The following is a 64,392-nucleotide window of genomic DNA, read 5'->3' as shown; positions in this document are numbered from 1 at the left end:
AGTCAGTTAGCTGAGTAGAGGAGGGAGTCAGTTAGATGAGTAGAGGAGGGAGTCAGTTAGCTGAGTAGAGGAAGGAGTCAGTTAGCTGAGTAGAGGAGGGAGTCAGTTAGCTGAGTGTAGAGGAGGGAGTCAGTTAGCTGAGGGTAGAGGATGGAGTCAGTTAGCTGAGTGTAGAGGAGGGAGTCAGTTAGCTGAGTGTAGAGGAGGGAGTCAGTTAGCTGAGTGTAGAGGAGGGAGTCAGTTAGCTGAGTGAAGAGGAGGGAGTCTGTTAGCTGAGTAGAGGAGGGAGTCTGTTAGCTGAGTAAAGGAGGGAGTCAGTTAGCTGAGTGTAGAGGAGGGAGTCAGTTAGCTGAGTAGAGGAGGGAGTCAGTTAGCTGAGTAGAGGAGGGAGTCAGTTAGCTGATTGTAGTGGAGGGAGTCAGTTAGCTGAGTATAGAGGAGGGAGTCAGTTAGCTTAGTGTAGAGGAGGGAGTCAGTTAGCTGAGTGTAGAGGAGGGAGTCAGTTAGCTGAGTAGAGGAGGGAGTCAGTTAGCTGAGTGTAGAGGAGGGAGTCAGTTAGCTGAGTGTAGAGGAGGGAGTCAGTTAGCTGAGTGTAGAGGAGGGAGTCAGTTAGCTGAGGGTAGAGGAGGGAGTCAGTTAGCTGAGTGTAGAGGAGGGAGTCAGTTAGCTGAGTGTAGAGGAGGGAGTCAGTTAGCTGAGTGTAGAGGAGGGAGTCAGTTTGCTGAGTGTAGAGGAGGGAGTCAGTTAGCTGAGTGTAGAGGAGGGAGTCTGTTAGCTGAGTAGAGGAGGGTGTCTGTTAGCTGAGTAGATGAGGGAGTCAGTTAGCTGATTGTAGCGGAGGGAGTCAGTTAGCTGAGAATAGAGGAGGGAGTCAGTTAGCTTAGTGTAGAGGAGGGAGTCAGTTAGCTGAGTGGAGGAGGGAGTCAGTTAGCTGAGTGTAGAGGAGGGAGTCAATTAGCTGAGTAGAGGAGGGAGTCAGTTAGCTGAGTAGAGGAGGGAGTCAGTTAGCTGAGTGTAGAGGAGGGAGTCTTTTAGCTGAGTAGAGGAGGGAGTCAGTTAGCTGAGTTTCGAGGAGAGAGTCAGTTAGCTGAGTAGAGGAGGGAGTCAGTTAGCTGAGTAGAGGAGGGAGTCAGTTAGCTAAGTAGAGGAGGGTGTCAGTTAGCTGAGTGTAGAGGAGGGAGTCAGTTAGCTGAGTAGAGGAGGGAGTCAGTTAGCTGAGTGTAGAGGAGGGAGTCAGTTAGCTGAGTAGAGGAGGGAGTCAGTTAGCTGAGTGTAGAGGAGGGAGTCAGTTAGCTGAGTGTAGAGGAGGGAGTCAGTTAGCTGAGTGTAGAGGAGGGAGTCAGTTAGCTGAGGGTAGAGGAGGGATTCAGTTAGCTGAGTGTAGAGGAGGGAGTCAGTTAGCTGAGTGTAGAGGAGGGAGTCAGTTAGCTGAGTGTAGAGGAGGGAGTCAGTTAGCTGATTGTAGAGGAGGGAGTCAGTTAGCTGAGTGTAGAGGAGGGAGTCTGTTAGGTGAGTAGAGGAGGGTGTCTGTTAGCTGAGTAGAGGAGGGAGTCAGTTAGCTGATTGTAGAGGAGGGAGTCAGTTAGCTGAGAATAGAGGAGGGAGTCAGTTAGCTTAGTGTAGAGGAGGGAGTCAGTTAGCTGAGTGGAGGAGGGAGTCAGTTAGCTGAGAATAGAGGAGGGAGTCAGTTAGCTTAGTGTAGAGGAGGGAGTCAGTTAGCTGAGTGTAGAGGAGAGAGTCTGTTAGCTGAGTAGAGGAGGGAGTCAGTTAGCTGAGTGTAGAGGAGGGAGTCAGTTAGCTGAGTGTAGAGGAGGGAGTCAGTTAGCTGAGTGTAGAGGAGGGAGTCAGTTAGCTGAGTGTAGAGGAGGGAGTCTGTTAGCTGAGTAGAGGAGGGTGTCTGTTAGCTGAGTAGAGGAGGGAGTCAGTTAGCTGATTGTAGAGGAGGGATTCAGTTAGCTGAGAATAGAGGAGGGAGTCAGTTAGCTTAGTGTAGAGGAGGGAGTCAGTTAGCTGAGTGGAGGAGGGAGTCAGTTAGCTGAGAATAGAGGAGGGAGTCAGTTAGCTTAGTGTAGAGGAGGGAGTCAGTTAGCTGAGTGGAGGAGGGAGTCAGTTAGCTAAGTAGAGGAGGGTGTCAGTTAGCTGAGTGTAGAGGTGGGAGTCAGTTAGCTGAGTAGAGGAGGGAGTCAGTTAGCTGAGTGTAGAGGAGGGAGTCAGTTAGCTGAGTAGAGGAGGGAGTCAGTTAGCTGAGTGTAGAGGAGGGAGTCAGTTAGCTGAGTGTAGAGGAGGGAGTCAGTTAGCTGAGTGTAGAGGAGGGAGTCAGTTAGCTGAGGGTAGAGGAGGGAGTCAGTTAGCTGAGTGTAGAGGAGGGAGTCAGTTAGCTGAGTGTAGAGGAGGGAGTCAGTTAGCTGAGTGTAGAGGAGGGAGTCAGTTAGCTGATTGTAGAGGAGGGAGTCAGTTAGCTGAGTGTAGAGGAGGGAGTCTGTTAGGTGAGTAGAGGAGGGTGTCTGTTAGCTGAGTAGAGGAGGGAGTCAGTTAGCTGATTGTAGAGGAGGGAGTCAGTTAGCTGAGAATAGAGGAGGGAGTCAGTTAGCTTAGTGTAGAGGAGGGAGTCAGTTAGCTGAGTGGAGGAGGGAGTCAGTTAGCTGAGAATAGAGGAGGGAGTCAGTTAGCTTAGTGTAGAGGAGGGAGTCAGTTAGCTGAGTGTAGAGGAGAGAGTCTGTTAGCTGAGTAGAGGAGGGAGTCAGTTAGCTGAGTGTAGAGGAGGGAGTCAGTTAGCTGAGTGTAGAGGAGGGAGTCAGTTAGCTGAGTGTAGAGGAGGGAGTCAGTTAGCTGAGTGTAGAGGAGGGAGTCTGTTAGCTGAGTAGAGGAGGGTGTCTGTTAGCTGAGTAGAGGAGGGAGTCAGTTAGCTGATTGTAGAGGAGGGAGTCAGTTAGCTGAGAATAGAGGAGGGAGTCAGTTAGCTTAGTGTAGAGGAGGGAGTCAGTTAGCTGAGTGGAGGAGGGAGTCAGTTAGCTGAGAATAGAGGAGGGAGTCAGTTAGCTTAGTGTAGAGGAGGGAGTCAGTTAGCTGAGTGGAGGAGGGAGTCAGTTAGCTGAGAATAGAGGAGGGAGTCAGTTAGCTGAGTGTAGAGGAGGGAGTCAGTTAGCTGAGTGTAGAGGAGGGAGTCTGTTAGCTGAGTAGAGGAGGGAGTCAGTTAGCTGATTGTAGAGGAGGGAGTCAGTTAGCTGAGTGTAGAGGAGGGAGTCAGTTAGCTTAGTGTAGAGGAGGGAGTCAGTTAGCTGAGTAGAGCAGGGAGTCAATTAGCTGAGTAGAGGAGGGAGTCAGTTAGCTGAGTAGAGGAGGGAGTCAGTTAGCTGAGTAGAGGAGGGAGTCAGTTAGATGAGTAGAGGAGGGAGTCAGTTAGCTGAGTAGAGGAAGGAGTCAGTTAGCTGAGTAGAGGAGGGAGTCAGTTAGCTGAGTGTAGAGGAGGGAGTCAGTTAGCTGAGGGTAGAGGATGGAGTCAGTTAGCTGAGTGTAGAGGAGGGAGTCAGTTAGCTGAGTGTAGAGGAGGGAGTCAGTTAGCTGAGTGTAGAGGAGGGAGTCAGTTAGCTGAGTGAAGAGGAGGGAGTCTGTTAGCTGAGTAGAGGAGGGAGTCTGTTAGCTGAGTAAAGGAGGGAGTCAGTTAGCTGAGTGTAGAGGAGGGAGTCAGTTAGCTGAGTAGAGGAGGGAGTCAGTTAGCTGAGTAGAGGAGGGAGTCAGTTAGCTGATTGTAGTGGAGGGAGTCAGTTAGCTGAGTATAGAGGAGGGAGTCAGTTAGCTTAGTGTAGAGGAGGGAGTCTGTTAGCTGAGTAGAGGGAGTCTGTTAGCTGAGTAGAGGAGATAGTCAGTTAGCTGAGTGTAGAGGAGGGAGTCAATTAGCTGAGTAGAGGAGGGAGTCAGTTAGCTGAGTAGAGGAGGGAGTCAGTTAGCTGAGTGTAGAGGAGGGAGTCTTTTAGCTGAGTAGAGGAGGGAGTCAGTTAGCTGAGTTTCGAGGAGGGAGTCAGTTAGCTGAGTGTAGAGGAGGGAGTCAATTAGCTGAGTAGAGGAGGGAGTCAGTTAGCTGAGTAGAGGAGGGAGTCAGTTAGCTGAGTGTAGAGGAGGGAGTCTTTTAGCTGAGTAGAGGAGGGAGTCAGTTAGCTGAGTTTCCAGGAGGGAGTCAGTTAGCTGAGTAGAGGAGGGAGTCAGTTAGCTGAGTAGAGGAGGGAGTCAGTTAGCTAAGTAGAGGAGGGTGTCAGTTAGCTGAGTGTAGAGGAGGGAGTCAGTTAGCTGAGTAGAGGAGGGAGTCAGTTAGCTGAGTGTAGAGGAGGGAGTCAGTTAGCTGAGTAGAGGAGGGAGTCAGTTAGCTGAGTGTAGAGGAGGGAGTCAGTTAGCTGAGTGTAGAGGAGGGAGTCAGTTAGCTGAGTGTAGAGGAGGGAGTCAGTTAGCTGAGGGTAGAGGAGGGAGTCAGTTAGCTGAGTGTAGAGGAGGGAGTCAGTTAGCTGAGTGTAGAGGAGGGAGTCAGTTAGCTGAGTGTAGAGGAGGGAGTCAGTTAGCTGATTGTAGAGGAGGGAGTCAGTTAGCTGAGTGTAGAGGAGGGAGTCTGTTAGCTGAGTAGTGGAGGGTGTCTGTTAGCTGAGTAGAGGAGGGAGTCAGTTAGCTGATTGTAGAGGAGGGAGTCAGTTAGCTGAGAAAAGAGGAGGGAGTCAGTTAGCTTAGTGTAGAGGAGGGAGTCAGTTAGCTGAGTGGAGGAGGGAGTCAGTTAGCTGAGAATAGAGGAGGGAGTCAGTTAGCTTAGTGTAGAGGAGGGAGTCAGTTAGCTGACTGTAGAGGAGAGAGTCTGTTAGCTGAGTAGAGGAGGGAGTCAGTTAGCTGAGTGTAGAGGAGGGAGTCAGTTAGCTGAGTGTAGAGGAGGGAGTCAGTTAGCTGAGTGTAGAGGAGGGAGTCAGTTAGCTGAGTGTAGAGGAGGGAGTCAGTTAGCTGAGTGTAGAGGAGGGAGTCTGTTAGCTGAGTAGAGGAGGGTGTCTGTTAGCTGAGTAGAGGAGGGAGTCAGTTAGCTGATTGTAGAGGAGGGAGTCAGTTAGCTGAGAATAGAGGAGGGAGTCAGTTAGCTTAGTGTAGAGGAGGGAGTCAGTTAGCTGAGTGGAGGAGGGAGTCAGTTAGCTGAGAATAGAGGAGGGAGTCAGTTAGCTTAGTGTAGAGGAGGGAGTCAGTTAGCTGAGTGGAGGAGGGAGTCAGTTAGCTGAGAATAGAGGAGGGAGTCAGTTAGCTGAGTGTAGAGGAGGGAGTCAGTTAGCTGAGTGTAGAGGAGGGAGTCTGTTAGCTGAGTAGAGGAGGGAGTCAGTTAGCTGATTGTAGAGGAGGGAGTCAGTTAGCTGAGAATAGAGGAGGGATTCAGTTAGCTTAGTGTAGAGGAGGGAGTCAGTTAGCTGAGTAGAGCAGGGAGTCAATTAGCTGAGTAGAGGAGGGAGTCAGTTAGCTGAGTAGAGGAGGGAGTCAGTTAGCTGAGTAGAGGAGGGAGTCAGTTAGATGAGTAGAGGAGGGAGTCAGTTAGCTGAGTAGAGGAAGGAGTCAGTTAGCTGAGTAGAGGAGGGAGTCAGTTAGCTGAGTGTAGAGGAGGGAGTCAGTTAGCTGAGGGTAGAGGATGGAGTCAGTTAGCTGAGTGTAGAGGAGGGAGTCAGTTAGATGAGTGTAGAGGAGGGAGTCAGTTAGCTGAGTGTAGAGGAGGGAGTCAGTTAGCTGAGTGAAGAGGAGGGAGTCTGTTAGCTGAGTAGAGGAGGGAGTCTGTTAGCTGAGTAAAGGAGGGAGTCAGTTAGCTGAGTGTAGAGGAGGGAGTCAGTTAGCTGAGTAGAGGAGGGAGTCAGTTAGCTGAGTAGAGGAGGGAGTCAGTTAGCTGATTGTAGTGGAGGGAGTCAGTTAGCTGAGTATAGAGGAGGGAGTCAGTTAGCTTAGTGTAGAGGAGGGAGTCTGTTAGCTGAGTAGAGGGAGTCTGTTAGCTGAGTAGAGGAGGGAGTCAGTTAGCTGAGTGTAGAGGAGGGAGTCAATTAGCTGAGTAGAGGAGGGAGTCAGTTAGCTGAGTAGAGGAGGCAGTCAGTTAGCTGAGTAGAGGAGGGAGTCTTTTAGCTGAGTAGAGGAGGGAGTCAGTTAGCTGAGTTTCGAGGAGGGAGTCAGTTAGCTGAGTAGAGGAGGGAGTCAGTTAGCTGAGTAGAGGAGGGAGTCAGTTAGCTAAGTAGAGGAGGGTGTCAGTTAGCTGAGTGTAGAGGAGGGAGTCAGTTAGCTGAGTAGAGGAGGGAGTCAGTTAGCTGAGTGTAGAGGAGGGAGTCAGTTAGCTGAGTAGAGGAGGGAGTCAGTTAGCTGAGTGTAGAGGAGGGAGTCAGTTAGCTGAGTGTAGAGGAGGGAGTCAGTTAGCTGAGTGTAGAGGAGGGAGTCAGTTAGCTGAGTGTAGAGGAGGGAGTCTGTTAGCTGAGTAGAGGAGGGTGTCTGTTAGCTGAGTAGAGGAGGGAGTCAGTTAGCTGATTGTAGAGGAGGGAGTCAGTTAGCTGAGAATAGAGGAGGGAGTCAGTTAGCTTAGTGTAGAGGAGGGAGTCAGTTAGCTGAGTGGAGGAGGGAGTCAGTTAGCTGAGAATAGAGGAGGGAGTCAGTTAGCTTAGTGTAGAGGAGGGAGTCAGTTAGCTGAGTGGAGGAGATAGTCAGTTATCTGAGAATAGAGGAGGGAGTCAGTTAGCTGAGTGTAGAGGAGGGAGTCAGTTAGCTGAGTGTAGAGGAGGGAGTCTGTTAGCTGAGTAGAGGAGGGAGTCAGTTAGCTGATTGTAGAGGAGGGAGTCAGTTAGCTGAGTGTAGAGGAGGGAGTCAGTTAGCTTAGTGTAGAGGAGGGAGTCAGTTAGCTGACTAGAGCAGAGAGTCAATTAGCTGAGTAGAGGAGGGAGTCAGTTAGCTGAGTAGAGGAGGGAGTCAGTTAGCTGAGTAGAGGAGGGAGTCAGTTAGATGAGTAGAGGAGGGAGTCAGTTAGCTGAGTAGAGGAAGGAGTCAGTTAGCTGAGTAGAGGAGGGAGTCAGTTAGCTGAGTGTAGAGGAGGGAGTCAGTTAGCTGAGGGTAGAGGATGGAGTCAGTTAGCTGAGTGTAGAGGAGGGAGTCAGTTAGCTGAGTGTAGAGGAGGGAGTCAGTTAGCTGAGTAGAGGAGGGAGTCAGTTAGCTGAGTGTAGAGGAGGGAGTCAGTTAGCTGAGTGTAGAGGAGGGAGTCAGTTAGCTGAGTGTAGAGGAGGGAGTCAGTTAGCTGAGTGTAGAGGAGGGAGTCTGTTAGCTGAGTAGAGGAGGGTGTCTGTTAGCTGAGTAGAGGAGGGAGTCAGTTAGCTGATTGTAGAGGAGGGAGTCAGTTAGCTGAGAATAGAGGAGGGAGTCAGTTAGCTTAGTGTAGAGGAGGGAGTCAGTTAGCTGAGTGGAGGAGGGAGTCAGTTAGCTGAGAATAGAGGAGGGAGTCAGTTAGCTTAGTGTAGAGGAGGGAGTCAGTTAGCTGAGTGGAGGAGATAGTCAGTTATCTGAGAATAGAGGAGGGAGTCAGTTAGCTGAGTGTAGAGGAGGGAGTCAGTTAGCTGAGTGTAGAGGAGGGAGTCTGTTAGCTGAGTAGAGGAGGGAGTCAGTTAGCTGATTGTAGAGGAGGGAGTCAGTTAGCTGAGTGTAGAGGAGGGAGTCAGTTAGCTTAGTGTAGAGGAGGGAGTCAGTTAGCTGACTAGAGCAGAGAGTCAATTAGCTGAGTAGAGGAGGGAGTCAGTTAGCTGAGTAGAGGAGGGAGTCAGTTAGCTGAGTAGAGGAGGGAGTCAGTTAGATGAGTAGAGGAGGGAGTCAATTAGCTGAGTAGAGGAAGGAGTCAGTTAGCTGAGTAGAGGAGGGAGTCAGTTAGCTGAGTGTAGAGGAGGGAGTCAGTTAGCTGAGGGTAGAGGATGGAGTCAGTTAGCTGAGTGTAGAGGAGGGAGTCAGTTAGCTGAGTGTAGAGGAGGGAGTCAGTTAGCTGAGTGTAGAGGAGGGAGTCAGTTAGCTGAGTGAAGAGGAGGGAGTCTGTTAGCTGAGTAGAGGAGGGAGTCTGTTAGCTGAGTAAAGGAGGGAGTCAGTTAGCTGAGTGTAGAGGAGGGAGTCAGTTAGCTGAGTAGAGGAGGGAGTCAGTTAGCTGAGTAGAGGAGGGAGTCAGTTAGCTGATTGTAGTGGAGGGAGTCAGTTAGCTGAGTATAGAGGAGGGAGTCAGTTAGCTTAGTGTAGAGGAGGGAGTCTGTTAGCTGAGTAGAGGGAGTCTGTTAGCTGAGTAGAGGAGATAGTCAGTTAGCTGAGTGTAGAGGAGGGAGTCAGTTAGCTGAGTAGAGGAGGGAGTCAGTTAGCTGAGTGTAGAGGAGGGAGTCAGTTAGCTGAGTGTAGAGGAGGGAGTCAGTTAGCTGATTGTAGAGGAGGGAGTCAGTTAGCTGAGTGTAGAGGAGGGAGTCTGTTAGCTGAGTAGTGGAGGGTGTCTGTTAGCTGAGTAGAGGAGGGAGTCAGTTAGCTGATTGTAGAGGAGGGAGTCAGTTAGCTGAGAAAAGAGGAGGGAGTCAGTTAGCTTAGTGTAGAGGAGGGAGTCAGTTAGCTGAGTGGAGGAGGGAGTCAGTTAGCTGAGAATAGAGGAGGGAGTCAGTTAGCTTAGTGTAGAGGAGGGAGTCAGTTAGCTGACTGTAGAGGAGAGAGTCTGTTAGCTGAGTAGAGGAGGGAGTCAGTTAGCTGAGTGTAGAGGAGGGAGTCAGTTAGCTGAGTGTAGAGGAGGGAGTCAGTTAGCTGAGTGTAGAGGAGGGAGTCAGTTAGCTGAGTGTAGAGGAGGGAGTCAGTTAGCTGAGTGTAGAGGAGGGAGTCTGTTAGCTGAGTAGAGGAGGGTGTCTGTTAGCTGAGTAGAGGAGGGAGTCAGTTAGCTGATTGTAGAGGAGGGAGTCAGTTAGCTGAGAATAGAGGAGGGAGTCAGTTAGCTTAGTGTAGAGGAGGGAGTCAGTTAGCTGAGTGGAGGAGGGCGTCAGTTAGCTGAGAATAGAGGAGGGAGTCAGTTAGCTTAGTGTAGAGGAGGGAGTCAGTTAGCTGAGTGGAGGAGGGAGTCAGTTAGCTGAGAATAGAGGAGGGAGTCAGTTAGCTGAGTGTAGAGGAGGGAGTCAGTTAGCTGAGTGTAGAGGAGGGAGTCTGTTAGCTGAGTAGAGGAGGGAGTCAGTTAGCTGATTGTAGAGGAGGGAGTCAGTTAGCTGAGAATAGAGGAGGGATTCAGTTAGCTTAGTGTAGAGGAGGGAGTCAGTTAGCTGAGTAGAGCAGGGAGTCAATTAGCTGAGTAGAGGAGGGAGTCAGTTAGCTGAGTAGAGGAGGGAGTCAGTTAGCTGAGTAGAGGAGGGAGTCAGTTAGATGAGTAGAGGAGGGAGTCAGTTAGCTGAGTAGAGTAAGGAGTCAGTTAGCTGAGTAGAGGAGGGAGTCAGTTAGCTGAGTGTAGAGGAGGGAGTCAGTTAGCTGAGGGTAGAGGATGGAGTCAGTTAGCTGAGTGTAGAGGAGGGAGTCAGTTAGATGAGTGTAGAGGAGGGAGTCAGTTAGCTGAGTGTAGAGGAGGGAGTCAGTTAGCTGAGTGAAGAGGAGGGAGTCTGTTAGCTAAGTAGAGGAGGGAGTCTGTTAGATGAGTAAAGGAGGGAGTCAGTTAGCTGAGTGTAGAGGAGGGAGTCAGTTAGCTGAGTAGAGGAGGGAGTAGGTTAGCTGAGTAGAGGAGGGAGTCAGTTAGCTGATTGTAGTGGAGGGAGTCAGTTAGCTGAGTATAGAGGAGGGAGTCAGTTAGCTTAGTGTAGAGGAGGGAGTCTGTTAGCTGAGTAGAGGGAGTCTGTTAGCTGAGTAGAGGATGGGAGTCAGTTAGCTGAGTGTAGAGGAGGGAGTCAATTAGCTGAGTAGAGGAGGGAGTCAGTTAGCTGAGTAGAGGAGGCAGTCAGTTAGCTGAGTGTAGAGGAGGGAGTCTTTTAGCTGAGTAGAGGAGGGAGTCAGTTAGCTGAGTTTCGAGGAGGGAGTCAGTTAGCTGAGTAGAGGAGGGAGTCAGTTAGCTGAGTAGAGGAGGGAGTCAGTTAGCTAAGTAGAGGAGGGTGTCAGTTAGCTGAGTGTAGAGGAGGGAGTCAGTTAGCTGAGTAGAGGAGGGAGTCAGTTAGCTGAGTGTAGAGGAGGGAGTCAGTTAGCTGAGTAGAGGAGGGAGTCAGTTAGCTGAGTGTAGAGGAGGGAGTCAGTTAGCTGAGTGTAGAGGAGGGAGTCAGTTAGCTGAGTGTAGAGGAGGGAGTCAGTTAGCTGAGGGTAGAGGAGGGAGTCAGTTAGCTGAGTGTAGAGGAGGGAGTCAGTTAGCTGAGTGTAGAGGAGGGAGTCAGTTAGCTGAGTGTAGAGGAGGGAGTCAGTTAGCTGGGTGTAGAGGAGGGAGTCTGTTAGCTGAGTAGAGGAGGGTGTCTGTTAGCTGAGTAGAGGAGGGAGTCAGTTAGCTGATTGTAGAGGAGGGAGTCAGTTAGCTGAGAATAGAGGAGGGAGTCAGTTAGCTTAGTGTAGAGGAGGGAGACAGTTAGCTGAGTGGAGGAGGGAGTCAGTTAGCTGAGAATAGAGGAGGGAGTCAGTTAGCTTAGTGTAGAGGAGGGAGTCAGTTAGCTGAGTGTAGAGGAGGGAGTCTGTTAGCTGAGTAGAGGAGGGAGTCAGTTAGCTGAGTAGAGGAGGGAGTCAGTTAGCTGATTGTAGAGGAGGGAGTCAGTTAGCTGAGTATAGAGGAGGGAGTCAGTTAGCTTAGTGTAGAGGAGGGAGTCTGTTAGCTGAGTAGAGGGAGTCAGTTAGCTGAGTAGAGGAGGGAGTCAGTTAGCTGATTGTAGAGGAGGGAGTCAGTTAGCTGAGTATAGAGGAGGGAGTCAGTTAGCTGAGTGTAGAGGAGGGAGTCAGTTAGCTGAGTGTAGAGGAGGGAGTCAGTTAGCTGAGTGAAGAGGAGGGAGTCTGTTAGCTGAGTAGAGGAGGGAGTCTGTTAGCTGAGTAAAATGAGGGAGTCAGTTTGCTGAGTGTAGAGGAGGGAGTCAGTTAGCTGAGTAGAGGAGGGAGTCAGTTAGCTGAGTAGAGGAGGGAGTCAGTTAGCTGATTCTAGAGGAGGGAGTCAGTTAGCTTAGTGTAGAGGAGGGAGTCTGTTAGCTGAGTAGAGGGAGTCTGTTAGCTGAGTAGAGGAGGGAGTCAGTTAGCTGAGTGTGGAGGAGGGAGTCAATTAGCTGAGTAGAGGAGGGAGTCAGTTAGCTGAGTAGAGGAGGGAGTCAGTTAGCTGAGTGTAGAGGAGGGAGTCAGTTAGCTGAGTAGAGGAGGGAGTCAGTTAGCTGAGTAGAGGAGGGAGTCAGTTAGCTGATTGTAGTGGAGGGAGTCAGTTAGCTGAGTATAGAGGAGGGAGTCAGTTAGCTTAGTGTAGAGGAGGGAGTCTGTTAGCTGAGTAGAGGGAGTCTGTTAGCTGAGTAGAGGAGGGAGTCAGTTAGCTGAGTGTAGAGGAGGGAGTCAATTAGCTGAGTAGAGGAGGGAGTCAGTTAGCTGAGTAGAGGAGGCAGTCAGTTAGCTGAGTGTAGAGGAGGGAGTCTTTTAGCTGAGTAGAGGAGGGAGTCAGTTAGCTGATTTTTCGAGGAGGGAGTCAGTTAGCTGAGTAGAGGAGGGAGTCAGTTAACTGAGTAGAGGAGGGAGTCAGTTAGCTAAGTAGAGGAGGGTGTCAGTTAGCTGAGTGTAGAGGAGGGAGTCAGTTAGCTGAGTAGAGGAGGGAGTCAGTTAGCTGAGTGTAGAGGAGGGAGTCAGTTAGCTGAGTAGAGGAGGGCCGTCAGTTAGCTGAGTGTAGAGGAGGGAGTCAGTTAGCTGAGTGTAGAGGAGGGAGTCAGTTAGCTGAGTGTAGAGGAGGGAGTCAGTTAGCTGAGTGTAGAGGAGGGAGTCTGTTAGCTGAGTGGAGGAGATAGTCAGTTATCTGAGAATAGAGGAGGGAGTCAGTTAGCTGAGTGTAGAGGAGGGAGTCAGTTAGCTGAGTGTAGAGGAGGGAGTCTGTTAGCTGAGTAGAGGAGGGAGTCAGTTAGCTGATTGTAGAGGAGGGAGTCAGTTAGCTGAGTGTAGAGGAGGGAGTCAGTTAGCTTAGTGTAGAGGAGGGAGTCTGTTAGCTGAGTAGAGGAGGGAGTCAGTTAGCTGATTGTAGAGGAGGGAGTCAGTTAGCTGAGTGTAGAGGAGGGAGTCAGTTAGCTTAGTGTAGAGGAGGGAGTCAGTTAGCTGACTAGAGCAGAGAGTCAATTAGCTGAGTAGAGGAGGGAGTCAGTTAGCTGAGTAGAGGAGGGAGTCAGTTAGCTGAGTAGAGGAGGGAGTCAGTTAGATGAGTAGAGGAGGGAGTCAGTTAGCTGAGTAGAGGAAGGAGTCAGTTAGCTGAGTAGAGGAGGGAGTCAGTTAGCTGAGTGTAGAGGAGGGAGTCAGTTAGCTGAGGGTAGAGGATGGAGTCAGTTAGCTGAGTGTAGAGGAGGGAGTCAGTTAGCTGAGTGTAGAGGAGGGAGTCAGTTAGCTGAGTGTAGAGGAGGGAGTCAGTTAGCTGAGTGAAGAGGAGGGAGTCTGTTAGCTGAGTAGAGGAGGGAGTCTGTTAGCTGAGTAAAGGAGGGAGTCAGTTAGCTGAGTGTAGAGGAGGGAGTCAGTTAGCTGAGTAGAGGAGGGAGTCAGTTAGCTGAGTAGAGGAGGGAGTCAGTTAGCTGATTGTAGTGGAGGGAGTCAGTTAGCTGAGTATAGAGGAGGGAGTCAGTTAGCTTAGTGTAGAGGAGGGAGTCTGTTAGCTGAGTAGAGGGAGTCTGTTAGCTGAGTAGAGGAGATAGTCAGTTAGCTGAGTGTAGAGGAGGGAGTCAGTTAGCTGAGTAGAGGAGGGAGTCAGTTAGCTGAGTGTAGAGGAGGGAGTCTTTTAGCTGAGTAGAGGAGGGAGTCAGTTAGCTGAGTTTCGAGGAGGGAGTCAGTTAGCTGAGTGTAGAGGAGGGAGTCAATTAGCTGAGTAGAGGAGGGAGTCAGTTAGCTGAGTAGAGGAGGGAGTCAGTTAGCTGAGTGTAGAGGAGGGAGTCTTTTAGCTGAGTAGAGGAGGGAGTCAGTTAGCTGAGTTTCGAGGAGGGAGTCAGTTAGCTGAGTAGAGGAGGGAGTCAGTTAGCTGAGTAGAGGAGGGAGTCAGTTAGCTAAGTAGAGGAGGGTGTCAGTTAGCTGAGTGTAGAGGAGGGAGTCAGTTAGCTGAGTAGAGGAGGGAGTCAGTTAGCTGAGTGTAGAGGAGGGAGTCAGTTAGCTGAGTAGAGGAGGGAGTCAGTTAGCTGAGTGTAGAGGAGGGAGTCAGTTAGCTGAGTGTAGAGGAGGGAGTCAGTTAGCTGAGTGTAGAGGAGGGAGTCAGTTAGCTGAGGGTAGAGGAGGGAGTCAGTTAGCTGAGTGTAGAGGAGGGAGTCAGTTAGCTGAGTGTAGAGGAGGGAGTCAGTTAGCTGAGTGTAGAGGAGGGAGTCAGTTAGCTGATTGTAGAGGAGGGAGTCAGTTAGCTGAGTGTAGAGGAGGGAGTCTGTTAGCTGAGTAGTGGAGGGTGTCTGTTAGCTGAGTAGAGGAGGGAGTCAGTTAGCTGATTGTAGAGGAGGGAGTCAGTTAGCTGAGAAAAGAGGAGGGAGTCAGTTAGCTTAGTGTAGAGGAGGGAGTCAGTTAGCTGAGTGGAGGAGGGAGTCAGTTAGCTGAGAATAGAGGAGGGAGTCAGTTAGCTTAGTGTAGAGGAGGGAGTCAGTTAGCTGACTGTAGAGGAGAGAGTCTGTTAGCTGAGTAGAGGAGGGAGTCAGTTAGCTGAGTGTAGAGGAGGGAGTCAGTTAGCTGAGTGTAGAGGAGGGAGTCAGTTAGCTGAGTGTAGAGGAGGGAGTCAGTTAGCTGAGTGTAGAGGAGGGAGTCAGTTAGCTGAGTGTAGAGGAGGGAGTCTGTTAGCTGAGTAGAGGAGGGTGTCTGTTAGCTGAGTAGAGGAGGGAGTCAGTTAGCTGATTGTAGAGGAGGGAGTCAGTTAGCTGAGAATAGAGGAGGGAGTCAGTTAGCTTAGTGTAGAGGAGGGAGTCAGTTAGCTGAGTGGAGGAGGGCGTCAGTTAGCTGAGAATAGAGGAGGGAGTCAGTTAGCTTAGTGTAGAGGAGGGAGTCAGTTAGCTGAGTGGAGGAGGGAGTCAGTTAGCTGAGAATAGAGGAGGGAGTCAGTTAGCTGAGTGTAGAGGAGGGAGTCAGTTAGCTGAGTGTAGAGGAGGGAGTCTGTTAGCTGAGTAGAGGAGGGAGTCAGTTAGCTGATTGTAGAGGAGGGAGTCAGTTAGCTGAGAATAGAGGAGGGATTCAGTTAGCTTAGTGTAGAGGAGGGAGTCAGTTAGCTGAGTAGAGCAGGGAGTCAATTAGCTGAGTAGAGGAGGGAGTCAGTTAGCTGAGTAGAGGAGGGAGTCAGTTAGCTGAGTAGAGGAGGGAGTCAGTTAGATGAGTAGAGGAGGGAGTCAGTTAGCTGAGTAGAGTAAGGAGTCAGTTAGCTGAGTAGAGGAGGGAGTCAGTTAGCTGAGTGTAGAGGAGGGAGTCAGTTAGCTGAGGGTAGAGGATGGAGTCAGTTAGCTGAGTGTAGAGGAGGGAGTCAGTTAGATGAGTGTAGAGGAGGGAGTCAGTTAGCTGAGTGTAGAGGAGGGAGTCAGTTAGCTGAGTGAAGAGGAGGGAGTCTGTTAGCTAAGTAGAGGAGGGAGTCTGTTAGATGAGTAAAGGAGGGAGTCAGTTAGCTGAGTGTAGAGGAGGGAGTCAGTTAGCTGAGTAGAGGAGGGAGTCAGTTAGCTGAGTAGAGGAGGGAGTCAGTTAGCTGATTGTAGTGGAGGGAGTCAGTTAGCTGAGTATAGAGGAGGGAGTCAGTTAGCTTAGTGTAGAGGAGGGAGTCTGTTAGCTGAGTAGAGGGAGTCTGTTAGCTGAGTAGAGGATGGGAGTCAGTTAGCTGAGTGTAGAGGAGGGAGTCAATTAGCTGAGTAGAGGAGGGAGTCAGTTAGCTGAGTAGAGGAGGCAGTCAGTTAGCTGAGTGTAGAGGAGGGAGTCTTTTAGCTGAGTAGAGGAGGGAGTCAGTTAGCTGAGTTTCGAGGAGGGAGTCAGTTAGCTGAGTAGAGGAGGGAGTCAGTTAGCTGAGTAGAGGAGGGAGTCAGTTAGCTAAGTAGAGGAGGGTGTCAGTTAGCTGAGTGTAGAGGAGGGAGTCAGTTAGCTGAGTAGAGGAGGGAGTCAGTTAGCTGAGTGTAGAGGAGGGAGTCAGTTAGCTGAGTAGAGGAGGGAGTCAGTTAGCTGAGTGTAGAGGAGGGAGTCAGTTAGCTGAGTGTAGAGGAGGGAGTCAGTTAGCTGAGTGTAGAGGAGGGAGTCAGTTAGCTGAGGGTAGAGGAGGGAGTCAGTTAGCTGAGTGTAGAGGAGGGAGTCAGTTAGCTGAGTGTAGAGGAGGGAGTCAGTTAGCTGAGTGTAGAGGAGGGAGTCAGTTAGCTGGGTGTAGAGGAGGGAGTCTGTTAGCTGAGTAGAGGAGGGTGTCTGTTAGCTGAGTAGAGGAGGGAGTCAGTTAGCTGATTGTAGAGGAGGGAGTCAGTTAGCTGAGAATAGAGGAGGGAGTCAGTTAGCTTAGTGTAGAGGAGGGAGACAGTTAGCTGAGTGGAGGAGGGAGTCAGTTAGCTGAGAATAGAGGAGGGAGTCAGTTAGCTTAGTGTAGAGGAGGGAGTCAGTTAGCTGAGTGTAGAGGAGGGAGTCTGTTAGCTGAGTAGAGGAGGGAGTCAGTTAGCTGAGTAGAGGAGGGAGTCAGTTAGCTGATTGTAGAGGAGGGAGTCAGTTAGCTGAGTATAGAGGAGGGAGTCAGTTAGCTTAGTGTAGAGGAGGGAGTCTGTTAGCTGAGTAGAGGGAGTCAGTTAGCTGAGTAGAGGAGGGAGTCAGTTAGCTGATTGTAGAGGAGGGAGTCAGTTAGCTGAGTATAGAGGAGGGAGTCAGTTAGCTGAGTGTAGAGGAGGGAGTCAGTTAGCTGAGTGTAGAGGAGGGAGTCAGTTAGCTGAGTGAAGAGGAGGGAGTCTGTTAGCTGAGTAGAGGAGGGAGTCTGTTAGCTGAGTAAAATGAGGGAGTCAGTTTGCTGAGTGTAGAGGAGGGAGTCAGTTAGCTGAGTAGAGGAGGGAGTCAGTTAGCTGAGTAGAGGAGGGAGTCAGTTAGCTGATTCTAGAGGAGGGAGTCAGTTAGCTTAGTGTAGAGGAGGGAGTCTGTTAGCTGAGTAGAGGGAGTCTGTTAGCTGAGTAGAGGAGGGAGTCAGTTAGCTGAGTGTGGAGGAGGGAGTCAATTAGCTGAGTAGAGGAGGGAGTCAGTTAGCTGAGTAGAGGAGGGAGTCAGTTAGCTGAGTGTAGAGGAGGGAGTCAGTTAGCTGAGTAGAGGAGGGAGTCAGTTAGCTGAGTAGAGGAGGGAGTCAGTTAGCTGATTGTAGTGGAGGGAGTCAGTTAGCTGAGTATAGAGGAGGGAGTCAGTTAGCTTAGTGTAGAGGAGGGAGTCTGTTAGCTGAGTAGAGGGAGTCTGTTAGCTGAGTAGAGGAGGGAGTCAGTTAGCTGAGTGTAGAGGAGGGAGTCAATTAGCTGAGTAGAGGAGGGAGTCAGTTAGCTGAGTAGAGGAGGCAGTCAGTTAGCTGAGTGTAGAGGAGGGAGTCTTTTAGCTGAGTAGAGGAGGGAGTCAGTTAGCTGATTTTTCGAGGAGGGAGTCAGTTAGCTGAGTAGAGGAGGGAGTCAGTTAGCTGAGTAGAGGAGGGAGTCAGTTAGCTAAGTAGAGGAGGGTGTCAGTTAGCTGAGTGTAGAGGAGGGAGTCAGTTAGCTGAGTAGAGGAGGGAGTCAGTTAGCTGAGTGTAGAGGAGGGAGTCAGTTAGCTGAGTAGAGGAGGGCCGTCAGTTAGCTGAGTGTAGAGGAGGGAGTCAGTTAGCTGAGTGTAGAGGAGGGAGTCAGTTAGCTGAGTGTAGAGGAGGGAGTCAGTTAGCTGAGTGTAGAGGAGGGAGTCTGTTAGCTGAGTAGAGGAGGGTGTCTGTTAGCTGAGTAGAGGAGGGAGTCAGTTAGCTGATTGTAGAGGAGGGAGTCAGTTAGCTGAGAATAGAGGAGGGAGTCAGTTAGCTTAGTGTAGAGGAGGGAGTCAGTTAGCTGAGTGGAGGAGGGAGTCAGTTAGCTGAGAATAGAGGAGGGAGTCAGTTAGCTTAGTGTAGAGGAGGGAGTCAGTTAGCTGAGTGGAGGAGGGAGTCAGTTATCTGAGAATAGAGGAGGGAGTCAGTTAGCTGAGTGTAGAGGAGGGAGTCAGTTAGCTGAGTGTAGAGGAGGGAGTCTGTTAGCTGAGTAGAGGAGGGAGTCAGTTAGCTGATTGTAGAGGAGGGAGTCAGTTAGCTGAGTGTAGAGGAGGGAGTCAGTTAGCTTAGTGTAGAGGAGGGAGTCAGTTAGCTGAGTAGAGCAGGGAGTCAATTAGCTGAGTAGAGGAGGGAGTCAGTTAGCTGAGTAGAGGAGGGAGTCAGTTAGCTGAGTAGAGGAGGGAGTCAGTTAGATGAGTAGAGGAGGGAGTCAGTTAGCTGAGTAGAGGAAGGAGTCAGTTAGCTGAGTAGAGGAGGGAGTCAGTTAGCTGAGTGTAGAGGAGGGAGTCAGTTAGCTGAGGGTAGAGGATGGAGTCAGTTAGCTGAGTGTAGAGGAGGGAGTCAGTTAGCTGAGTGTAGAGGAGGGAGTCAGTTAGCTGAGTGTAGAGGAGGGAGTCAGTTAGCTGAGTGAAGAGGAGGGAGTCTGTTAGCTGAGTAGAGGAGGGAGTCTGTTAGCTGAGTAAAGGAGGGAGTCAGTTAGCTGAGTGTAGAGGAGGGAGTCAGTTAGCTGAGTAGAGGAGGGAGTCAGTTAGCTGAGTAGAGGAGGGAGTCAGTTAGCTGATTGTAGTGGAGGGAGTCAGTTAGCTGAGTATAGAGGAGGGAGTCAGTTAGCTTAGTGTAGAGGAGGGAGTCTGTTAGCTGAGTAGAGGGAGTCTGTTAGCTGAGTAGAGGAGATAGTCAGTTAGCTGAGTGTAGAGGAGGGAGTCAATTAGCTGAGTAGAGGAGGGAGTCAGTTAGCTGAGTAGAGGAGGGAGTCAGTTAGCTGAGTGTAGAGGAGGGAGTCTTTTAGCTGAGTAGAGGAGGGAGTCAGTTAGCTGAGTTTCGAGGAGGGAGTCAGTTAGCTGAGTGTAGAGGAGGGAGTCAATTAGCTGAGTAGAGGAGGGAGTCAGTTAGCTGAGTAGAGGAGGGAGTCAGTTAGCTGAGTGTAGAGGAGGGAGTCTTTTAGCTGAGTAGAGGAGGGAGTCAGTTAGCTGAGTTTCGAGGAGGGAGTCAGTTAGCTGAGTAGAGGAGGGAGTCAGTTAGCTGAGTAGAGGAGGGAGTCAGTTAGCTAAGTAGAGGAGGGTGTCAGTTAGCTGAGTGTAGAGGAGGGAGTCAGTTAGCTGAGTAGAGGAGGGATTCAGTTAGCTGAGTGTAGAGGAGGGAGTCAGTTAGCTGAGTAGAGGAGGGAGTCAGTTAGCTGAGTGTAGAGGAGGGAGTCAGTTAGCTGAGTGTAGAGGAGGGAGTCAGTTAGCTGAGTGTAGAGGAGGGAGTCAGTTAGCTGAGGGTAGAGGAGGGAGTCAGTTAGCTGAGTGTAGAGGAGGGAGTCAGTTAGCTGAGTGTAGAGGAGGGAGTCAGTTAGCTGAGTGTAGAGGAGGGAGTCAGTTAGCTGATTGTAGAGGAGGGAGTCAGTTAGCTGAGTGTAGAGGAGGGAGTCTGTTAGCTGAGTAGTGGAGGGTGTCTGTTAGCTGAGTAGAGGAGGGAGTCAGTTAGCTGATTGTAGAGGAGGGAGTCAGTTAGCTGAGAAAAGAGGAGGGAGTCAGTTAGCTTAGTGTAGAGGAGGGAGTCAGTTAGCTGAGTGGAGGAGGGAGTCAGTTAGCTGAGAATAGAGGAGGGAGTCAGTTAGCTTAGTGTAGAGGAGGGAGTCAGTTAGCTGACTGTAGAGGAGAGAGTCTGTTAGCTGAGTAGAGGAGGGAGTCAGTTAGCTGAGTGTAGAGGAGGGAGTCAGTTAGCTGAGTGTAGAGGAGGGAGTCAGTTAGCTGAGTGTAGAGGAGGGAGTCAGTTAGCTGAGTGTAGAGGAGGGAGTCAGTTAGCTGAGTGTAGAGGAGGGAGTCTGTTAGCTGAGTAGAGGAGGGTGTCTGTTAGCTGAGTAGAGGAGGGAGTCAGTTAGCTGATTGTAGAGGAGGGAGTCAGTTAGCTGAGAATAGAGGAGGGAGTCAGTTAGCTTAGTGTAGAGGAGGGAGTCAGTTAGCTGAGTGGAGGAGGGAGTCAGTTAGCTGAGAATAGAGGAGGGAGTCAGTTAGCTTAGTGTAGAGGAGGGAGTCAGTTAGCTGAGTGGAGGAGGGAGTCAGTTAGCTGAGAATAGAGGAGGGAGTCAGTTAGCTGAGTGTAGAGGAGGCAGTCAGTTAGCTGAGTGTAGAGGAGGGAGTCTGTTAGCTGAGTAGAGGAGGGAGTCAGTTAGCTGATTGTAGAGGAGGGAATAAGTTAGCTGAGAATAGAGGAGGGATTCAGTTAGCTTAGTGTAGAGGAGGGAGTCAGTTAGCTGAGTAGAGCAGGGAGTCAATTAGCTGAGTAGAGGAGGGAGTCAGTTAGCTGAGTAGAGGAGGGAGTCAGTTAGCTGAGTAGAGGAGGGAGTCAGTTAGATGAGTAGAGGAGGGAGTCAGTTAGCTGAGTAGAGGAAGGAGTCAGTTAGCTGAGTAGAGGAGGGAGTCAGGTAGCTGAGTGTAGAGGAGGGAGTCAGTTAGCTGAGGGTAGAGGATGGAGTCAGTTAGCTGAGTGTAGAGGAGGGAGTCAGTTAGATGAGTGTAGAGGAGGGAGTCAGTTAGCTGAGTGTAGAGGAGGGAGTCAGTTAGCTGAGTGAAGAGGAGGGAGTCTGTTAGCTGAGTAGAGGAGGGAGTCTGTTAGCTGAGTAAAGGAGGGAGTCAGTTAGCTGAGTGTAGAGGAGGGAGTCAGTTAGCTGAGTAGAGGAGGGAGTCAGTTAGCTGAGTAGAGGAGGGAGTCAGTTAGCTGATTGTAGTGGAGGGAGTCAGTTAGCTGAGTATAGAGGAGGGAGTCAGTTAGCTTAGTGTAGAGGAGGGAGTCTGTTAGCTGAGTAGAGGGAGTCTGTTAGCTGAGTAGAGGAGGGAGTCAGTTAGCTGAGTGTAGAGGAGGGAGTCAATTAGCTGAGTAGAGGAGGGAGTCAGTTAGCTGAGTAGAGGAGGCAGTCAGTTAGCTGAGTGTAGAGGAGGGAGTCTTTTAGCTGAGTAGAGGAGGGAGTCAGTTAGCTGAGTTTCGAGGAGGGAGTCAGTTAGCTGAGTAGAGGAGGGAGTCAGTTAGCTGAGTAGAGGAGGGAGTCAGTTAGCTAAGTAGAGGAGGGTGTCAGTTAGCTGAGTGTAGAGGAGGGAGTCAGTTAGCTGAGTAGAGGAGGGAGTCAGTTAGCTGAGTGTAGAGGAGGGAGTCAGTTAGCTGAGTAGAGGAGGGAGTCAGTTAGCTGAGTGTAGAGGAGGGAGTCAGTTAGCTGAGTGTAGAGGAGGGAGTCTGTTAGCTGAGTAGAGGAGGGAGTCAGTTAGCTGATTGTAGAGGAGGGAATCAGTTAGCTGAGAATAGAGGAGGGATTCAGTTAGCTTAGTGTAGAGGAGGGAGTCAGTTAGCTGAGTAGAGCAGGGAGTCAATTAGCTGAGTAGAGGAGGGAGTCAGTTAGCTGAGTAGAGGAGGGAGTCAGTTAGCTGAGTAGAGGAGGGAGTCAGTTAGATGAGTAGAGGAGGGAGTCAGTTAGCTGAGTAGAGGAAGGAGTCAGTTAGCTGAGTAGAGGAGGGAGTCAGGTAGCTGAGTGTAGAGGAGGGAGTCAGTTAGCTGAGGGTAGAGGATGGAGTCAGTTAGCTGAGTGTAGAGGAGGGAGTCAGTTAGATGAGTGTAGAGGAGGGAGTCAGTTAGCTGAGTGTAGAGGAGGGAGTCAGTTAGCTGAGTGAAGAGGAGGGAGTCTGTTAGCTGAGTAGAGGAGGGAGTCTGTTAGCTGAGTAAAGGAGGGAGTCAGTTAGCTGAGTGTAGAGGAGGGAGTCAGTTAGCTGAGTAGAGGAGGGAGTCAGTTAGCTGAGTAGAGGAGGGAGTCAGTTAGCTGATTGTAGTGGAGGGAGTCAGTTAGCTGAGTATAGAGGAGGGAGTCAGTTAGCTTAGTGTAGAGGAGGGAGTCTGTTAGCTGAGTAGAGGGAGTCTGTTAGCTGAGTAGAGGAGGGAGTCAGTTAGCTGAGTGTAGAGGAGGGAGTCAATTAGCTGAGTAGAGGAGGGAGTCAGTTAGCTGAGTAGAGGAGGCAGTCAGTTAGCTGAGTGTAGAGGAGGGAGTCTTTTAGCTGAGTAGAGGAGGGAGTCAGTTAGCTGAGTTTCGAGGAGGGAGTCAGTTAGCTGAGTAGAGGAGGGAGTCAGTTAGCTGAGTAGAGGAGGGAGTCAGTTAGCTAAGTAGAGGAGGGTGTCAGTTAGCTGAGTGTAGAGGAGGGAGTCAGTTAGCTGAGTAGAGGAGGGAGTCAGTTAGCTGAGTGTAGAGGAGGGAGTCAGTTAGCTGAGTAGAGGAGGGAGTCAGTTAGCTGAGTGTAGAGGAGGGAGTCAGTTAGCTGAGTGTAGAGGAGGGAGTCAGTTAGCTGAGTGTAGAGGAGGGAGTCAGTTAGCTGAGGGTAGAGGAGGGAGTCAGTTAGCTGAGTGTAGAGGAGGGAGTCAGTTAGCTGAGTGTAGAGGAGGGAGTCAGTTAGCTGAGTGTAGAGGAGGGAGTCAGTTAGCTGGGTGTAGAGGAGGGAGTCTGTTAGCTGAGTAGAGGAGGGTGTCTGTTAGCTGAGTAGAGGAGGGAGTCAGTTAGCTGATTGTAGAGGAGGGAGTCAGTTAGCTGAGAATAGAGGAGGGAGTCAGTTAGCTTAGTGTAGAGGAGGGAGACAGTTAGCTGAGTGGAGGAGGGAGTCAGTTAGCTGAGAATAGAGGAGGGAGTCAGTTAGCTTAGTGTAGAGGAGGGAGTCAGTTAGCTGAGTATAGAGGAGGGAGTCAGTTAGCTTAGTGTAGAGGAGGGAGTCTGTTAGCTGAGTAGAGGGAGTCAGTTAGCTGAGTAGAGGAGGGAGTCAGTTAGCTGATTGTAGAGGAGGGAGTCAGTTAGCTGAGTATAGAGGAGGGAGTCAGTTAGCTGAGTGTAGAGGAGGGAGTCAGTTAGCTGAGTGTAGAGGAGGGAGTCAGTTAGCTGAGTGAAGAGGAGGGAGTCTGTTAGCTGAGTAGAGGAGGGAGTCTGTTAGCTGAGTAAAATGAGGGAGTCAGTTTGCTGAGTGTAGAGGAGGGAGTCAGTTAGCTGAGTAGAGGAGGGAGTCAGTTAGATGAGTAGAGGAGGGAGTCAGTTAGCTGATTGTAGAGGAGGGAGTCAGTTAGCTTAGTGTAGAGGAGGGAGTCTGTTAGCTGAGTAGAGGGAGTCTGTTAGCTGAGTAGAGGAGGGAGTCAGTTAGCTGAGTGTAGAGGAGGGAGTCAATTAGCTGAGTAGAGGAGGGAGTCAGTTAGCTGAGTAGAGGAGGGAGTCAGTTAGCTGAGTGTAGAGGAGGGAGTCTTTTAGCTGAGTAGAGGAGGGAGTCAGTTAGCTGAGTTTCGAGGAGGGAGTCAGTTAGCTGAGTAGAGGAGGGAGTCAGTTAGCTGAGTAGAGGAAGGAGTCAGTTAGCTGAGTAGAGGATGGAGTCAGTTAGCTGAGTGTAGAGGAGGGAGTCAGTTAGCTGAGGGTAGAGGATGGAGTCAGTTAGCTGAGTGTAGAGGAGGGAGTCAGTTAGCTGAGTGTAGAGGAGGGAGTCAGTTAGCTGAGTGTAGAGGAGGGAGTCAGTTAGCTGAGTGAAGAGGAGGGAGTCTGTTAGCTGAGTAGAGGAGGGAGTCTGTTAGCTGAGTAAAGGAGGGAGTCAGTTAGCTGAGTGTAGAGGAGGGAGTCAGTTAGCTGAGTAGAGGAGGGAGTCAGTTAGCTGAGTAGAGGAGGGAGTCAGTTAGCTGATTGTAGAGGAGGGAGTCAGTTAGCTGAGTATAGAGGAGGGAGTCAGTTAGCTTAGTGTAGAGGAGGGAGTCTGTTAGCTGAGTAGAGGGAGTCTGTTAGCTGAGTAGAGGAGGGAGTTAGTTAGCTGAGTGTAGAGGAGGGAGTCAATTAGCTGAGTAGAGGAGGGAGTCAGTTAGCTGAGTAGAGGAGGGAGTCAGTTAGCTGAGTGTAGAGGAGGGAGTCTTTTAGCTGAGTAGAGGAGGGAGTCAGTTAGCTGAGTTTCGAGGAGGGAGTCAGTTAGCTGAGTAGAGGAGGGAGTCAGTTAGCTGAGTAGAGGAGGGAGTCAGTTAGCTAAGTAGAGGAGGGTGTCAGTTAGCTGAGTGTAGAGGAGGGAGTCAGTTAGCTGAGTAGAGGAGGGAGTCAGTTAGCTGAGTGTAGAGGAGGGAGTCAGTTAGCTGAGTAGAGGAGGGAGTCAGTTAGCTGAGTGTAGAGGAGGGAGTCAGTTAGCTGAGTGTAGAGGAGGGAGTCAGTTAGCTGAGTGTAGAGGAGGGAGTCAGTTAGCTGAGGGTAGAGGAGGGAGTCAGTTAGCTGAGTGTAGAGGAGGGAGTCAGTTAGCTGAGTGTAGAGGAGGGAGTCAGTTAGCTGAGTGTAGAGGAGGGAGTCAGTTAGCTGAGTGTAGAGGAGGGAGTCAGTTAGCTGAGTGTAGAGGAGGGAGTCTGTTAGCTGAGTAGAGGAGGGAGTCTGTTAGCTGAGTAGAGGAGGGTGTCTGTTAGCTGAGTAGAGGAGGGAGTCAGTTAGCTGATTGTAGAGGAGGGAGTCAGTTAGCTGAGAATAGAGGAGGGAGTCAGTTAGCTTAGTGTAGAGGAGGGAGTCAGTTAGCTGAGTGGAGGAGGGAGTCAGTTAGCTGAGAATAGAGGAGGGAGTCAGTTAGCTTAGTGTAGAGAAGGGAGTCAGTTAGCTGAGTGTAGAGGAGGGAGTCTGTTAGCTGAGTAGAGGAGGGAGTCAGTTAGCTGAGTGTAGAGGAGGGAGTCAGTTAGCTGAGTGTAGAGGAGGGAGTCAGTTAGCTGAGTGTAGAGGATGGAGTCAGTTAGCTGAGTGTAGAGGAGGGAGTCTGTTAGCTGAGTAGAGGAGGGAGTCTGTTAGCTGAGTAGAGGAGGGAGTCAGTTAGCTGATTGTAGAGGAGCGAGTCAGTTAGCTGAGAATAGAGGAGGGAGTCAGTTAGCTTAGTGTAGAGGAGGGAGTCAGTTAGCTGAGTGGATGAGGGAGTCAGTTAGCTGAGAATAGTGGAGGGAGTCAGTTAGCTTAGTGTAGAGGAGGGAGTCAGTTAGCTGAGTGTAGAGGAGGGAGTCTGTTAGCTGAGTAGAGGAGGGAGTCAGTTAGCTGAGTAGAGGAGGGAGTCAGTTAGCTGAGTAGAGCAGCGAGTCAATTAGCTGAGTAGAGGAGGGAGTCAGTTAGCTGAGTAGAGGAGCGAGTCAGTTAGCTGAGTAGAGGAGGGAGTCAGTTAGATGAGTAGAGGAGGGAGTCAGTTAGCTGAGTAGAGGAAGGAGTCAGTTAGCTGAGTAGAGGAGGGAGTCTGTTAGCTGAGTGTAGAGGAGGGAGTCAGTTAGCTGAGGGTAGAGGATGGAGTCAGTTAGCTGAGTGTAGAGGAGGGAGTCAGTTAGCTGAGTGTAGTTGAGGGAGTCAGTTAGCTGAGTGTAGAGGAGGGAGTCAGTTAGCTGAGTGAAGAGGAGGGAGTCTGTTAGCTGAGTAGAGGAGGGAGTCTGTTAGCTGAGTAAAGGAGGGAGTCAGTTAGCTGAGTGTAGAGGAGGGAGTCAGTTAGCTGAGTAGAGGAGGGAGTCAGTTAGCTGAGTAGAGGAGGGAGTCAGTTAGCTGATTGTAGAGGAGGGAGTCAGTTAGCTGAGTATAGAGGAGGGAGTCAGTTAGCTTAGTGTAGAGGAGGGAGTCTGTTAGCTGAGTAGAGGGAGTCTGTTAGCTGAGTAGAGGAGGGAGTCAGTTAGCTGAGTGTAGAGGAGGGAGTCAATTAGCTGAGTAGAGGAGGGAGTCAGTTAGCTGAGTGTAGAGGAGGGAGTCAGTTAGCTGAGTGTAGAGGAGGGAGTCTTTTAGCTGAGTAGAGGAGGGAGTCAGTTAGCTGAGTTTCGAGGAGGGAGTCAGTTAGCTGAGTAGAGGAGGGAGTCAGTTAGCTGAGTAGAGGAGGGAGTCAGTTAGCTAAGTAGAGGAGGGTGTCAGTTAGCTGAGTGTAGAGGAGGGAGTCAGTTAGCTGAGTAGAGGAGGGAGTCAGTTAGCTGAGTGTAGAGGAGGGAGTCAGTTAGCTGAGTAGAGGAGGGAGTCAGTTAGCTGAGTGTAGAGGAGGGAGTCAGTTAGCTGAGTGTAGAGGAGGGAGTCAGTTAGCTGAGTGTAGAGGAGGGAGTCAGTTAACTGAGGGAAGAGGAGGGAGTCAGTTAGCTGAGTGTAGAGGAGGGAGTCAGTTAGCTGAGTGTAGAGGAGGGAGTCAGTTAGCTGAGTGTAGAGGAGGGAGTCAGTTAGCTGAGTGTAGAGGAGGGAGTCAGTTAGCTGAGTGTAGAGGAGGGAGTCTGTTAGCTGAGTAGAGGAGGGTGTCTGTTAGCTGAGTAGAGGAGGGAGTCAGTTAGCTGATTGTAGAGGAGGGAGTCAGTTAGCTGAGAATAGAGGAGGGAGTCAGTTAGCTTAGTGTAGAGGAGGGAGTCAGTTAGCTGAGTGGAGGAGGGAGTCAGTTAGCTGAGAATAGAGGAGGGAGTCAGTTAGCTTAGTGTAGAGGAGGGAGTCAGTTAGCTGAGTGTAGAGGAGGGAGTCTGTTAGCTGAGTAGAGGAGGGAGTCAGTTAGCTGAGTGTAGAGGAGGGAGTCAGTTAGCTGAGTGTAGAGGAGGGAGTCAGTTAGCTGAGTGTAGAGGAGGAAGTCTGTTAGCTGAGTAGAGGAGGGTGTCTGTTAGCTGAGTAGAGGAGGGAGTCAGTTAGCTGATTGTAGAGGAGGGAGTCAGTTAGCTGAGAATAGAGGAGGGAGTCAGTTAGCTTAGTGTAGAGGAGGGAGTCAGTTAGCTGAGTGGAGGAGGGAGTCAGTTAGCTGAGAATAGAGGAGGGAGTCAGTTAGCTTAGTGTAGAGGAGGGAGTCAGTTAGCTGAGTGGAGGAGGGAGTCAGTTAGCTGAGAATAGAGGAGGGAGTCAGTTAGCTGAGTGTAGAGGAGGGAGTCAGTTAGCTAAGTGTAGAGGAGGGAGTCTGTTAGCTGAGTAGAGGAGGGAGTCAGTTAGCTGATTGTAGAGGAGGGAGTCAGTTAGCTGAGAATAGAGGAGGGAGTCAGTTAGCTTAGTGTAGAGGAGGGAGTCAGTTAGCTGAGTGGAGGATGGAGTCAGTTAGCTGAGAATAGAGGAGGGAGTCAGTTAGCTGAGTGTAGAGGAGGGAGTCAGTTAGCTGAGTGTAGAGGAGGGAGTCTGTTAGCTGAGTAGAGGAGGGAGTCAGTTAGCTGATTGTAGAGGAGGGAGTCAGTTAGCTGAGAATAGAGGAGGGAGTCAGTTAGCTTAGTGTAGAGGAGGGAGTCAGTTAGCTGAGTGTAGAGGAGGGAGTCAGTTAGCTGAGTAGAGGAGGGAGTCAGTTAGCTGAGTAGAGGAGGGAGTCAGTTAGCTGATTGTAGAGGAGGGAGTCAGTTAGCTGAGTGTAGAGGAGGGAGTCAGTTAGCTGAGTAGAGGAGGGAGTCAGTTAGCTGAGCAGAGGATAGAGTCAGTTAGCTGAGTGTAGAGGAGGGAGTCAGTTAGCTGAGTAGAGGAGGGAGTCAGATAGCTAAGTAGAGGAGGGAGTCAGTTAGCTGAGTAGAGGAGGGAGTCTGTTAGCTGAGTAGAGGAGGGAGTCTGTTAGCTGAGTAGAGGAGGGAGTCAGTTAGCTGAGTAGAGGAGTGAGTCAGTTAGCTGAGTAGAGCAGGGAGTCAATTAGCTGAGTAGAGGAGGGAGTCAGTTAGCTGAGTAGAGGAGGGAGTCAGTTAGCTGAGTAGAGGAGGGAGTCAGTTAGCTGAGTAGAGGAGGGAGTCAGTTAGCTGAGTGTAGAGGAGGGAGTCAGCTGAGTGAAGAGGAGGGAGTCTGTTAGCTGAGTAGAGGAGGGAGTCTGTTAGCTGAGTAGAGTAGGGAGTCAGTTAGCTGAGTAGAGGAGGGAGTCAGTTAGCTGAGTAGAGGAGGGAGTCAGTTAGCTGATTGTAGAGGAGGGAGTCAGTTAGCTGAGTATAAAGGAAGGAGTCAGTTAGCTTATTGTAGAGGAGGGAGTCAGTTAGCTGAGTGGAGGAGGGAGTCTGTTAGCTGAGTAGAGGGAGTCTGTTAGCTGAGTAGAGGAGGGAGTCAGTTAGCTGAGTGTAGAGGAGGGAGTCAGTTAGCTGGGTAGAGGAGGGAGTCAGTTAGCTGAGTGTAGAGGAGGGAGTCAGTTAGCTGAGTAGAGGAGGGTGTCAGTTAGCTGAGTGTAGAGGAGGGAGTCAGTTAGCTGAGTAGAGGAGGGAGTCAGTTAGCTGAGTAGAGGAGGGAGTCAGTTAGCTGAGTAGAGGAGGGAGTCAGTTAGCTAAGTAGAGGAGGGTGTCAGTTAGCTGATTGTAGAGGAGGGAGTCAGTTAGCTGAGTAGAGGAGGGAGTCAGTTAGCTGAGTGTAGAGGAGGGAGTCAGTTAGCTGAGTAGAGGAGGGAGTCAGTTAGCTGAGTGTAGAGGAGGGAGTCAGTTAGCTGAGTGTAGAGGAGGGAGTCAGTTAGCTGAGTGTAGAGGAGGGAGTCAGTTAACTGAGGGAAGAGGAGGGAGTCAGTTAGCTGAGTGTAGAGGAGGGAGTCAGTTAGCTGAGTGTAGAGGAGGGAGTCAGTTAGCTGAGTGTAGAGGAGGGAGTCAGTTAGCTGAGTGTAGAGGAGGGAGTCAGTTAGCTGAGTGTAGAGGAGGGAGTCTGTTAGCTGAGTAGAGGAGGGTGTCTGTTAGCTGAGTAGAGGAGGGAGTCAGTTAGCTGATTGTAGAGGAGGGAGTCAGTTAGCTGAGAATAGAGGAGGGAGTCAGTTAGCTTAGTGTAGAGGAGGGAGTCAGTTAGCTGAGTGGAGGAGGGAGTCAGTTAGCTGAGAATAGAGGAGGGAGTCAGTTAGCTTAGTGTAGAGGAGGGAGTCAGTTAGCTGAGTGTAGAGGAGGGAGTCTGTTAGCTGAGTAGAGGAGGGAGTCAGTTAGCTGAGTGTAGAGGAGGGAGTCAGTTAGCTGAGTGTAGAGGAGGGAGTCAGTTAGCTGAGTGTAGAGGAGGAAGTCTGTTAGCTGAGTAGAGGAGGGTGTCTGTTAGCTGAGTAGAGGAGGGAGTCAGTTAGCTGATTGTAGAGGAGGGAGTCAGTTAGCTGAGAATAGAGGAGGGAGTCAGTTAGCTTAGTGTAGAGGAGGGAGTCAGTTAGCTGAGTGGAGGAGGGAGTCAGTTAGCTGAGAATAGAGGAGGGAGTCAGTTAGCTTAGTGTAGAGGAGGGAGTCAGTTAGCTGAGTGGAGGAGGGAGTCAGTTAGCTGAGAATAGAGGAGGGAGTCAGTTAGCTGAGTGTAGAGGAGGGAGTCAGTTAGCTGAGTGTAGAGGAGGGAGTCTGTTAGCTGAGTAGAGGAGGGAGTCAGTTAGCTGATTGTAGAGGAGGGAGTCAGTTAGCTGAGAATAGAGGAGGGAGTCAGTTAGCTTAGTGTAGAGGGGGGAGTCAGTTAGCTGAGTGGAGGATGGAGTCAGTTAGCTGAGAATAGAGGAGGGAGTCAGTTAGCTGAGTGTAGAGGAGGGAGTCAGTTAGCTGAGTGTAGAGGAGGGAGTCTGTTAGCTGAGTAGAGGAGGGAGTCAGTTAGCTGATTGTAGAGGAGGGAGTCAGTTAGCTGAGTATAGAGGAGGGAGTCAGTTAGCTTAGTGTAGAGGAGGGAGTCTGTTAGCTGAGTAGAGGGAGTCTGTTAGCTGAGTAGAGGAGGGAGTCAGTTAGCTGAGTGTAGAGGGGGGAGTCTTTTAGCTGAGTAGAGGAGGGAGTCAGTTAGCTGAGTTTCGAGGAGGGAGTCAGTTAGCTGAGAAGAGGAGGGAGTCAGTTAGCTGAGTAGAGGAGGGAGTCAGTTAGCTAAGTAGAGGAGGGAGTCAGTTATCTCAGTGTAGAGGAGGGAGTCAGTTAGCTGAGTAGAGGAGGGAGTCAGTTAGCTGAGTGTAGAGGAGGGAGTCAGTTAGCTGAGTAGAGGAGGGAGTCAGTTAGCTGAGTAGAGGAGGGAGTCTGTTAGCTGAGTAGAGGAGGGAGTCTGTTAGCTGAGTAGAGGAGGGAGTCAGTTAGCTGAGTAGAGGAGGGAGTCAGTTAGCTGAGTAGAGCAGGGAGTCAATTAGCTGAGTAGATGAGGGAGTCAGTTAGCTGAGTAGAGGAGGGAGTCAGTTAGCTGAGTAGAGGAGGGAGTCAGTTAGCTGAGGGTAGAGGAGGGAGTCAGTTAGCTGAGTAGAGCAGGGAGTCAATTAGCTGAGTAGAGGAGGGAGTCAGTTAGCTGAGTAGAGGAGGGAGTCAGTTAGCTGAGTAGAGGAGGGAGTCAGTTAGCTGAGGGTAGAGGAGGGAGTCAGTTAGCTGAGTGTAGAGGAGGGAGTCAGTTAGCTGAGTGTAGAGGAGGGAGTCAGTTAGCTGAGTGAAGAGGAAGGAGTCTGTTAGCTGAGTAGAGGAGGGAGTCTGTTAGCTGAGTAGAGGAGGGAGTCAGTTAGCTGATTGTAGAGGAGGGAGTCAGTTAGCTGAGTATAAAGGAGGGAGTCAGTTAGCTTAGTGTAGAGGAGGGAGTCAGTTAGCTGAGTGGAGGAGGGAGTCTGTTAGCTGAGTAGAGGAGAGAGTCAGTTAGCTGAGTGTAGAGGAGGGAGTCAGTTAGCTGAGTAGAGGAGGGAGTCAGTTAGATGAGTATAGGAGGGAGTCAGTTAGCTGAGTAGAGGAGGGAGTCAGTTAGCTGAGTAGAGGAGGGTGTCAGTTAGCTGAGTAGAGGAGGGAGTCAGTTAGCTGAGTAGAGGAGGGAGTCAGTTAGCTGAGTAGAGGAGGGAGTCAGTTAGATGAGTAGAGGAGGGAGTCAGTTAGCTGAGTGTAGAGGAGGGAGTCAGTTAGCTGAGTAGAGGAGGGAGTCAGTTAGCTGAGTGTAGAGGAGGGAGTCAGTTAGCTGAGGGTAGAGGAGGGAGTCAGTTAGCTGAGTGTAGAGGAGGGAGTCAGTTAGATGAGTAGAGGAGGGAGTCAGTTAGCTGAGTGTAGAGGAGGGAGTCAGTTAGCTGAGTAGAGGAGGGAGTTAGTTAGCTGAGTAGAGTTGGGAGTCAGTTAGCTGATTGTAGAGGAGGGTGTCAGTTAGCTGAGTATAGAGGAGGGAGTCAGTTAGCTTAGTGTAGAGGAGGGAGTCTGTTAGCTGAGTAGAGGGAGTCTGTTAGCTGAGTAGAGGAGGGAGTCAGTTAGCTGAGTGTAGAGGAGGGAGTCAATTAGCTGAGTAGAGGAGGGAGTCAGTTAGCTGAGTAGAGGATGGAGTCAGTTAGCTGAGTGTAGAGGAGGGAGTCTTTTAGCTGAGTGTAGAGGAGGGAGTCAGTTAGCTGAGTGTAGAGGAGGGAGTCAGTTAGCTGAGTGTAGAGGAGGGAGTCAGTTAGCTGAGTGTAGAGGAGGGAGTCTGTTAGCTGAGTAGAGGAGGGTGTCTGTTAGCTGAGTAGAGGAGGGAGTCAGTTAGCTGATTGTAGAGGAGGGAGTCAGTTAGCTGAGAATAGAGGAGGGAGTCAGTTAGCTTAGTGTAGAGGAGGGAGTCAGTTAGCTGAGTGGAGGAGGGAGTCAGTTAGCTGAGAATAGAGGAGGGAGTCAGTTAGCTTAGTGTAGAGGAGGGAGTCAGTTAGCTGAGTGTAGAGGAGGGAGTCTGTTAGCTGAGTAGAGGAGGGAGTCAGTTAGCTGAGTGTAGAGGAGGGAGTCAGTTAGCTGAGTGTAGAGGAGGGAGTCAGTTAGCTGAGTGTAGAGGAGGAAGTCTGTTAGCTGAGTAGAGGAGGGTGTCTGTTAGCTGAGTAGAGGAGGGAGTCAGTTAGCTGATTGTAGAGGAGGGAGTCAGTTAGCTGAGAATAGAGGAGGGAGTCAGTTAGCTTAGTGTAGAGGAGGGAGTCAGTTAGCTGAGTGGAGGAGGGAGTCAGTTAGCTGAGAATAGAGGAGGGAGTCAGTTAGCTTAGTGTAGAGGAGGGAGTCAGTTAGCTGAGTGGAGGAGGGAGTCAGTTAGCTGAGAATAGAGGAGGGAGTCAGTTAGCTGAGTGTAGAGGAGGGAGTCAGTTAGCTGAGTGTAGAGGAGGGAGTCTGTTAGCTGAGTAGAGGAGGGAGTCAGTTAGCTGATTGTAGAGGAGGGAGTCAGTTAGCTGAGAATAGAGGAGGGAGTCAGTTAGCTTAGTGTAGAGGGGGGAGTCAGTTAGCTGAGTGGAGGATGGAGTCAGTTAGCTGAGAATAGAGGAGGGAGTCAGTTAGCTGAGTGTAGAGGAGGGAGTCAGTTAGCTGAGTGTAGAGGAGGGAGTCTGTTAGCTGAGTAGAGGAGGGAGTCAGTTAGCTGATTGTAGAGGAGGGAGTCAGTTAGCTGAGTATAGAGGAGGGAGTCAGTTAGCTTAGTGTAGAGGAGGGAGTCTGTTAGCTGAGTAGAGGGAGTCTGTTAGCTGAGTAGAGGAGGGAGTCAGTTAGCTGAGTGTAGAGGGGGGAGTCTTTTAGCTGAGTAGAGGAGGGAGTCAGTTAGCTGAGTTTCGAGGAGGGAGTCAGTTAGCTGAGAAGAGGAGGGAGTCAGTTAGCTGAGTAGAGGAGGGAGTCAGTTAGCTAAGTAGAGGAGGGAGTCAGTTATCTCAGTGTAGAGGAGGGAGTCAGTTAGCTGAGTAGAGGAGGGAGTCAGTTAGCTGAGTGTAGAGGAGGGAGTCAGTTAGCTGAGTAGAGGAGGGAGTCAGTTAGCTGAGTAGAGGAGGGAGTCTGTTAGCTGAGTAGAGGAGGGAGTCTGTCTAGCTGAGTAGAGGAGGGAGTCAGTTAGCTGAGTAGAGGAGGGAGTCAGTTAGCTGAGTAGAGCAGGGAGTCAATTAGCTGAGTAGATGAGGGAGTCAGTTAGCTGAGTAGAGGAGGGAGTCAGTTAGCTGAGTAGAGGAGGGAGTCAGTTAGCTGAGGGTAGAGGAGGGAGTCAGTTAGCTGAGTAGAGCAGGGAGTCAATTAGCTGAGTAGAGGAGGGAGTCAGTTAGCTGAGTAGAGGAGGGAGTCAGTTAGCTGAGTAGAGGAGGGAGTCAGTTAGCTGAGGGTAGAGGAGGGAGTCAGTTAGCTGAGTGTAGAGGAGGGAGTCAGTTAGCTGAGTGTAGAGGAGGGAGTCAGTTAGCTGAGTGAAGAGGAAGGAGTCTGTTAGCTGAGTAGAGGAGGGAGTCTGTTAGCTGAGTAGAGGAGGGAGTCAGTTAGCTGATTGTAGAGGAGGGAGTCAGTTAGCTGAGTATAAAGGAGGGAGTCAGTTAGCTTAGTGTAGAGGAGGGAGTCAGTTAGCTGAGTGGAGGAGGGAGTCTGTTAGCTGAGTAGAGGAGAGAGTCAGTTAGCTGAGTGTAGAGGAGGGAGTCAGTTAGCTGAGTAGAGGAGGGAGTCAGTTAGATGAGTATAGGAGGGAGTCAGTTAGCTGAGTAGAGGAGGGAGTCAGTTAGCTGAGTAGAGGAGGGTGTCAGTTAGCTGAGTAGAGGAGGGAGTCAGTTAGCTGAGTAGAGGAGGGAGTCAGTTAGCTGAGTAGAGGAGGGAGTCAGTTAGATGAGTAGAGGAGGGAGTCAGTTAGCTGAGTGTAGAGGAGGGAGTCAGTTAGCTGAGTAGAGGAGGGAGTCAGTTAGCTGAGTGTAGAGGAGGGAGTCAGTTAGCTGAGGGTAGAGGAGGGAGTCAGTTAGCTGAGTGTAGAGGAGGGAGTCAGTTAGATGAGTAGAGGAGGGAGTCAGTTAGCTGAGTGTAGAGGAGGGAGTCAGTTAGCTGAGTAGAGGAGGGAGTTAGTTAGCTGAGTAGAGTTGGGAGTCAGTTAGCTGATTGTAGAGGAGGGTGTCAGTTAGCTGAGTATAGAGGAGGGAGTCAGTTAGCTTAGTGTAGAGGAGGGAGTCTGTTAGCTGAGTAGAGGGAGTCTGTTAGCTGAGTAGAGGAGGGAGTCAGTTAGCTGAGTGTAGAGGAGGGAGTCAATTAGCTGAGTAGAGGAGGGAGTCAGTTAGCTGAGTAGAGGATGGAGTCAGTTAGCTGAGTGTAGAGGAGGGAGTCTTTTAGCTGAGTAGAGGAGGGAGTCAGTTAGATGAGTAGAGGAGGTAGTCAGTTAGCTGAGTAGAGGAGAGAGTCAGTTAGCTGAGTAGAGGAGGGAGTCAGTTAGCTGAGTGTAGAGGAGGGAGTCAGTTAGCTGAGTGTAGAGGAGGGAGTCAGTTAGCTGAGTAGAGGACGGAGTCTGTTAGCTGAGTAGAGGAGGGAGTCTGTTAGCTGAGTAGAGGAGGGAGTCAGTTAGCTGAGTGTAGAGGAGGGAGTCAGTTAGCTGAGTAGAGCAGGGAGTCAATTAGCTGAGTAGAGGAGGGAGTCAGTTAGCTGAGTAGAGGAGGGAGTCAGTTAGATGAGTAGAGGAGGGAGTCAGTTAGCTGAGTGTAGAGGAGGGAGTCAGTTAGCTGAGTAGAGGAGGGAGTCTGTTAGATGAGTAGAGGAGGGAGTCTGTTAGCTGAGTAGAGGAGGGAGTCAGTTAGCTGAGTAGAGGAGGGAGTCAGTTAGCTGAGTAGAGCAGGGAGTCAATTAGCTGAGTAGAGGAGGGAGTCAGTTAGCTGAGTAGAGGAGGGAGTCAGTTAGCTGAGTGTAGAGGAGGGAGTCAGTTAGCTGAGGGTAGAGGAGGGAGTCAGTTAGCTTAGTGTAGAGGAGGGAGTCAGTTAGCTGAGTGGAGGAGGGAGTCTGTTAGCTGAGTAGAGGAGAGAGTCAGTTAGCTGAGTGTAGAGGAGGGAGTCAGTTAGCTGAGTAGAGGAGGGAGTCAGTTAGCTGAGTATAGGAGGGAGTCAGTTAGCTGAGTAGAGGAGGGAGTCAGTTAGCTGAGTAGAGGAGGGTGTCAGTTAGCTGAGTAGAGGAGGGAGTCAGTTAGCTGAGTAGAGGAGGGAGTCAGTTAGCTGAGTAGAGGAGGGAGTCAGTTAGATGAGTAGAGGAGGGAGTCAGTTAGCTGAGTAGAGGAGGGAGTCAGTTAGCTGAGTAGAGGAGGGAGTCAGTTAGCTGAGTGTAGAGGAGGGAGTCAGTTAGCTGAGGGTAGAGGAGGGAGTCAGTTAGCTGAGTGTAGAGGAGGGAGTCAGTTAGCTGAGTAGAGGAGGGAGTTAGTTAGCTGAGTAGAGTTGGGAGTCAGTTAGCTGATTGTAGAGGAGGGTGTCAGTTAGCTGAGTATAGAGGAGGGAGTCAGTTAGCTTAGTGTAGAGGAGGGAGTCTGTTAGCTGAGTAGAGGGAGTCTGTTAGCTGAGTAGAGGAGGGAGTCAGTTAGCTGAGTGTAGAGGAGGGAGTCAATTAGCTGAGTAGAGGAGGGAGTCAGTTAGCTGAGTAGAGGATGGAGTCAGTTAGCTGAGTGTAGAGGAGGGAGTCTTTTAGCTGAGTAGAGGAGGGAGTCAGTTAGATGAGTAGAGGAGGTAGTCAGTTAGCTGAGTAGAGGAGAGAGTCAGTTAGCTGAGTAGAGGAGGGAGTCAGTTAGCTGAGTGTAGAGGAGGGAGTCAGTTAGCTGAGTGTAGAGGAGGGAGTCAGTTAGCTGAGTAGAGGAGGGAGTCTGTTAGCTGAGTAGAGGAGGGAGTCTGTTAGCTGAGTAGAGGAGGGAGTCAGTTAGCTGAGTGTAGAGGAGGGAGTCAGTTAGCTGAGTAGAGCAGGGAGTCAATTAGCTGAGTAGAGGAGGGAGTCAGTTAGCTGAGTAGAGGAGGGAGTCAGTTAGATGAGTAGAGGAGGGAGTCAGTTAGCTGAGTGTAGAGGAGGGAGTCAGTTAGCTGAGTAGAGGAGGGAGTCTGTTAGCTGAGTAGAGGAGGGAGTCTGTTAGCTGAGTAGAGGAGGGAGTCAGTTAGCTGAGTAGAGGAGGGAGTCAGTTAGCTGAGTAGAGCAGGGAGTCAATTAGCTGAGTAGAGGAGGGAGTCAGTTAGCTGAGTAGAGGAGGGAGTCAGTTAGATGAGTAGAGGAGGGAGTCAGTTAGCTGAGTAGAGGAGGGAGTCAGTTAGCTGAGTTTCAAGGAGGGAGTCAGTTAGCTGAGTAGAGGAGGGAGTCAGTTAGATGAGTAGAGGAGGGAGTCAGTTAGCTGAGTAGAGGAGGGAGTCAGTTAGCTGATTGTAGACGAGGGAGTCAGTTAGCTGAGTATAGAGGAGGGAGTCAGTTAGCTTAGTGTAGAGGAGGGAGTCTGTTAGCTGAGTAGAGGGAGTCTGTTAGCTGAGTAGAGGAGTGAGTCAGTTAGCTGAGTGTAGAGGAGGGAGTCAATTAGCTGAGTAGAGGAGGGAGTCAGTTAGCTGAGTAGAGGATGGAGTCAGTTAGCTGAGTGTAGAGGAGGGAGTCTTTTAGCTGAGTAGAGGAGGGAGTCAGTTAGCTGAGTGTAGAGGAGGGAGTCAGTTAGCTGAGTAGAGGAGGGAGTCAGTTAGCTGAGTAGAGGAGGGAGTCAGTTAGATGAGTAGAGGAGGGAGTCAGTTAGCTGAGTAGAGGAGAGAGTCAGTTAGCTGAGTAGAGGAGGGAGTCAGTTAGCTGAGTGTAGAGGAGGGAGTCAGTTAGCTGAGTGTAGAGGAGGGAGTCTGTTAGCTGAGTAGAGGAGGGAGTCAGTTAGCTGAGTAGAGGAGGGAGTCAGTTAGATGAGTAGAGGAGGGAGTCAGTTAGCTGAGTAGAGGAGGGAGTCAGTTAGCTGAGTTTCGAGGAGGGAGTCAGTTAGCTGAGTAGAGGAGGGAGTCAGTTAGCTGAGTGTAGAGGAGGGAGTCAGTTAGCTGAGTAGAGGAGGGAGTCAGTTAGCTGAGTAGAGGAGGGAGTCAGTTAGCTGAGTAGAGGAGGGAGTCAGTTAGATGAGTAGAGGAGGGAGTCAGTTAGCTGAGTAGAGGAGAGAGTCAGTTAGCTGAGTAGAGGAGGGAGTCAGTTAGCTGAGTGTAGAGGAGGGAGTCAGTTAGCTGAGTGTAGAGGAGGGAGTCAGTTAGCTGAGTAGAGGAGGGAGTCTGTTAGCTGAGTAGAGGAGGGAGTCAGTTAGCTGAGTAGAGGAGGGAGTCAGTTAGATGAGTAGAGGAGGGAGTCAGTTAGCTGAGTAGAGGAGGGAGTCAGTTAGCTGAGTTTCGAGGAGGGAGTCAGTTAGCTGAGTAGAGGAGGGAGTCAGTTAGCTGAGTAGAGGAGGGAGTCAGTTAGCTGAGTAGAGGAGGGAGTCAGTTAGCTGATTGTAGAGGAGGGAGTCAGTTAGCTGAGTATAGAGGAGCGAGTCAGTTAGCTTAGTGTAGAGGAGGGGAGGGAGTCTGTTAGCTGAGTAGAGGGAGTCTGTTAGCTGAGGAGAGGAGGGAGTCAGTTAGCTGAGTGTAGAGGAGGGAGTCAATTAGCTGAGTAGAGGAGTGAGTCAGTTAGCTGAGTAGAGGATGGAGTCAGTTAGCTGAGTGTAGAGGAGGGAGTCTTTTAGCTGAGTAGAGGAGGGAGTCAGTTAGCTGAGTGTAGAGGAGGGAGTCAATTAGCTGAGTAGAGGAGGGAGTCAGTTAGCTGAGTAGAGGGAGTCTGTTAGCTGAGGAGAGGAGGGAGTCTGTTAGCTGAGGAGAGGAGGGAGTCAGTTAGCTGAGTGTAGAGGAGGGAGTCAATTAGCTGAGTAGAGGAGGGAGTCAGTTAGCTGAGTAGAGGATGGAGTCAGTTAGCTGAGTGTAGAGGAGGGAGTCTTTTAGCTGAGTAGAGGAGGGAGTCAGTTAGCTGAGTTTCTAGGAGGGAGTCAGTTAGCTGAGTAGAGGAGGGAGTCAGTTAGCTGAGTAGAGGAGGGAGTCAGTTAGCTGAGTAGAGGAGGGAGTCAGTTGATGAGTAGAGGAGGGAGTCAGTTAGCTGAGTAGAGGAGGGAGTCAGTTAGCTGAGTGTAGAGGAGGGAGTCAGTTAGCTGAGTGTAGAGGAGGGAGTCAGTTAGCTGAGTAGAGGAGGGAGTCTGTTAGCTGAGTAGAGGAGGGAGTCTGTTAGCTGAGTAGAGGAGGGAGTCAGTTAGCTGAGTAGAGGAGGGAGTCAGTTAGCTGAGTAGAGCAGGGAGTCAATTAGCTGAGTAGAGGAGGGAGTCAATTACCTGAGTAGAGGAGGGAGTCAGTTAGCTGAGTAGAGGAGGGAGTCAGTTAGCTGAGTAGAGGAGGGAGTCAGTTAGATGAGTAGAGGAGGGAGTCAGTTAGCTGAGTAGAGGAGGGAGTCAGTTAGCTGAGTTTCGAGGAGGGAGTCAGTTAGCTGAGTAGAGGAGGGAGTCAGTTAGCTGAGTAGAGGAGGGAGTCAGTTAGCTGAGTAGAGGAGGGAGTCAGTTAGATGAGTAGAGGAGGGAGTCAGTTAGCTGAGTAGAGGAGGGAGTCAGTTAGCTGAGTGTAGAGGAGGGAGTCAGTTAGCTGAGTGTAGAGGAGGGAGTCAGTTAGCTGAGTTGAGGAGGGAGTCTGTTAGCTGAGTAGAGGAGGGAGTCAGTTAGCTGAGTGTAGAGGAGGGAGTCAGTTAGCTGAGTAGAGGAGGGAGTCAGTTAGCTTAATGTAGAGGAGGGAGTCAGTTAGCTGAGTAGAGGAGGCAGTCAGTTAGCTGAGTGTAGAGGAGGGAGTCATTTAGCTGAGTAGAGGAGGGAGTCAGTTAGCTGAGTAGAGGAGGGAGTCAGTTAGCTGAGTAGAGGAGGCAGTCAGTTAGCTGAGTAGAGGAGGGAGTCAGTTAGCTGAGTGTAGAGGAGGGAGTCAGTTAGCTGAGTGTAGAGGAGGGAGTCAGTTAGCTGAGTTGAGGAGGGAGTCTGTTAGCTGAGTAGAGGAGGGAGTCAGTTAGCTGAGTGTAGAGGAGGGAGTCAGTTAGCTGAGTAGAGGAGGGAGTCAGTTAGCTTAATGTAGAGGAGGGAGTCAGTTAGCTGAGTAGAGGAGGCAGTCAGTTAGCTGAGTGTAGAGGAGGGAGTCATTTAGCTGAGTAGAGGAGGGAGTCAGTTAGCTGAGTAGAGGATGGAGTCAGTTAGCTGAGTGTAGAGGAGGGAGTCTTTTAGCTGAGTAGAGGAGGGAGTCAGTTAGCTGAGTTTCTAGGAGGGAGTCAGTTAGCTGAGTAGAGGAGGGAGTCAGTTAGCTGAGTAGAGGAGGCAGTCAGTTAGCTGAGTAGAGGAGGGAGTCAGTTAGCTGAGTGTAGAGGAGGGAGTCAGTTAGCTGAGTGTAGAGGAGGGAGTCAGTTAGCTGAGTTGAGGAGGGAGTCTGTTAGCTGAGTAGAGGAGGGAGTCAGTTAGCTGAGTGTAGAGGAGGGAGTCAGTTAGCTGAGTAGAGGAGGGAGTCAGTTAGCTTAATGTAGAGGAGGGAGTCAGTTAGCTGAGTAGAGGAGGCAGTCAGTTAGCTGAGTGTAGAGGAGGGAGTCATTTAGCTGAGTAGAGGAGGGAGTCAGTTAGCTGAGTAGAGGAGGGAGTCAGTTAGCTGAGTAGAGGAGGCAGTCAGTTAGCTGAGTAGAGGAGGGAGTCAGTTAGCTGAGTAGAGGAGGGAGTCAGTTAGCTGAGTAGAGGAGGCAGTCAGTTAGCTGAGTAGAGGAGGGAGTCAGTTAGCTGAATGTAGAGGAGGGTGTCAGTTAGCTGAGTAGAGGAGGGAGTCAGTTAGCTGAGTAGAGGAGGCAGTCAGTTAGCTGAGTAGAGGAGGGAATCAGTTAGCTGAATGTAGTGGAGGGTGTCAGTTAGCTGAGTAGAGGAGGGAGTCAGTTAGCTGAGTGTAGAGGAGGGAGTCAGTTAGCTGAGTAGAGGAGGGAGTCAGTTAGCTGAGTGTAGAGGAGGGAGTCAGTTAGCTGAGTAGAGGAGGGAGTCAGTTAGCTGAGTAGAGGAGGGAGTCAGTTAGCTGAGTAGAGGAGGGAGTCAGTTAGCTGAGTAGAGGATGGAGTCAGTTAGCTGAGTGTAGAGGAGGGAGTCTTTTAGCTGAGTAGAGGAGGGAGTCAGTTAGCTGAGTTTCTAGGAGGGAGTCAGTTAGCTGAGTAGAGGAGGGAGTCAGTTAGCTGAGTAGAGGAGGCAGTCAGTTAGCTGAGTAGAGGAGGGAGTCAGTTAGCTGAGTGTAGAGGAGGGAGTCAGTTAGCTGAGTGTAGAGGAGGGAGTCAGTTAGCTGAGTTGAGGAGGGAGTCTGTTAGCTGAGTAGAGGAGGGAGTCAGTTAGCTGAGTGTAGAGGAGGGAGTCAGTTAGCTGAGTAGAGGAGGGAGTCAGTTAGCTTAATGTAGAGGAGGGAGTCAGTTAGCTGAGTAGAGGAGGCAGTCAGTTAGCTGAGTGTAGAGGAGGGAGTCATTTAGCTGAGTAGAGGAGGGAGTCAGTTAGCTGAGTAGAGGAGGGAGTCAGTTAGCTGAGTAGAGGAGGCAGTCAGTTAGCTGAGTAGAGGAGGGAGTCAGTTAGCTGAGTAGAGGAGGGAGTCAGTTAGCTGAGTAGAGGAGGCAGTCAGTTAGCTGAGTAGAGGAGGGAGTCAGTTAGCTGAATGTAGAGGAGGGTGTCAGTTAGCTGAGTAGAGGAGGGAGTCAGTTAGCTGAGTAGAGGAGGCAGTCAGTTAGCTGAGTAGAGGAGGGAATCAGTTAGCTGAATGTAGTGGAGGGTGTCAGTTAGCTGAGTAGAGGAGGGAGTCAGTTAGCTGAGTGTAGAGGAGGGAGTCAGTTAGCTGAGTAGAGGAGGGAGTCAGTTAGCTGAGTGTAGAGGAGGGAGTCAGTTAGCTGAGTAGAGGAGGGAGTCAGTTAGCTGAGTAGAGGAGGGAGTCAGTTAGCTGAGTAGAGGAGGGAGTCAGTTAGCTGAGTAGAGGAGGGTGTCAGTTAGCTGAGTAGAGGAGGGAGTCAGTTAGCTGAGTAGAGGAGGGAGTCAGTTAGCTGAGTAGAGGAGGGAGTCAGTTAGATGAGTAGAGGAGGGAGTCAGTTAGCTGAGTAGAGGAGAGAGTCAGTTAGCTGAGTAGAGGAGGGAGTCAGTTAGCTGAGTGTAGAGGAGGGAGTCAGTTAGCTGAGTGTAGAGGAGGGAGTCAGTTAGCTGAGTGTAGAGGAGGGAGTCAGTTAGCTGAGTAGTGGAGGGAGTCTGTTAGCTGAGTAGAGGAGGGAGTCTGTTAGCTGAGTAGAGGAGGGAGTCAGTTAGCTGAGTAGAGGAGGGAGTCAGTTAGCTGAGTAGAGGAGGGAGTCTGTTAGATGAGTAGAGGAGGGAGTCAGTTAGCTGAGTAGAGGAGGGAGTCAGTTAGCTGAGTAGAGGAGGGAGTCAGTTAGCTGAGTGTAGAGGAGGGAGTCAGTTAGCTGAGGGTAGAGGAGGGAGTCAGTTAGCTGAGTGTAGAGGAGGGAGTCAGTTAGCTGAGTAAAGAGGAGGGAGTCTGTTAGCTGAGTAGAGGAGGGAGTCTGTTAGCTGAGTAGAGGAGGGAGTCAGTTAGCTGAGTAGAGGAGGCAGTCAGTTAGCTGAGTAGAGGAGGGAGTCAGTTAGCTGATTGTAGAGGAGGGAGTCAGTTAGCTGAGTATAGAGGAGGGAGTCAGTTAGCTTAGTGTAGAGGAGGGAGTCTGTTAGCTGAGTAGAGGGAGTCTGTTAGCTGAGTAGAGGAGGGAGTCAGTTAGCTGAGTGTAGAGGAGGGAGTCAATTAGCTGAGTAGAGGAGGGAGTCAGTTAGCTGAGTAGAGGGGGAGTCAGTTAGCTGAGTGTAGAGGAGGGAGTCTTTTAGCTGAGTAGAGGAGGGAGTCAGTTCGCTGAGTTTCGAGGAGGGAGTCAGTTAGCTGAGTAGAGGAGGGAGTCAGTTAGCTGAGTAGAGGAGGGAGTCAGTTAGCTGAGTGTAGAGGATGGAGTCAGTTAGCTGAGTAGAGGAGGGAGTCAGTTAGCTGAGTAGAGGAGGGAGTCAGTTAGCTGAGTAGAGGAGGGTGTCAGTTAGCTGAGTGTAGAGGAGGGAGTCAGTTAGCTGAGTAGAGGAGGGAGTCAGTTAGCTGAGTAGAGGAGGGAGTCAGTTAGCTGAGTAGAGGAGGGAGTCAGTTAGATGAGTAGAGGAGGGAGTCAGTTAGCTGAGTAGAGGAGAGAGTCAGTTAGCTGAGTAGAGGAGGGAGTCAGTTAGCTGAGTGTAGAGGAGGGAGTCAGTTAGCTGAGTGTAGAGGAGGGAGTCAGTTAGCTGAGTGTAGAGGAGGGAGTCAGTTAGCTGAGTAGAGGAGGGGGTCTGTTAGCTGAGTAGAGGAGGGAGTCTGTTAGCTGAGTAGAGGAGGGAGTCAGTTAGCTGAGTAGAGGAGGGAGTCAGTTAGCTGAGTAGAGCAGGGAGTCAATTAGCTGAGTCGAGGAGGGAGTCAGTTAGCTGAGTAGAGGAGGGAGTCAGTTAGCTGAGTAGAGGAGGGAGTCAGTTAGATGAGTAGAGGAGGGAGTCAGTTAGCTGAGTAGAGGAGGGAGTCAGTTAGCTGAGTAGAGGAGGGAGTCAGTTAGATGAGTAGAGGAGGGAGTCAGTTAGCTGAGTAGAGGAGGGAGTCAGTTAGCTGAGTGTAGAGGAGGGAGTCAATTAGCTGTGTAGAGGAGGGAGTCAGTTAGCTGAGTAGAGGACGGAGTCAGTTAGCTGAGTGTAGAGGAGGGAGTCTTTTAGCTGAGTAGAGGAGGGAGTCAGTTACCTGAGTTTCGAGGAGGGAGTCAGTTAGCTGAGTAGAGGAGGGAGTCAGTTAGCTGAGTAGAGGAGGGAGTCAGTTAGCTAAGTAGAGGAGGGAGTCAGTTAGCTCAGTGTAGAGGAGGGAGTCAGTTAGCTGAGTAGAGGAGGGAGTCAGTTAGCTGAGTGTAGAGGAGGGAGTCAGTTAGCTGAGTAGAGGAGGGAGTCAGTTAGCTGAGTGTAGAGGGAGTCAGTTAGCTGAGTGTAGAGGAGGGAGTCAGTTAGCTGAGTGTAGAGGAGGGAGTCAGTTAGCTGAGGGTAGAGGAGGGAGTCAGTTAGCTGAGTGTAGAGGAGGGAGTCAGTTAGCTGAGTGTAGAGGAGGGAGTCAGTAAGCTGAGTGTAGAGGAGGGAGTCAGTTAGCTGAGTAGAGGAGGGAGTCTGTTAGCTGAGTAGAGGAGGGAGTCAGTTAGCTGAGTGTAGAGGAGGGAGTCAGTTAGCTGGGTAGAGGAGGGAGTCAGTTAGCTGAGTAGAGGAGGGAGTCAGTTAGCTGAGTGTAGAGGAGGGAGTCAGTTAGCTGAATGTAGAGGAGGGAGTCAGTTAGCTGAGTGTAGAGGAGGGAGTCAGTTAGCTGAGTAGAGGAGGGAGTCTGTTAGCTGAGTAGAGGAGGGAGTCTGTTAGCTGAGTAGAGGAGGGAGTCAGTTAGCTGAGTAGAGGAGGGAGTCAGTTAGCTGAGTAGAGCAGGGAGTCAATTAGCTGAGTTGAGGAGGGAGTCAGTTAGCTGAGTAGAGGAGGGAGTCAGTTAGCTGAGTAGAGGAGGGAGTCAGTTAGATGAGTAGAGGAGGGAGTCAGTTAGCTGAGTAGAGGAGGGAGTCAGTTAGCTGAGTAGAGGAGGGAGTCAGTTAGCTGAGTGTAGAGGAGGGAGTCAGTTAGCTGAGGGTAGAAGAGGGAGTCAGTTAGCTGAGTGTAGAGGAGGGATTCAGTTAGCTGAGTGTAGAGGAGTGAGTCAGTTAGCTGAGTGTAGAGGAGGGAGTCAGTTAGCTGAGTAGAGGAGGGAGTCAGTTAGCTGAGTGTAGAGGAGGGAGTCAGTTAGCTGAGTAGAGGAGGGAGTCAGTTAGCTGAGTAGAGGAGGGAGTCAGTTAGCTGATTGTAGAGGAGGGAGTCAGTTAGCTGAGTATAGAGGAGGGAGTCAGTTAGCTTAGTGTAGAGGAGGGGAGGGAGTCTGTTAGCTGAGTAGAGGGAGTCTGTTAGCTGAGTAGAGGAGGGAGTCAGTTAGCTGAGTGTAGAGGAGGGAGTCAATTAGCTGAGTAGAGGAGGGAGTCAGTTAGCTGAGTAGAGGATGGAGTCAGTTAGCTGAGTGTAGAGGAGGGAGTCTTTTAGCTGAGTAGAGGAGGGAGTCAGTTAGCTGAGTTTCGAGGAGGGAGTCAGTTAGCTGAGTAGAGGAGGGAGTCAGTTAGCTGAGTAGAGGAGGGACTCAGTTAGCTGAGTAGAGGAGGGAGTCAGTTAGATGAGTAGAGGAGGGAGTCAGTTAGCTGAGTAGAGGAGAGAGTCAGTTAGCTGAGTAGAGGAGGGAGTCAGTTAGCTGAGTGTAGAGGAGGGAGTCAGTTAGCTGAGTGTAGAGGAGGGAGTCAGTTAGCTGAGTAGAGGAGGGAGTCTGTTAGCTGAGTAGAGGAGGGAGTCTGTTAGCTGAGTAGAGGAGGGAGTCAGTTAGCTGAGTAGAGGAGGGAGTCAGTTAGCTGAGTAGAGCAGGGAGTCAATTAGCTGAGTAGAGGAGGGAGTCAATTACCTGAGTAGAGGAGGGAGTCAGTTAGCTGAGTAGAGGAGGGAGTCAGTTAGCTGAGTAGAGGAGGGAGTCAGTTAGATGAGTAGAGGAGGGAGTCAGTTAGCTGAGTAGAGGAGGGAGTCAGTTAGCTGAGTTTCGAGGAGGGAGTCAGTTAGCTGAGTAGAGGAGGGAGTCAGTTAGCTGAGTAGAGGAGGGAGTCAGTTAGCTGAGTAGAGGATGGAGTCAGTTAGATGAGTAGAGGAGGGAGTCAGTTAGCTGAGTAGAGGAGGGAGTCAGTTAGCTGAGTGTAGAGGAGGGAGTCAGTTAGCTGAGTGTACAGGAGGGAGTCAGTTAGCTGAGTTGAGGAGGGAGTCTGTTAGCTGAGTAGAGGAGGGAGTCAGTTAGCTGAGTGTAGAGGAGGGAGTCAGTTAGCTGAGTAGAGGAGGGAGTCAGTTAGCTTAATGTAGAGGAGGGAGTCAGTTAGCTGAGTAGAGGAGGCAGTCAGTTAGCTGAGTGTAGAGGAGGGAGTCATTTAGCTGAGTAGAGGAGGGAGTCAGTTAGCTGAGTAGAGGAGGGAGTCAGTTAGCTGAGTAGAGGAGGCAGTCAATTAGCTGAGTAGAGGAGTGAGTCAGTTAGCTGAGTAGAGGAGGGAGTCAGTTAGCTGAGTAGAGGAGGCAGTCAGTTAGCTGAGTAGAGGAGGGAGTCAGTTAGCTGAGTAGAGGAGGGTGTCAGTTAGCTGAGTAGAGGAGGGAGTCAGTTAGCTGAGTAGAGGAGGGAGTCAGTTAGCTGAGTAGAGGAGGGAGTCAGTTAGATGAGTAGAGGAGGGAGTCAGTTAGCTGAGTAGAGGAGAGAGTCAGTTAGCTGAGTAGAGGAGGGAGTCAGTTAGCTGAGTGTAAAGGAGGGAGTCAGTTAGCTGAGTGTAGAGGAGGGAGTCAGTTAGCTGAGTGTAGAGGAGGGAGTCAGTTAGCTGAGTAGAGGAGGGAGTCTGTTAGCTGAGTAGAGGAGGGAGTCTGTTAGCTGAGTAGAGGAGGGAGTCAGTTAGCTGAGTAGAGGAGGGAGTCAGTTAGCTGAGTAGAGCAGGGAGTCAATTAGCTGAGTAGAGGAGGGAGTCAGTTAGCTGAGTAGAGGAGGGAGTCATTTAGATGAGTAGAGGAGGGAGTCAGTTAGCTGAGTAGAGGAGGGAGTCAGTTAGCTGAGTGTAGAGGAGGGAGTCAGTTAGCTTAGTGTACAGGAGGGAGTCAGTTAGCTGAGTTGTGGAGGGAGTCTGTTAGCTGAGTAGAGGAGGGAGTCAGTTAGCTGAGTGTAGAGGAGGGAGTCAGTTAGCTGAGTAGAGGAGGGAGTCAGTTAGCTTAATGTAGAGGAGGGAGTCAGTTAGCTGAGTAGAGGAGGCAGTCAGTTAGCTGAGTGTAGAGGAGGGAGTCATTTAGCTGAGTAGAGGAGGGAGTCAGTTAGCTGAGTAGAGGAGGGAGTCAGTTAGCTGAGTAGAGGAGGCAGTCAGTTAGCTGAGTAGAGGAGGGATTCAGTTAGCTGAGTAGAGGAGGGAGTCAGTTAGCTGAGTAGAGGAGGCAGTCAGTTAGCTGAGTAGAGGAGGGAGTCAGTTAGCTGAATGTAGAGGAGGGTGTCAGTTAGCTGAGTAGAGGAGGGAGTCAGTTAGCTGAGTGTAGAGGAGGGAGTCAGTTAGCTGAGTAGAGGAGGGAGTCAGTTAGCTGAGTGTAGAGGAGGGAGTCAGTTAGCTGAGTAGAGGAGGGAGTCAGTTAGCTGAGTAGAGGAGGGAGTCAGTTAGCTGAGTGTAGAGGAGGGAGTCAGTTAGCTGAGTGTACAGGAGGGAGTCAGTTAGCTGAGTTGAGGAGGGAGTCTGTTAGCTGAGTAGAGGAGGGAGTCAGTTAGCTGAGTGTAGAGGAGGGAGTCAGTTAGCTGAGTAGAGGAGGGAGTCAGTTAGCTTAATGTAGAGGAGGGAGTCAGTTAGCTGAGTAGAGGAGGCAGTCAGTTAGCTGAGTGTAGAGGAGGGAGTCATTTAGCTGAGTAGAGGAGGGAGTCAGTTAGCTGAGTAGAGGACGGAGTCAGTTAGCTGAGTAGAGGAGGCAGTCAGTTAGCTGAGTAGAGGAGGGAGTCAGTTAGCTGAGTAGAGGAGGGAGTCAGTTAGCTGAGTAGAGGAGGCAGTCAGTTAGCTGAGTAGAGGAGGGAGTCAGTTAGCTGAATGTAGAGGAGGGTGTCAGTTAGCTGAGTAGAGGAGGGAGTCAGTTAGCTGAGTGTAGAGGAGGGAGTCAGTTAGCTGAGTAGAGGAGGGAGTCAGTTAGCTGAGTGTAGAGGAGGGAGTCAGTTAGCTGAGTAGAGGAGGGAGTCAGTTAGCTGAGTAGAGGAGGGAGTCAGTTAGCTGAGTAGAGGAGGGAGTCAGTTAGCTGAGTAGAGGAGGGTGTCAGTTAGCTGAGTAGAGGAGGGAGTCAGTTAGCTGAGTAGAGGAGGGAGTCAGTTAGCTGAGTAGAGGAGGGAGTCAGTTAGATGAGTAGAGGAGGGAGTCAGTTAGCTGAGTAGAGGAGAGAGTCAGTTAGCTGAGTAGAGGAGGGAGTCAGTTAGCTGAGTGTAGAGGAGGGAGTCAGTTAGCTGAGTGTAGAGGAGGGAGTCAGTTAGCTGAGTGTAGAGGAGGGAGTCAGTTAGCTGAGTAGAGGAGGGAGTCTGTTAGCTGAGTAGAGGAGGGAGTCTGTTAGCTGAGTAGAGGAGGGAGTCAGTTAGTTGAGTAGAGGAGGGAGTCAGTTAGCTGAGTAGAGCAGGGAGTCAATTAGCTGAGTAGAGGAGGGAGTCAGTTAGCTGAGTAGAGGAGGGAGTCAGTTAGCTGAGTAGAGGAGGGAGTCAGTTAGATGAGTAGAGGAGGGAGTCAGTTAGCTGAGTAGAGGAGGGAGTCAGTTAGCTGAGTAGAGGAGGGAGTCAGTTAGCTCAGTGTAGAGGAGGGAGTCAGTTAGCTGAGGGTAGAGGAGGGAGTCAGTTAGCTGAGTGTAGAGGAGGGAGTCAGTTAGCTGAGTAGAGGAGGGAGTCAGTTAGCTGAGTAGAGCAGGGAGTCAATTAGCTGAGTAGAGGAGGGAGTCAGTTAGCTGAGTAGAGGAGGGAGTCAGTTAGATGAGTAGAGGAGGGAGTCAGTTAGCTGAGTAGAGGAGGGAGTCAGTTAGCTGAGTGTAGAGGAGGGAGTCAGTTAGCTGAGTGTACAGGAGGGAGTCAGTTAGCTGAGTTGTGGAGGGAGTCTGTTAGCTGAGTAGAGGAGGGAGTCAGTTAGCTGAGTGTAGAGGAGGGAGTCAGTTAGCTGAGTAGAGGAGGGAGTCAGTTAGCTTAATGTAGAGGAGGGAGTCAGTTAGCTGAGTAGAGGAGGCAGTCAGTTAGCTGAGTGTAGAGGAGGGAGTCATTTAGCTGAGTAGAGGAGGGAGTCAGTTAGCTGAGTAGAGGAGGGAGTCAGTTAGCTGAGTAGAGGAGGCAGTCAGTTAGCTGAGTAGAGGAGGGATTCAGTTAGCTGAGTAGAGGAGGGAGTCAGTTAGCTGAGTAGAGGAGGCAGTCAGTTAGCTGAGTAGAGGAGGGAGTCAGTTAGCTGAATGTAGAGGAGGGTGTCAGTTAGCTGAGTAGAGGAGGGAGTCAGTTAGCTGAGTGTAGAGGAGGGAGTCAGTTAGCTGAGTAGAGGAGGGAGTCAGTTAGCTGAGTGTAGAGGAGGGAGTCAGTTAGCTGAGTAGAGGAGGGAGTCAGTTAGCTGAGTAGAGGAGGGAGTCAGTTAGCTGAGTGTAGAGGAGGGAGTCAGTTAGCTGAGTGTACAGGAGGGAGTCAGTTAGCTGAGTTGAGGAGGGAGTCTGTTAGCTGAGTAGAGGAGGGAGTCAGTTAGCTGAGTGTAGAGGAGGGAGTCAGTTAGCTGAGTAGAGGAGGGAGTCAGTTAGCTTAATGTAGAGGAGGGAGTCAGTTAGCTGAGTAGAGGAGGCAGTCAGTTAGCTGAGTGTAGAGGAGGGAGTCATTTAGCTGAGTAGAGGAGGGAGTCAGTTAGCTGAGTAGAGGACGGAGTCAGTTAGCTGAGTAGAGGAGGCAGTCAGTTAGCTGAGTAGAGGAGGGAGTCAGTTAGCTGAGTAGAGGAGGGAGTCAGTTAGCTGAGTAGAGGAGGCAGTCAGTTAGCTGAGTAGAGGAGGGAGTCAGTTAGCTGAATGTAGAGGAGGGTGTCAGTTAGCTGAGTAGAGGAGGGAGTCAGTTAGCTGAGTGTAGAGGAGGGAGTCAGTTAGCTGAGTAGAGGAGGGAGTCAGTTAGCTGAGTGTAGAGGAGGGAGTCAGTTAGCTGAGTAGAGGAGGGAGTCAGTTAGCTGAGTAGAGGAGGGAGTCAGTTAGCTGAGTAGAGGAGGGAGTCAGTTAGCTGAGTAGAGGAGGGTGTCAGTTAGCTGAGTAGAGGAGGGAGTCAGTTAGCTGAGTAGAGGAGGGAGTCAGTTAGCTGAGTAGAGGAGGGAGTCAGTTAGATGAGTAGAGGAGGGAGTCAGTTAGCTGAGTAGAGGAGAGAGTCAGTTAGCTGAGTAGAGGAGGGAGTCAGTTAGCTGAGTGTAGAGGAGGGAGTCAGTTAGCTGAGTGTAGAGGAGGGAGTCAGTTAGCTGAGTGTAGAGGAGGGAGTCAGTTAGCTGAGTAGAGGAGGGAGTCTGTTAGCTGAGTAGAGGAGGGAGTCTGTTAGCTGAGTAGAGGAGGGAGTCAGTTAGTTGAGTAGAGGAGGGAGTCAGTTAGCTGAGTAGAGCAGGGAGTCAATTAGCTGAGTAGAGGAGGGAGTCAGTTAGCTGAGTAGAGGAGGGAGTCAGTTAGCTGAGTAGAGGAGGGAGTCAGTTAGATGAGTAGAGGAGGGAGTCAGTTAGCTGAGTAGAGGAGGGAGTCAGTTAGCTGAGTAGAGGAGGGAGTCAGTTAGCTCAGTGTAGAGGAGGGAGTCAGTTAGCTGAGGGTAGAGGAGGGAGTCAGTTAGCTGAGTGTAGAGGAGGGAGTCAGTTAGCTGAGTAGAGGAGGGAGTCAGTTAGATGAGTAGAGGAGGGAGTCAGTTAGATGAGTAGAGGAGGGAGTCAGTTAGCTGAGTAGAGGAGGGAGTCAATTAGCTGAGTGTAGAGGAGGGAGTCAGTTAGCTGAGGGTAGAGGAGGGAGTCAGTTAGCTGAGTGTAGAGGAGGGAGTCAGTTAGCTGAGTGTAGAGGAGGGAATCAGTTAGCTGAGTAAAGAGGAGGGAGTCTGTTACCTGAGTAGAGGAGGGAGTCTGTTAGCTGAGTAGAGGAGGGAGTCTGTTAGCTGAGTAGAGGAGGGAGTCAGTTAGCTGAGTAGAGGAGGGAGTCAGTTAGCTGAGTAGAGGAGGGAGTCAGTTAGCTGATTGTAGAGGAGGGAGTCAGGTAGCTGAGTATAGAGGAGGGAGTCAGTTAGCTTAGTGTAGAGGAGGGAGTCTGTTAGCTGAGTAGAGGGAGTCTGTTAGCTGAGTAGAGGAGGGAGTCAGTTAGCTGAGTAGAGGAGGGAGTCAGTTAGCTGAGTAGAGGAGGGTGTCAGTTAGCTGAGTAGAGGAGGGAGTCAGTTAGCTGAGTAGAGGAGGGAGTCAGTTAGCTGAGTAGAGGAGGGAGTCAGTTAGATGAGTAGAGGAGGGAGTCAGTTAGCTGAGTAGAGGAGAGAGTCAGTTAGCTGAGTAGAGGAGAGAGTCAGTTAGCTGAGTGTAGAGGAGGGAGTCAGTTAGCTGAGTGTAGAGGAGGGAGTCAGTTAGCTGAGTGTAGAGGAGGGAGTCAGTTAGCTGAGTAGAGGAGGGAGTCAGTTAGCTGAGTGTAAAGGAGGGAGTCAGTTAGCTGAGTGTAGAGGAGGGAGTCAGTTAGCTGAGTGTAGAGGAGGGAGTCAGTTAGCTGAGTAGAGGAGGGAGTCTGTTAGCTGAGTAGAGGAGGGAGTCTGTTAGCTGAGTAGAGGAGGGAGTCAGTTAGCTGAGTAGAGGAGGGAGTCAGTTAGCTGAGTAGAGCAGGGAGTCAATTAGCTGAGTAGAGGAGGGAGTCAGTTAGCTGAGTAGAGGAGGGAGTCAGTTAGATGAGTAGAGGAGGGAGTCAGTTAGCTGAGTAGAGGAGGGAGTCAGTTAGCTGAGTGTAGAGGAGGGAGTCAGTTAGCTGAGTGTACAGGAGGGAGTCAGTTAGCTGAGTTGTGGAGGGAGTCTGTTAGCTGAGTAGAGGAGGGAGTCAGTTAGCTGAGTGTAGAGGAGGGAGTCAGTTAGCTGAGTAGAGGAGGGAGTCAGTTAGCTTAATGTAGAGGAGGGAGTCAGTTAGCTGAGTAGAGGAGGCAGTCAGTTAGCTGAGTGTAGAGGAGGGAGTCATTTAGCTGAGTAGAGGAGGGAGTCAGTTAGCTGAGTAGAGGAGGGAGTCAGTTAGCTGAGTAGAGGAGGCAGTCAGTTAGCTGAGTAGAGGAGGGATTCAGTTAGCTGAGTAGAGGAGGGAGTCAGTTAGCTGAGTAGAGGAGGCAGTCAGTTAGCTGAGTAGAGGAGGGAGTCAGTTAGCTGAATGTAGAGGAGGGTGTCAGTTAGCTGAGTAGAGGAGGGAGTCAGTTAGCTGAGTGTAGAGGAGGGAGTCAGTTAGCTGAGTAGAGGAGGGAGTCAGTTAGCTGAGTGTAGAGGAGGGAGTCAGTTAGCTGAGTAGAGGAGGGAGTCAGTTAGCTGAGTAGAGGAGGGAGTCAGTTAGCTGAGTGTAGAGGAGGGAGTCAGTTAGCTGAGTGTACAGGAGGGAGTCAGTTAGCTGAGTTGAGGAGGGAGTCTGTTAGCTGAGTAGAGGAGGGAGTCAGTTAGCTGAGTGTAGAGGAGGGAGTCAGTTAGCTGAGTAGAGGAGGGAGTCAGTTAGCTTAATGTAGAGGAGGGAGTCAGTTAGCTGAGTAGAGGAGGCAGTCAGTTAGCTGAGTGTAGAGGAGGGAGTCATTTAGCTGAGTAGAGGAGGGAGTCAGTTAGCTGAGTAGAGGACGGAGTCAGTTAGCTGAGTAGAGGAGGCAGTCAGTTAGCTGAGTAGAGGAGGGAGTCAGTTAGCTGAGTAGAGGAGGGAGTCAGTTAGCTGAGTAGAGGAGGCAGTCAGTTAGCTGAGTAGAGGAGGGAGTCAGTTAGCTGAATGTAGAGGAGGGTGTCAGTTAGCTGAGTAGAGGAGGGAGTCAGTTAGCTGAGTGTAGAGGAGGGAGTCAGTTAGCTGAGTAGAGGAGGGAGTCAGTTAGCTGAGTGTAGAGGAGGGAGTCAGTTAGCTGAGTAGAGGAGGGAGTCAGTTAGCTGAGTAGAGGAGGGAGTCAGTTAGCTGAGTAGAGGAGGGAGTCTGTTAGCTGAGTAGAGGAGGGAGTCTGTTAGCTGAGTAGAGGAGGGAGTCAGTTAGTTGAGTAGAGGAGGGAGTCAGTTAGTTGAGTAGAGCAGGGAGTCAATTAGCTGAGTAGAGGAGGGAGTCAGTTAGCTGAGTAGAGGAGGGAGTCAGTTAGCTGAGTAGAGGAGGGAGTCAGTTAGATGAGTAGAGGAGGGAGTCAGTTAGCTGAGTAGAGGAGGGAGTCAGTTAGCTGAGTAGAGGAGGGAGTCAGTTAGCTCAGTGTAGAGGAGGGAGTCAGTTAGCTGAGGGTAGAGGAGGGAGTCAGTTAGCTGAGTGTAGAGGAGGGAGTCAGTTAGCTGAGTAGAGGAGGGAGTCAGTTAGATGAGTAGAGGAGGGAGTCAGTTAGATGAGTAGAGGAGGGAGTCAGTTAGCTGAGTAGAGGAGGGAGTCAATTAGCTGAGTGTAGAGGAGGGAGTCAGTTAGCTGAGGGTAGAGGAGGGAGTCAGTTAGCTGAGTGTAGAGGAGGGAGTCAGTTAGCTGAGTGTAGAGGAGGGAATCAGTTAGCTGAGTAAAGAGGAGGGAGTCTGTTACCTGAGTAGAGGAGGGAGTCTGTTAGCTGAGTAGAGGAGGGAGTCAGTTAGCTGAGTAGAGGAGGGAGTCAGTTAGCTGAGTAGAGGAGGGAGTCAGTTAGCTGATTGTAGAGGAGGGAGTCAGTTAGCTGAGTATAGAGGAGGGAGTCAGTTAGCTTAGTGTAGAGGAGGGAGTCTGTTAGCTGAGTAGAGGGAGTCTGTTAGCTGAGTAGAGGAGGGAGTCAGTTAGCTGAGTAGAGGAGGGAGTCAGTTAGCTGAGTAGAGGAGGGTGTCAGTTAGCTGAGTAGAGGAGGGAGTCAGTTAGCTGAGTAGAGGAGGGAGTCAGTTAGCTGAGTAGAGGAGGGAGTCAGTTAGATGAGTAGAGGAGGGAGTCAGTTAGCTGAGTAGAGGAGAGAGTCAGTTAGCTGAGTAGAGGAGAGAGTCAGTTAGCTGAGTGTAGAGGAGGGAGTCAGTTAGCTGAGTGTAGAGGAGGGAGTCAGTTAGCTGAGTGTAGAGGAGGGAGTCAGTTAGCTGAGTGTAGAGGAGGGAGTCAGTTAGCTGAGTAGAGGAGGGAGTCTGTTAGCTGAGTAGAGGAGGGAGTCAGTTAGCTGAGTAGAGGAGGGAGTCAGTTAGCTGAGTAGAGCAGGGAGTCAATTAGCTGAGTAGAGGAGGGAGTCAGTTAGCTGAGTAGAGGAGGGAGTCAGTTAGCTGAGTAGAGGAGGGAGTCAGTTAGATGAGTAGAGGAGGGAGTCAGTTAGCTGAGTAGAGGAGGGAGTCAGTTAGCTGAGTAGAGGAGGGAGTCAGTTAGCTCAGTGTAGAGGAGGGAGTCAGTTAGCTGAGGGTAGAGGAGGGAGTCAGTTAGCTGAGTGTAGAGGAGGGAGTCAGTTAGCTGAGTAGAGGAGGGAGTCAGTTAGATGAGTAGAGGAGGGAGTCAGTTAGATGAGTAGAGGAGGGAGTCAGTTAGCTGAGTGTAAAGGAGGGAGTCAGTTAGCTGAGTGTAGAGGAGGGAGTCAGTTAGCTGAGTGTAGAGGAGGGAGTCAGTTAGCTGAGTAGATGAGGGAGTCTGTTAGCTGAGTAGAGGAGGGAGTCTGTTAGCTGAGTAGAGGAGGGAGTCAGTTAGCTGAGTAGAGGAGGGAGTCAGTTAGCTGAGTAGAGCAGGGAGTCAATTAGCTGAGTAGAGGAGGGAGTCAGTTAGCTGAGTAGAGGAGGGAGTCAGTTAGATGAGTAGAGGAGGGAGTCAGTTAGCTGAGTAGAGGAGGGAGTCAGTTAGCTGAGTGTAGAGGAGGGAGTCAGTTAGCTGAGTGTACAGGAGGGAGTCAGTTAGCTGAGTTGTGGAGGGAGTCTGTTAGCTGAGTAGAGGAGGGAGTCAGTTAGCTGAGTGTAGAGGAGGGAGTCAGTTAGCTGAGTAGAGGAGGGAGTCAGTTAGCTTAATGTAGAGGAGGGAGTCAGTTAGCTGAGTAGAGGAGGCAGTCAGTTAGCTGAGTGTAGAGGAGGGAGTCATTTAGCTGAGTAGAGGATGGAGTCAGTTAGCTGAGTAGAGGAGGGAGTCAGTTAGCTGAGTAGAGGAGGCAGTCAGTTAGCTGAGTAGAGGAGGGATTCAGTTAGCTGAGTAGAGGAGGGAGTCAGTTAGCTGAGTAGAGGAGGCAGTCAGTTAGCTGAGTAGAGGAGGGAGTCAGTTAGCTGAATGTAGAGGAGGGTGTCAGTTAGCTGAGTAGAGGAGGGAGTCAGTTAGCTGAGTGTAGAGGAGGGAGTCAGTTAGCTGAGTAGAGGAGGGAGTCAGTTAGCTGAGTGTAGAGGAGGGAGTCAGTTAGCTGAGTAGAGGAGGGAGTCAGTTAGCTGAGTAGAGGAGGGAGTCAGTTAGCTGAGTGTAGAGGAGGGAGTCAGTTAGCTGAGTGTACAGGAGGGAGTCAGTTAGCTGAGTTGAGGAGGGAGTCTGTTAGCTGAGTAGAGGAGGGAGTCAGTTAGCTGAGTGTAGAGGAGGGAGTCAGTTAGCTGAGTAGAGGAGGGAGTCAGTTAGCTTAATGTAGAGGAGGGAGTCAGTTAGCTGAGTAGAGGAGGCAGTCAGTTAGCTGAGTGTAGAGGAGGGAGTCATTTAGCTGAGTAGAGGAGGGAGTCAGTTAGCTGAGTAGAGGACGGAGTCAGTTAGCTGAGTAGAGGAGGCAGTCAGTTAGCTGAGTAGAGGAGGGAGTCAGTTAGCTGAGTAGAGGAGGGAGTCAGTTAGCTGAGTAGAGGAGGCAGTCAGTTAGCTGAGTAGAGGAGGGAGTCAGTTAGCTGAATGTAGAGGAGGGTGTCAGTTAGCTGAGTAGAGGAGGGAGTCAGTTAGCTGAGTGTAGAGGAGGGAGTCAGTTAGCTGAGTAGAGGAGGGAGTCAGTTAGCTGAGTGTAGAGGAGGGAGTCAGTTAGCTGAGTAGAGGAGGGAGTCAGTTAGCTGAGTAGAGGAGGGAGTCAGTTAGCTGAGTAGAGGAGGGAGTCAGTTAGCTGAGTAGAGGAGGGTGTCAGTTAGCTGAGTAGAGGAGGGAGTCAGTTAGCTGAGTAGAGGAGGGAGTCAGTTAGCTGAGTAGAGGAGGGAGTCAGTTAGATGAGTAGAGGAGGGAGTCAGTTAGCTGAGTAGAGGAGAGAGTCAGTTAGCTGAGTAGAGGAGGGAGTCAGTTAGCTGAGTGTAGAGGAGGGAGTCAGTTAGCTGAGTGTAGAGGAGGGAGTCAGTTAGCTGAGTGTAGAGGAGGGAGTCAGTTAGCTGAGTAGAGGAGGGAGTCTGTTAGCTGAGTAGAGGAGGGAGTCTGTTAGCTGAGTAGAGGAGGGAGTCAGTTAGCTGAGTAGAGGAGGGAGTCAGTTAGCTGAGTAGAGCAGGGAGTCAATTAGCTGAGTAGAGGAGGGAGTCAGTTAGCTGAGTAGAGGAGGGAGTCAGTTAGCTGAGTAGAGGAGGGAGTCAGTTAGCTGAGTAGAGGAGGGAGTCAGTTAGCTGAGTAGAGGAGGGAGTCAGTTAGCTGAGTAGAGGAGGGAGTCAGTTAGCTCAGTGTAGAGGAGGGAGTCAGTTAGCTGAGGGTAGAGGAGGGAGTCAGTTAGCTGAGTGTAGAGGAGGGAGTCAGTTAGCTGAGTAGAGGAGGGAGTCAGTTAGATGAGTAGAGGAGGGAGTCAGTTAGATGAGTAGAGGAGGGAGTCAGTTAGCTGAGTAGAGGAGGGAGTCAATTAGCTGAGTGTAGAGGAGGGAGTCAGTTAGCTGAGGGTAGAGGAGGGAGTCAGTTAGCTGAGTGTAGAGGAGGGAGTCAGTTAGCTGAGTAGAGGAGGGAGTCAGTTAGATGAGTAGAGGAGGGAGTCAGTTAGATGAGTAGAGGAGGGAGTCAGTTAGCTGAGTAGAGGAGGGAGTCAATTAGCTGAGTGTAGAGGAGGGAGTCAGTTAGCTGAGGGTAGAGGAGGGAGTCAGTTAGCTGAGTGTAGAGGAGAGAGTCAGTTAGCTGAGTGTAGAGGAGGGAATCAGTTAGCTGAGTAAAGAGGAGGGAGTCTGTTAGCTGAGTAGAGGAGGGAGTCTGTTAGCTGAGTAGAGGAGGGAGTCAGTTAGCTGAGTAGAGGAGGGAGTCAGTTAGCTGAGTAGAGGAGGGAGTCAGTTAGCTGATTGTAGAGGAGGGAGTCAGTTAGCTGAGTATAGAGGAGGGAGTCAGTTTGCTTAGTGTAGAGGAGGGAGTCTGTTAGCTGAGTAGAGGGAGTCTGTTAGCTGAGTAGAGGAGGGAGTCAGTTAGCTGAGTAGAGGAGGGAGTCAGTTAGCTGAGTAGAGGAGGGTGTCAGTTAGCTGAGTAGAGGAGGGAGTCAGTTAGCTGAGTAGAGGAGGGAGTCAGTTAGCTGAGTAGAGGAGGGAGTCAGTTAGATGAGTAGTGGAGGGAGTCAGTTAGCTGAGTAGAGGAGAGAGTCAGTTAGCTGAGTAGAGGAGGGAGTCAGTTAGCTGAGTGTAGAGGAGGGAGTCAGTTAGCTGAGTGTAGAGGAGGGAGTCAGTTAGCTGAGTGTAGAGGAGGGAGTCAGTTAGCTGAGTAGAGGAGGGAGTCTTTTAGCTGAGTAGAGGAGGGAGTCTGTTAGCTGAGTAGAGGAGGGAGTCAGTTAGCTGAGTAGAGGAGGGAGTCAGTTAGCTGAGTAGAGCAGGGAGTCAATTAGCTGAGTAGAGGAGGGAGTCAGTTAGCTGAGTAGAGGAGGGAGTCAGTTAGCTGAGTAGAGGAGGGAGTCAGTTAGATGAGTAGAGGAGGGAGTCAGTTAGCTGAGTAGAGGAGGGAGTCAGTTAGCTGAGTAGAGGAGGGAGTCAGTTAGCTCAGTGTAGAGGAGGGAGTCAGTTAGCTGAGGGTAGAGGAGGGAGTCAGTTAGCTGAGTGTAGAGGAGGGAGTCAGTTAGCTGAGTAGAGGAGGGAGTCAGTTAGATGAGTAGAGGAGGGAGTCAGTTAGATGAGTAGAGGAGGGAGTCAGTTAGCTGAGTAGAGGAGGGAGTCAGTTAGCTGAGTGTAGAGGAGGGAGTCAGTTAGCTGAGTAGAGGAGGGAGTCAGTTAGATGAGTAGAGGAGGTAGTCAGTTAGATGAGTAGAGGAGGGAGTCAATTAGCTGAGTGTAGAGGAGGGAGTCAGTTAGCTGAGGGTAGAGGAGGGAGTCAGTTAGCTGAGTGTAGAGGAGGGAGTCAGTTAGCTGAGTGTAGAGGAGGGAATCAGTTAGCTGAGTAAAGAGGAGGGAGTCTGTTAGCTGAGTAGAGGAGGGAGTCTGTTAGCTGAGTAGAGGAGGGAGTCAGTTAGCTGAGTAGAGGAGGGAGTCAGTTAGCTGAGTAGAGGAGGGAGTCAGTTAGCTGATTGTAGAGGAGGGAGTCAGTTAGCTGAGTATAGAGGAGGGAGTCAGTTAGCTTAGTGTAGAGGAGGGAGTCTGTTAGCTGAGTAGAGGGAGTCTGTTAGCTGAGTAGAGGAGGGAGTCAGTTAGCTGAGTGTAGAGGAGGGAGGCAATTAGCTGAGTAGAGGAGGGAGTCAGTTAGCTGAGTAGAGGAGGGAGTCAGTTAGCTGAGTGTAGAGGAGGGAGTCTTTTAGCTGAGTAGAGGAGGGAGTCAGTTAGCTGAGTTTCGAGGAGGGAGTCAGTTAGCCGAGTAGAGGAGGGAGTCAGTTAGCTGAGTAGAGGAGGGAGTCAGTTAGCTGAGTGTAGAGGAGGGAGTCAGTTAGCTGAGTAGAGGAGGGAGTCAGTTAGCTGAGTAGAGGAGGGAGTCAGTTAGCTGAGTAGAGGAGGGAGTCAGTTAGCTGAGTAGAGGAGGGTGTCAGTTAGCTGAGTGTAGAGGAGGGAGTCAGTTAGCTGAGTAGAGGAGGGAGTCAGTTAGCTGAGTAGAGGAGGGAGTCAGTTAGCTGAGTAGAGGAGGGAGTCAGTTAGATGAGTAGAGGAGGGAGTCAGTTAGCTGAGTAGAGGAGGGAGTCAGTTAGCTGATTGTAGAGGAGGGAGTTAGTTAGCTGAGTATAGAGGAGGGAGTCAGTTAGCTTAGTGTAGAGGAGGGAGTCTGTTAGCTGAGTAGAGGGAGTCTGTTAGCTGAGTAGAGGAGGGAGTCAGTTAGCTGAGTAGACGAGGGAGTCAGTTAGCTGAGTAGAGGAGGGTGTCAGTTAGCTGAGTAGAGGAGGGAGTCAGTTAGCTGAGTAGAGGAGGGAGTCAGTTAGCTGAGTAGAGGAGGGAGTCAGTTAGATGAGTAGAGGAGGGAGTCAGTTAGCTGAGTAGAGGAGAGAGTCAGTTAGCTGAGTAGAGGAGGGAGTCAGTTAGCTGAGTGTAGAGGAGGGAGTCAGTTAGCTGAGTGTAGAGGAGGGAGTCAGTTAGCTGAGTGTAGAGGAGGGAGTCAGTTAGCTGAGTAGAGGAGGGAGTCTGTTAGCTGAGTAGAGGAGGGAGTCTGTTAGCTGAGTAGAGGAGGGAGTCAGTTAGCTGAGTAGAGGAGGGAGTCAGTTAGCTGAGTAGAGCAGGGAGTCAATTAGCTGAGTAGAGGAGGGAGTCAGTTAGCTGAGTAGAGGAGGGAGTCAGTTAGCTGAGTAGAGGAGGGAGTCAGTTAGATGAGTAGAGGAGGGAGTCAGTTAGCTGAGTAGAGGAGGGAGTCAGTTAGCTGAGTAGAGGAGGGAGTCAGTTAGCTCAGTGTAGAGGAGGGAGTCAGTTAGCTGAGGGTAGAGGAGGGAGTCAGTTAGCTGAGTGTAGAGGAGGGAGTCAGTTAGCTGAGTAGAGGAGGGAGTCAGTTAGATGAGTAGAGGAGGGAGTCAGTTAGATGAGTAGAGGAGGGAGTCAGTTAGCTGAGTAGAGGAGGGAGTCAATTAGCTGAGTGTAGAGGAGGGAGTCAGTTAGCTGAGGGTAGAGGAGGGAGTCAGTTAGCTGAGTGTAGAGGAGGGAGTCAGTTAGCTGAGTGTAGAGGAGGGAATCAGTTAGCTGAGTAAAGAGGAGGGAGTCTGTTAGCTGAGTAGAGGAGGGAGTCTGTTAGCTGAGTAGAGGAGGGAGTCAGTTAGCTGAGTAGAGGAGGGAGTCAGTTAGCTGAGTAGAGGAGGGAGTCAGTTAGCTGATTGTAGAGGAGGGAGTCAGTTAGCTGAGTATAGAGGAGGGAGTCAGTTAGCTTAGTGTAGAGGAGGGAGTCTGTTAGCTGAGTAGAGGGAGTCTGTTAGCTGAGTAGAGGAGGGAGTCAGTTAGCTGAGTGTAGAGGAGGGAGTCAATTAGCTGAGTAGAGGAGTGAGTCAGTTAGCTGAGTAGAGGAGGGAGTCAGTTAGCTGAGTGTAGAGGAGGGAGTCTTTTAGCTGAGTAGAGGAGGGAGTCAGTTAGCTGAGTTTCGAGGAGGGAGTCAGTTAGCCGAGTAGAGGAGGGAGTCAGTTAGCTGAGTAGAGGAGGGAGTCAGTTAGCTGAGTGTAGAGGAGGGAGTCAGTTAGCTGAGTAGAGGAGGGAGTCAGTTAGCTGAGTAGAGGAGGGAGTCAGTTAGCTGAGTAGAGGAGAGAGTCAGTTAGCTGAGTAGAGGAGGGTGTCAGTTAGCTGAGTGTAGAGGAGGGAGTCAGTTAGCTGAGTAGAGGAGGGAGTCAGTTAGCTGAGTAGAGGAGGGAGTCAGGTAGCTGAGTAGAGGAGGGAGTCAGTTAGATGAGTAGAGGAGGGAGTCAGTTAGCTGAGTAGAGGAGGGAGTCAGTTAGATGAGTAGAGGAGGTAGTCAGTTAGATGAGTAGAGGAGGGAGTCAATTAGCTGAGTGTAGAGGAGGGAGTCAGTTAGCTGAGGGTAGAGGAGGGAGTCAGTTAGCTGAGTGTAGAGGAGGGAGTCAGTTAGCTGAGTGTAGAGGAGGGAATCAGTTAGCTGAGTAAAGAGGAGGGAGTCTGTTAGCTGAGTAGAGGAGGGAGTCTGTTAGCTGAGTAGAGGAGGGAGTCAGTTAGCTGAGTAGAGGAGGGAGTCAGTTAGCTGAGTAGAGGAGGGAGTCAGTTAGCTGATTGTAGAGGAGGGAGTCAGTTAGCTGAGTATAGAGGAGGGAGTCAGTTAGCTTAGTGTAGAGGAGGGAGTCTGTTAGCTGAGTAGAGGGAGTCTGTTAGCTGAGTAGAGGAGGGAGTCAGTTAGCTGAGTGTAGAGGAGGGAGTCAATTAGCTGAGTAGAGGAGGGAGTCAGTTAGCTGAGTAGAGGAGGGAGTCAGTTAGCTGAGTGTAGAGGAGGGAGTCTTTTAGCTGAGTAGAGGAGGGAGTCAGTTAGCTGAGTTTCGAGGAGGGAGTCAGTTAGCCGAGTAGAGGAGGGAGTCAGTTAGCTGAGTAGAGGAGGGAGTCAGTTAGCTGAGTGTAGAGGAGGGAGTCAGTTAGCTGAGTAGAGGAGGGAGTCAGTTAGCTGAGTAGAGGAGGGAGTCAGTTAGCTGAGTAGAGGAGGGAGTCAGTTAGCTGAGTAGAGGAGGGTGTCAGTTAGCTGAGTGTAGAGGAGGGAGTCAGTTAGCTGAGTAGAGGAGGGTGTCAGTTAGCTGAGTAGAGGAGGGAGTCAGTTAGATGAGTAGAGGAGGGAGTCAGTTAGCTGAGTAGAGGAGGGAGTCAGTTAGCTGATTGTAGAGGAGGGAGTTAGTTAGCTGAGTATAGAGGAGGGAGTCAGTTAGCTTAGTGTAGAGGAGGGAGTCTGTTAGCTGAGTAGAGGGAGTCTGTTAGCTGAGTAGAGGAGGGAGTCAGTTAGCTGAGTAGACGAGGGAGTCAGTTAGCTGAGTAGAGGAGGGTGTCAGTTAGCTGAGTAGAGGAGGGAGTCAGTTAGCTGAGTAGAGGAGGGAGTCAGTTAGCTGAGTAGAGGAGGGAGTCAGTTAGATGAGTAGAGGAGGGAGTCAGTTAGCTGAGTAGAGGAGAGAGTCAGTTAGCTGAGTAGAGGAGGGAGTCAGTTAGCTGAGTGTAGAGGAGGGAGTCAGTTAGCTGAGTGTAGAGGAGGGAGTCAGTTAGCTGAGTGTAGAGGAGGGAGTCAGTTAGCTGAGTAGAGGAGGGAGTCTGTTAGCTGAGTAGAGGAGGGAGTCTGTTAGCTGAGTAGAGGAGGGAGTCAGTTAGCTGAGTAGAGGAGGGAGTCAGTTAGCTGAGTAGAGCAGGGAGTCAATTAGCTGAGTAGAGGAGGGAGTCAGTTAGCTGAGTAGAGGAGGGAGTCAGTTAGCTGAGTAGAGGAGGGAGTCAGTTAGATGAGTAGAGGAGGGAGTCAGTTAGCTGAGTAGAGGAGGGAGTCAGTTAGCTGAGTAGAGGAGGGAGTCAGTTAGCTCAGTGTAGAGGAGGGAGTCAGTTAGCTGAGGGTAGAGGAGGGAGTCAGTTAGCTGAGTGTAGAGGAGGGAGTCAGTTAGCTGAGTAGAGGAGGGAGTCAGTTAGATGAGTAGAGGAGGGAGTCAGTTAGATGAGTAGAGGAGGGAGTCAGTTAGCTGAGTAGAGGAGGGAGTCAATTAGCTGAGTGTAGAGGAGGGAGTCAGTTAGCTGAGGGTAGAGGAGGGAGTCAGTTAGCTGAGTGTAGAGGAGGGAGTCAGTTAGCTGAGTGTAGAGGAGGGAATCAGTTAGCTGAGTAAAGAGGAGGGAGTCTGTTAGCTGAGTAGAGGAGGGAGTCTGTTAGCTGAGTAGAGGAGGGAGTCAGTTAGCTGAGTAGAGGAGGGAGTCAGTTAGCTGAGTAGAGGAGGGAGTCAGTTAGCTGATTGTAGAGGAGGGAGTCAGTTAGCTGAGTATAGAGGAGGGAGTCAGTTAGCTTAGTGTAGAGGAGGGAGTCTGTTAGCTGAGTAGAGGGAGTCTGTTAGCTGAGTAGAGGAGGGAGTCAGTTAGCTGAGTGTAGAGGAGGGAGTCAATTAGCTGAGTAGAGGAGTGAGTCAGTTAGCTGAGTAGAGGAGGGAGTCAGTTAGCTGAGTGTAGAGGAGGGAGTCTTTTAGCTGAGTAGAGGAGGGAGTCAGTTAGCTGAGTTTCGAGGAGGGAGTCAGTTAGCCGAGTAGAGGAGGGAGTCAGTTAGCTGAGTAGAGGAGGGAGTCAGTTAGCTGAGTGTAGAGGAGGGAGTCAGTTAGCTGAGTAGAGGAGGGAGTCAGTTAGCTGAGTAGAGGAGGGAGTCAGTTAGCTGAGTAGAGGAGAGAGTCAGTTAGCTGAGTAGAGGAGGGTGTCAGTTAGCTGAGTGTAGAGGAGGGAGTCAGTTAGCTGAGTAGAGGAGGGAGTCAGTTAGCTGAGTAGAGGAGGGAGTCAGGTAGCTGAGTAGAGGAGGGAGTCAGTTAGATGAGTAGAGGAGGGAGTCAGTTAGCTGAGTAGAGGAGGGAGTCAGTTAGCTGAGTGTAGAGGAGGGAGTCATTTAGCTGAGTAGAGGAGGGAGTCTGTTAGCTGAGTAGAGGAGGGAGTCAGTTAGCTGAGTAGAGGAGGGAGTCAGTTAGATGAGTAGAGGAGGGAGTCAGTTAGCTGAGTAGAGGAGGGAGTCAGTTAGCTGAGTAGAGGAGGGAGTCAGTTAGCTGAGTGTAGAGGAGGGAGTCAATTAGCTGAGTAGAGGAGGGAGTCAGTTAGCTGAGTAGAGGAGGGAGTCAGTTAGCTAAGTAGAGGAGGGAGTCAGTTAGCTCAGTGTAGAGGAGGGAGTCAGTTAGCTGAGTAGAGGAGGGAGTCAGTTAGCTGAGTGTAGAGGAGGGAGTCAGTTAGCTGAGTAGAGGAGGGAGTCAGTTAGCTGAGTGTAGAGGAGGGAGTCAGTTAGCTGAGTGTAGAGGAGGGAGTCAGTTAGCTGAGTGTAGAGGAGGGAGTCAGTTAGCTGAGGGTAGAGGAGGGAGTCAGTTAGCTGAGTGTAGAGGAGGGAGTCAGTTAGCTTAGTGTAGAGGAGGGAGTCAGTTAGCTGAGTGTAGAGGAGGGAGTCAGTTAGCTGAGGGTAGAGGAGGGAGTCAGTTAGCTGAGTGTAGAGGAGGGAGTCAGTTAGCTGAGTGTAGAGGAGGGAGTCAGTTAGCTGAGTGTAGAGGAGGGAGTCAGTTAGCTGAGTGTAGAGGAGGGAGTCAGTTAGCTGAGTGTAGAGGAGGGAGTCAGTTAGCTTAGTGTAGAGGAGGGAGTCAGTTAGCTGAGTGTAGAGGAGGGAGTCAGTTAGCTGAGGGTAGAGGAGGGAGTCAGTTAGCTGAGTGTAGAGGAGGGAGTCAGTTAGCTGAGGGTAGAGGAGGGAGTCAGTTAGCTGAGTGTAGAGGAGGGAGTCAGTTAGCTTAGTGTAGAGGAGGGAGTCAGTAAGCTGAGTGTAGAGGAGGGAGTCAGTTAGCTGAGTGAAGAGGAGGGAGTCTGTTAGCTGAGTAGAGGAGGGAGTCTGTTAGCTGAGTAGAGGAGGGAGTCAGTTAGCTGAGTGTAGAGGAGGGAGTCAGTTAGCTGAGTAGAGGAGGGAGTCAGTTAGCTGAGTAGAGGAGGGAGTCAGTTAGCTGAGTGTAGAGGAGGGAGTCAGTTAGCTGAGTGTAGAGGAGGGAGTCAGTTAGCTGAGTGTAGAGGAGGGAGTCAGTTAGCTGAGTAGAGGAGGGAGTCTGTTAGCTGAGTAGAGGAGGGAGTCTGTTAGCTGAGTAGAGGAGGGAGTCAGTTAGCTGAGTAGAGGAGGGAGTCAGTTAGCTGAGTAGAGCAGGGAGTCAATTAGCTGAGTCGAGGAGGGAGTCAGTTAGCTGAGTGTAGAGGAGGGAGTCTTTTAGCTGAGTAGAGGAGGGAGTCAGTTACCTGAGTTTCGAGGAGGGAGTCAGTTAGCTGAGTAGAGGAGGGAGTCTGTTAGCTGAGTAGAGGAGGGAGTCAGTTAGCTGAGTAGAGGAGGGAGTCAGTTAGCTGAGTAGAGGAGGGAGTCAGTTAGATGAGTAGAGGAGGGAGTCAGTTAGCTGAGTAGAGGAGAGAGTCAGTTAGCTGAGTAGAGGAGGGAGTCAGTTAGCTGAGTGTAGAGGAGGGAGTCAGTTAGCTGAGTGTAGAGGAGGGAGTCAGTTAGCTGAGTGTAGAGGAGGGAGTCAGTTAGCTGAGTAGAGGAGGGAGTCTGTTAGCTGAGTAGAGGAGGGAGTCTGTTAGCTGAGTAGAGGAGGGAGTCAGTTAGCTGAGTAGAGGAGGGAGTCAGTTAGCTGAGTAGAGCAGGGAGTCAATTAGCTGAGTAGAGGAGGGAGTCAGTTAGCTGAGTAGAGGAGGGAGTCAGTTAGCTGAGTAGAGGAGGGAGTCAGTTAGATGAGTAGAGGAGGGAGTCAGTTAGCTGAGTAGAGGAGGGAGTCAGTTAGCTGAGTAGAGGAGGGAGTCAGTTAGCTCAGTGTAGAGGAGGGAGTCAGTTAGCTGAGGGTAGAGGAGGGAGTCAGTTAGCTGAGTGTAGAGGAGGGAGTCAGTTAGCTGAGTAGAGGAGGGAGTCAGTTAGATGAGTAGAGGAGGGAGTCAGTTAGATGAGTAGAGGAGGGAGTCAGTTAGCTGAGTAGAGGAGGGAGTCAATTAGCTGAGTGTAGAGGAGGGAGTCAGTTAGCTGAGGGTAGAGGAGGGAGTCAGTTAGCTGAGTGTAGAGGAGGGAGTCAGTTAGCTGAGTGTAGAGGAGGGAATCAGTTAGCTGAGTAAAGAGGAGGGAGTCTGTTAGCTGAGTAGAGGAGGGAGTCTGTTAGCTGAGTAGAGGAGGGAGTCAGTTAGCTGAGTAGAGGAGGGAGTCAGTTAGCTGAGTAGAGGAGGGAGTCAGTTAGCTGAGTATAGAGGAGGGAGTCAGTTAGCTTAGTGTAGAGGAGGGAGTCTGTTAGCTGAGTAGAGGGAGTCTGTTAGCTGAGTAGAGGAGGGAGTCAGTTAGCTGAGTGTAGAGGAGGGAGTCAATTAGCTGAGTAGAGGAGGGAGTCAGTTAGCTGAGTAGAGGAGGGAGTCAGTTAGCTGAGTGTAGAGGAGGGAGTCTTTTAGCTGAGTAGAGGAGGGAGTCAGTTAGCTGAGTTTCGAGGAGGGAGTCAGTTAGCCGAGTAGAGGAGGGAGTCAGTTAGCTGAGTAGAGGAGGGAGTCAGTTAGCTGAGTAGAGGAGGGAGTCAGTTAGCTGAGTAGAGGAGGGAGTCAGTTAGATGAGTAGAGGAGGGAGTCAGTTAGCTGAGTAGAGGAGGGAGTCAGTTAGCTGAGTAGAGGAGGGAGTCAGTTAGCTCAGTGTAGAGGAGGGAGTCAGTTAGCTGAGGGTAGAGGAGGGAGTCAGTTAGCTGAGTGTAGAGGAGGGAGTCAGTTAGCTGAGTAGAGGAGGGAGTCAGTTAGATGAGTAGAGGAGGGAGTCAGTTAGATGAGTAGAGGAGGGAGTCAGTTAGCTGAGTAGAGGAGGGAGTCAATTAGCTGAGTGTAGAGGAGGGAGTCAGTTAGCTGAGGGTAGAGGAGGGAGTCAGTTAGCTGAGTGTAGAGGAGGGAGTCAGTTAGCTGAGTGTAGAGGAGGGAATCAGTTAGCTGAGTAAAGAGGAGGGAGTCTGTTAGCTGAGTAGAGGAGGGAGTCTGTTAGCTGAGTAGAGGAGGGAGTCAGTTAGCTGAGTAGAGGAGGGAGTCAGTTAGCTGAGTAGAGGAGGGAGTCAGTTAGCTGAGTATAGAGGAGGGAGTCAGTTAGCTTAGTGTAGAGGAGGGAGTCTGTTAGCTGAGTAGAGGGAGTCTGTTAGCTGAGTAGAGGAGGGAGTCAGTTAGCTGAGTGTAGAGGAGGGAGTCAATTAGCTGAGTAGAGGAGGGAGTCAGTTAGCTGAGTAGAGGAGGGAGTCAGTTAGCTGAGTGTAGAGGAGGGAGTCTTTTAGCTGAGTAGAGGAGGGAGTCAGTTAGCT

This window comes from Salmo salar, chromosome 09, assembly GCF_965601325.2.
Source record: "Salmo salar chromosome 09, fSalSal1, whole genome shotgun sequence".
Taxonomy (NCBI): domain Eukaryota; kingdom Metazoa; phylum Chordata; class Actinopteri; order Salmoniformes; family Salmonidae; genus Salmo; species Salmo salar.
The sequence above is the reverse complement of the archived record's forward strand: the minus strand, read 5'-3'. Positions refer to the sequence as shown.